The sequence below is a fragment of the Arvicanthis niloticus genome, chromosome 4, assembly GCF_011762505.2.
Source record: "Arvicanthis niloticus isolate mArvNil1 chromosome 4, mArvNil1.pat.X, whole genome shotgun sequence".
In the NCBI taxonomy this organism is placed as follows: domain Eukaryota; kingdom Metazoa; phylum Chordata; class Mammalia; order Rodentia; family Muridae; genus Arvicanthis; species Arvicanthis niloticus.
Window position 1 is genome coordinate 70,157,277 of NC_047661.1, and position 72,089 is coordinate 70,229,365.

The window sequence follows — 72,089 nt, forward strand, 5'->3', positions numbered from 1 at the left end:
CCCCGAGGTTTGTGTCCCTTACATCTTTGGCAGATGGATGTTATACATTTTTCTGAATTTGGTAATTTAAAATATGTCCATGTGTCTGTTGACACTGCCTCTGGGGTTATTGCCGCCTCCCTCATGACAGGAGAAAAGGCGAGGCATGCCATTGCCCATTGTTTTGAAGCATGGAACGCCTGGGGAAAGCCAAAATCTATGAAGACAGATAATGGACCTGCTTATACCTCCTCTCAATTTGTAAAATTTTGTAAGTTATGGGAGTACTTACTACTGGGCTTCCTTATAATCCACAAGGACAAGGCATTGTTGAACGTGCACATAGAACCTTAAAAGAGTGTTTATTAAAACAAAAAGGGGGAGAGAGCATGAATAAGACCCCAAGAGACCGTCTTGCCATTGCTCTTTTTACACCCTCAATTATTTCAATTTGGATAAAGATGGCAAATCTGCAGCGGATTGTCATGTTCAACAGATACCAGCCTATAAAGGCCAGGTGCTTTGGAAGGATATTCTAACAGGAAGATGGCAGGTCCAGATCCAGTGTTGGTGTGGGCAAGAGGATCTGTTTGTGTTTTCCCGCAGGATCGACAACAACCACTGTGGGTCCCAGAAAGATTGACCCATCCGGCACAGAATCAACAACAACGGCAGCAAGGTCTCCCGCTGAATACTGATGCCACCACCAACGACATGGGTTCCCTTGATGATGATGGTCTTGATGGTGAAGATCCTGACTCTAAAAGGGGAAGATAGGGAGCTCAGATGGGGAATTATGTCGGGTTTTCCTAAACCTATGCCAGTGCAACACTCTGCTCGGGTGTTTCCATGATTCTTTACTACCAATGATAGTTTACAATTACCTTATTTACCTTGGGATAAAGAAATAGCTAAGGTCCAAGATAAAGACCTTGTTACCTTTTTTTTTTTTTTTTTTTTTTTGATTTATAATGGTAGTTTTAGTAATAGTAGTTTGAATTGTAGTAAAGGAGATTGTTTTTATGCCTTGTGTTGAGATGCTACTAAGTTTTCATTGGCAGTGGTTATTAGAATGCCTAGATTTGTTCCCTGGCCAGCGGAGGCCCCTTCAGCTAGCATTAGCCTTTTGCCTTGTTCTTGTCAGTTGCCTAGCACTATGGTCCATTCTGAAGATGCGTATGCAACAACGCAACGCTAATGCCATGATTGTTCAAACATTTGTTGCTCTTGAAGGAGGCCAGTCCCCGCAAATCTGGCTAAGCTATTTGAAGAGCTCCAAGTTGTAACATGCAGCAGGATGTAGGGCGTAGCACCGCAGAGGGCACTGTACACCCTCGGACATATGTCTGACTGCATACAGGTTTTGCCCTAGTTCCTGTCCCCTGGAAAACAGCATCGGGTTGGGTCACCCATGGTAACCATACTGAAGACGGCAGGTGGTGAAAATGGGGTTGACAATCTCCCTTCAAATACAGGGGGTCAGACCTCTATGTCCTCCTGCTTGCATAAAACAAAAAGGGGGGAGCTGTGGGAAGTGGCTCCGCTTTCGCCATTACAAGATGGTGCTTGGCATGAGAGAAAAAACAACTCCATATATGGTGAGCCTGCGCTGAGAGGTGTGGTTACTTTACCTCACGTCATTGAGTGTGGCCAATTAGTAGTGACATCATGGCAGTTGCTGATTGGGACAAGGAAAAGGCTTTAAGGGGATGCGCGGGTTGAGGAGGAAGAAGCTGGTTGTATAAGGGTTGCTGAATAAACCGCTTGAAGAAGAACACGGTTGCTGTTGCCTTATCCCGCGGGTCGGATGTGGGTAGCGACAACCCATTGCAATGAACATCTGCAAGGAAAGATGTGTGGTCAAAAGGGTATATGGTATGACACACTGTGATACACTGCAGTTACTGCCACACAGTGTATTCTATGTTTTGTTTCATTTATTTGAAAAAAATTGTTTTTAATTATTTTCTTGAGGGGGAGATTGCAAGGGCAGATACAAAAAAACCAGGGATATGAGTGGGATTGGGGTGCATGATTTGAAACTCACAAAAAATCAGTAAAAAGTTAAAAAAAAGTGAGCTCTTTTTAAAAATTTAAGGTGGGAGAAGTTGTTTGAGGATAATTCTATTTACAACTTAATATTTTATTTAATACTCAAATGTGCATATGTGTTTCCATGAAATCCACCCCCTATTCCCTCCCTTCCAGTTACTCTCCTGCCCTTCCCCTGAGTTTATCTTCCAAACTTCGTTTCTTTTGGTTTCCTTTTTCTTTTTTAAAATTTAATTTACTTTTTAAATTGGTTATTTTATTTATTCACACTTCAAATGTTATCCTGCTTCCTGGTTTCCCCTCCACAAACCCCCTAATCCATCCCTCTCCCCCTGCTTCTATGAGGGAGCTCCCCAATGCACATACCCACCCACTCACCTCATGGCCATAGCATTCCCCTATGCTGGAGCATTGAGCCTCCATAGACCAAGAGACTCCCCTCCCATTGATGACAGATAAGGCCATCCTCTGCTACATGTGAAGCTGGAGCCACAGGTCCCCCCCCCACCCCCCGTGTACTCTTTGGTTAGTGGTTTAGTCTCTGGGAGCTCTGGGGAGTCTGGTTGGTTGATAGTGTTGTTCTTTGTGTGGGATTGCTTCTTCAGTCCTTCTCCTAACTCCTCTATTGGGGTCCCTGTGCTCAGTCTGATGGCTGGTTGCAAGCATCCACATCTATATTAGTCAGGCTCTGGCAGAGCTTCTCAGGGGACAGCTATACCAGGCTCCTGTCAGCAAGCACGTCTTGGTATCTGCAAAAGTGTCTGGGTTTGGTGTCTGTATATGGGATGGATCCCCAGTTGGGGCAGTCTCTGGATGGCCTTTCCTTCAGTCTCTGCTCCATTTTTTGTCCCTGCAGGACAGGAGCAATGTTTGATGGTTGGGTGGCTCCATCCCTCAACTGGGGTTGGGCATGCCTAACTGCTGGATATGGTTTCTACAGGTTCTCTCTCCCCATTGTTGAGTATTTCAGCTAATGTCATCCCCACTGGTTCCTGGGAACCTCTTGCTTCCCTGGCATCTGGGACTTTCTAGTGGCTACCCCTAGCTTTCCACCCCCCCACTGCTACACACCTCTGTTCAATTTCCTGACCCTTTGTACTCCCATCCCCCACACTCTGGCTCTTCCCACACCTGATCCTGTCTCCCCCTTTTCCCTCCTCCTCTTCCCCCTCTCTCCCTCTCAGGTCCCTTTCTCCCTCTACCTCTCATGATTATTTTGTTCCCCCTTCTAAGTAGGACTGAAGCATCCACACTTTGGTCTTCCTTCTTCTTGAACTTCATATGGTCTGAGTTGTATCATGGGTGTTCCGAGCTTTATCCCTAATATCCACTTATCAGCGAGTACATTCCATGTGTGTTCTTTTGTGACTGGGTTATCTCACTCGGATGATATTTTCTAGTTCCATTTATTTGCCTGTGAATTTCATGAAGTCATTGTTTTTAATAGCTGAGTAGTACTCCACTGTGTAAATGAACCACATTTTCTGTATCCATTCCTCTATTGAAGCACATCTGGGTTCTTTCTGGCTTCTGGCTATAATAAATAAGGCTGTTATGAATGTAGTGGAGCATGTGTCCTTGTTATATGTTGGAGCATCTTTTGGATATATGCCCAGGAGTGGTATATCTGGGTCCTCAGGTAATACTATGTCTAATGTTCAGAGGAACCACCAGACTGATTTCCAGAGTGGTTGTACCAGCTTGCAATCCCACCAGCAATGAAGGAGTGGTCCTCTTTCTCCACATCCTTACCAGCATCTGCTGTCACCTGAGTTTTTGAGCTTAGTCATTCTGACTGGTGTGAGATGGAATTTCAGGGTTGTTTTGATTTGCATTTCCCTGATGACTAAGGATGTTGAACATTTTTTTAGGTGCTTCTTGGCCATTGGAGACTTGTCAGTTGAGAATTTTCTGTTTCAATCTGTATCCCATTTTTAATAGAGTTATTTGGTTCTCTGAATTTAACTTCTTGAGTTCTTTGTATATATTGGATATTAGCCCTCTATTGAATGTAGGATTGGTAAAGATCTTTTCCCAATCTGTAGGCTGTTGTTTTGTCCTATTGACAGTGTCCTTTGCCTTCAGAAGCTTTTCAATTTATGAGATCCCATTTGTCAATAGTTGATCTTAGAGCATAAGCCATTGGTGTTCTGTTCAGGAACTTTTCCCCTGCACCCATGTATTTGAGGTTCTTTCCTCACTTTCTCTTCTATTAGTTTTAGTGTATCTGGTTTTATATGGAGGTCATTGATCCACTTGGACTTGAGCTTTGTACAAGGAGATATGAATGGATTGATGTGCATTCTTCTACATACTGACCTCTAGTTGAACCAGGACCATTTGTTGAAAATGCTGTCTGTTTTCCTCTGGATGATTTTAGCTCCCTTGTCAAAGATCAAGTGACCATAGGTGTGCAGGTTCATTTCTGGGTCTTTAATTCTATTCCATTGTTCTACCTGTTTGTTTCTGTACCAATGCCATGAAGTTTTTTAAATCACTACTGCTCTGTACAGTTTGAGGTCAGGGATGGTGATTTTCCCAGAAGTTCTTTTGTCGTTGAAAAGAGTTTATGCTATCCTGTTTTTTTGTTTTGTTTTGTTTTTGTTATTCCAGATGAATTTGAGAATTGTTCTTTCTATCTCTGTGAAGAATTGAGTTGGCATTTTGATGGGGATTACATTCAATCTGTAGATTGCTTTTGGTAAGATGGCCATTTTTACTATGTTAATCCTGCCAATCCATGAGCATGGGCGATCTTTCCATCTTCTGACGTCTTCCATTTCTTTCTTCAGAGACTTGACATTCTTATCTTACAGATCTTTCACTTGCTTGGTCAGAGTCACACCTAGATATTTTATATTGTCGGTGACTATTGTGAAGGTTGCCTTTTCCACAATTTCTTTCTCAGCCCATTTATCTTTGGAGTAGAGGAAGGCTACCGATTTGTTTGAGTTAATTTTATATACAGCCACTTTGCTGAAGTTGTTTATCAGATGTAGGTGTTCGCTGATGGAATTTTTGGGGTCACTAAGTATATTATCATATCATATGCAAATATCTTGACTTCTTCCTTTCTGATTTATATCCCTTTGACCTCTTTTCATTGTCTAATTGGTCTGGCTATAACTTTGAGTACTATATATTGAATAGATAGGGAGACAGTGAGCAGTCTTGTCTAGTCACTAATTTTAGTGGGATTGCTTCAAGTTTCTCTCCATTTAGTTTGATGTTGGCTACTGGTTTGCTATACACTGCTTTTATTATGTCTAGGTATGGGCCTTAAATTCCTGATCTCTCCAAGACTTTTAATATGAATAGGTGTTGAATTTTTCTAGGCTTTTTCAGCATCTAATGTGATGATCATGTGTTTTTTTTTCTTTGAGTTTGTTTATATAGTGGATTAGGCTGGTGGATTTCCATATATTGAACCATCCCTGCATCTCTGAGATGAAACATACTTGATCATGGTGAATGATCATTTTGATGTGTTCTTGGATTCAGTTTGTGAGTATTTTATTGAGTGTTTTTGCATCAATATTCATAAGGAAAATTGGTCTGAAGTTCTCTTTCTTTGTTGGGACTTTGTATGGTTTAGGTATCAGCGTAACTATGGCTTCATAGAATGAATTGGGTAGTGTTCCTTCTGTTTCTATTTTGTGGGATACTTTGAGAAGTGTTGATATTAGGTCTTCTTTGAAGGTCTGATAAAATTCAACACTATGTCCATTGATCTGATCCTAGGCTTATTTTGGTTGGGAGACTTTTAATGACTCCTTCTATTTCCTTAGAGATTATTGGACTGTTTATATAGTTTATCTGGTCTTTATTTAACATGGGTACCTGGTATCTGTCTAGAAAATCATCCATTTTATCTAGATTTTCCAGTTTTGTTGAGTATAGTCTTTTGTTGTAGGATCTGGTATATTTTTAAAATTTCCTCAGTTTCTGCTGTTATATCTCCCTTTTCATTTCTGATTTTGTTAATTTGGATACTGTCTCTGTGCTTGCTAGTTAGTCTGGCTAAGGGGTTTATCTATCTTGTTGGTTTTCTCAAAGAACCAGCTCCTGGTTTTGTTGATTCTTTGTATAGTTCTCTTTGTTTCTACTTGGTTGATTTCAGCCCCAAGTTTGATTATTTTTTGGGGTCCACTCCTTTTGGGTGTATTAGCTTTTTTTTTTTTTTTTTTTTTTTTTTTTTTTTTTTTTTTTTTTTTTTTTGTACTAGAGCTTTTAGATGTGCTGTTAAGTTGTTAGTGTGTGCTTTCTCCAGTTTCTTTATGGAGGCACTCAGAGCTATGAATTTTTCTCTTAGCACTGCTTTTATTGTATTCCATAAGTTTGGGTATCTTGTGCTTTCATTTTAATTAAATTCTAAAAGGTCTTTAATTTCTTCCCTGACCAATTTATCATTGAATAGAGTTGTTCAGTTTCTGTGAGTATGTGGGATTTCTGTTGTTTTTGTTGTTATTGAAAGCCAGCTTTATTGCATGGTGATCTGATAGGATGCATGAGATTATTTCAATCTTATATTGGTTGAGGCTTGTTTTGTGTTAGATTATATGGTCAATTTTGGAGAAGGTACCATGAGATGATGAGAAGAAGATATGTTCTTTTGTTTTAGGGTGAAATGTTTTATAGATATCTGTTAAATCCATTTGGTTCATAACTTCTTTTCATTTCACTGTGTCTCTGTTTAGTTTCTGTTTTCATGATTTGTCCATTCGTGAGGGTGAGGTGTTGAAGTCTCTCACTATTATTGTGTGAGGTGCAATGTGTGCTTTGAGCTTTTTTAAGGTTTCTTTTATGAAAGTGGGTGCCCTTTCATTTGGAGCATAGATGTTCAGAATTGAGAGTTCATCTTGGTAGATTTTTTTTCCTTTGATGAGTATGAAGTATCCTTCCTTATCTTTTTTGATAACTTCTGGTTGAAAGTTGATTTTATTCAATATTAGAATGGCTACTTTAGCTTGTTCCTTGGGACCATTTGCTTGAAAAATTGTTTTCCAACCTTTTACTCTGAGGTAGTGTTTGTCTTTGTCACTGAAGTGTGTTCTCTGTATGCAGCAAAATCTTGGGTTCTGTTTATGTGTTCACTCTGTTTAGTCTATACCTTTTTACTGGGGAATTGATTCCATTGATGTTAAGAGATATTAAGGAAAAATGATTGTTGCTTCCTGTTATTTTTGTTATTAGAGGTGGAATTATGTTTGTGTGGCTATCTTCTTTTGGGTTTGTTGTGAGAAGATTACTTTCTTGCTTTTTCTTGGGTGTAGTTTCTTTCTTTGTGTTGGAGTTTTCCATCTACTATCTTTTATAAAGCTGGATTTGTAGAAAGATATTGTTTATATTTGGTTTTGTCATGGAATATCTTGGTTTCTCCATCTATGGAAATTAAGAGTTTTGCTGGGTATAGTAGCCTTGGATGGCATTTTTGTTCTCTTAGGGTCTGTATGATATATGTCCAGGGTCTTCTCACTTTTATAGTATCTGGTGAGAAGTCTGGTGTAATTCTTATAGGTCTGCCTTTATATGTTACTTTACCTTTTTCTCTTGCTGCTTTTAATATTCTTTCTTTGTTCTGTGCATTTGGTGTTTTGATTATTATGTGACTGGAGGAATTTCTTTTCTGGTCCAGTCTATTTGGTGTTCTGTAGGCTTCTTGTATGTTTATGGGCATCTCATTCTTTAGGTTAGGGAAGTTTTCTTCTATAATTTTGTGGAAAATGTTTACTGGCCCTTTGAGTTGGGAATCTTTGCTCTTTTCTATACCTATTATTCCTAGATTTGGTCTTTTCATTGTGTCCTGGATTTCCTGGGTGTTTTGGGTTAGGAGTGTTTTGTTTTATTTTTGTTTGTTTGTTTGTTTTTTTTTTTTTTTTTCATTTTGGATTTTCTTTTACTGTTGTGTCTGTGTCTGTCAATGTTTTCTATGGTATCCTCTACTGTAGGTAAAACTGGCTGGGGAACCACAGGATTCCTCATGCCATGCTGTGTGTAGTTGGCTAGGAACACTCTGGGCTCCTCCAGCTGGAAGTTAGGCCCAGCTGCTCACTAAAGGCCTCTCCACGGCTCCTCACAGTGCGGGCCCCAACACACACGAGAAAGTCCAAGGGTTTTTACAGGCTTCAATGTCATGGCAGATGTAGATGGATCTGGATGCACCCCCCCCCCCACCCCAGGGCAGTCCTGAGTTAAGTAGGGAGGGGAAGGGGGGAGGGGCTGGGGAGGAATGCTTAATTGACTCCACCCTCTGGCCTTCAGGTACCTCATTAGTATGTAAATCTCTCTAGGGCCTGGGGCCTGTTCATGTCCTCTACCTGTGTCCTGTGTGACTGAAGGGTGCAGGTTGAATGGAGATCAGACCTCGGGTCAGGAGCCTGGGTCCTGGAGGTGTGGCTGAACCCACAACCCAAGCACCTTGGGATACCAGGACCAGGATACCCTTCCATGGCTCGATACTCTACACCTGAGATTTTCTCTTCTGTCTCTTGTATTCTGTTGGTGATGCACGAATCTATGACTCCTGATCTCTTTCTTAGGTTTTCTATTGCCAGGATTGTCTCCTTTTGTAATTTTTTTATTGATTCTATTTCCATTTTTAGATCCTCAGTGGTTTTGTTCAATTCCTTCCTCTGGTTGTGCTTTCCTATAATTCTTTAAGGGATTTTTGTTTTTCCTCTTTAAGAGCTTCTAACTGTTTACCAGTGTTCTTCTGTATTTCTTTAACAGAGTTATTTATGTCCTTCTTAAAGTCCTTTATCCTCATCATAATGAGATGGGATTTTAGATTAGAATCTTGCTTTTTAGATGTGTTGTGGTATCTGGGATTTGTTGTGGTGGAAGAACTGGGTTCTGATGATGCCCAGTTGCATTGGTTTCTGTTGTTTATGTTCTTGTACTTGCCTCTCACCATCTGGGTATCTCTGGTTTTAGCTAGCTTGCTCTCATAGCCCCCTCCCCTCTCTCTCCTGTGAGCTTGTGAGACTGTGAGCCTGGTTGTATCAGCAGTCTTGGAGGTCAAGCTTTCTCTGTGATCTGGGTGTGTCAACACTCCTGGGGTATAAGGTTCCTCTGGGAGGGATTGGGGTGCAGAGGACTGCAGCACAGAGTCAGTTCCCAGGCTCAAATGGAAACTGGAAGGATGGTGTTCCCGACTGTGCTGATGTTCCTGTTTCCACTGGGCCCAAGGTGGGACACACTTGGGCCAGGTTTTGGGATGGTAGTGTTGGTCTCACCTGTGAGCTTGGGTGTGTCAACAGACCTGGGGGACAAATTTTTCCAGGGTGGGATTGATTGAGGAGGGCTGAGCCACAGGGTCAACTCCCAGGTGCAGATGAAAACCAGAAGCTCTTTTTATTTTTTATTTTTTGAGATAGAATTTCTCTATGTATCCTGGCCATCCTGAAATTCACTGTGTAGTCCAGGCCGGTCTTGAACTCAGAGATCTACCTGCCTTTGCCGTCTAAGTGCTTGGGTTAAGGTGTCTGCCACCACTACGCAGCCCTCTTTTAGTTTTTAAAAATACCCAATTGTGGACTCAGAATAAGTTGTTGTTGTTGTTGTGTGTGGTGTGGGCATGCATGTTCCACAGCATGCATTAGGAGGTCAGAGAACAACTTTTGGGAATCCATTCTCACCTTCTGACTTGTTGAGGTAGTACTGTATCTTTTGTTTATTCCGTGGCTGCACTGTATCTCTGTCTCCTATCTCACTGTTGCAGTGTGTGTCTCCATATCCAGCTGATTATCCTGGGTTCTCAAGCTGTCAGGCTGGCTCAACCAGTTCTTTTAAATGCTGAGCCATCTCCCAGGTTCCTGGGCTCAGATTTTAAAACATTTTGCTCTTAGAATTATCTTGTGCTTGTGAGAATTATTGAGTATCACAAAGGGTTTTTTTATGAGTTATATTTCTATATACTTATTTTATTAGAATTTGAAAAAACCCCGAATTGTTTAAAGTATCACTAAACACCCATTAATATTACTACTACAGATAAAGTAATTACTTGTTTTACAAAGCTATTGTAAACATTGTCTTATAGACAATGTTTGCAAACCTCTTTACTGTATATCCTAGAGGAAGAATGCTACAGTTTTATTTCTATTTTTACATTTAATGTATCTCTATATTCTGTTTATATTGAAGATGGGAAGAAAAATACATCTTCTCAGATAAGTATTTTTGAAGGTAGCAAAACATGCTAGTAACTTTAAATATAGTTATAGATATTATTCTTTTATACTATACCAAAAGGGTAGAAGATGGCATGTCTGTACCTAGAGTGCTATTTCCTAGGGTCTCTGAAGGCTGACCTATCTGCTGGGAGCTGAGAGGCTGTATATTTCCTGTGAAGATTCTGGACTATCATGTGGAGCTTCCTCTATAAAGATCCACAGCTCCAAAAAATTAGGCTTCAGACCAGGACATCTGGTCAGGGATGATGTAATTAGGCCCTGAGCCAGACCTGGGTGAAGACTGTTTCCCCTCATGGGTCATAGTGTGGGTGTAGCAGGAAGGAAGGTGTTGTACACACAGGCTACAGGGTCAGAATTAGGCACAGTGAACTTCCTCCTGGGAACATGGCTTTCTACTTCTTTCCTTCCATCCTGCCTGTTGGTGACCTTGGTAGGAAGTCATTTGGAGTAGTAACTGGTAAATGACCTAAATCAATCTTCAGATTTGAGAATAGATTGCTATTGGCAAGAAGTTCACTGATGTCAGAAATAGGGATCAGGCATTCAGGACCCAGGCCAGCAGAGCTTACTGAAGGCTGAGCTGAAGAAAGAGGTGAGGGAGGATGTGGCAATTGTGCCCTTTCCCAGGGAGGAGGAACCCAAGCTTATTCACAGGGCGGGCCTTGTGCTCTCAATTTGACTGTTCTCATCTGAGTTCCTTTTGGTGCTCTGAAGTGCATTGAATCCCAGTCTCAGACATCTGTCCTTCATTTTTTTTTTTTTGGGGGGGGGGTGCTCCCTCACATCTTTTGAGGAAGTAGGAGCCTGAGTGCTCCATTCCTAGTGACAGGGTGCCCTCTAGAGGCAGGGAGAGCAGGAGGCGACATCTGCTGGAGTAGGTACCAGTCCTGGAAACCGAAGCAGAAGGCGGAACTACCAGAAAGTGAGTGGTGAGCTGGCTGTCCTCTGACCTGCTGGGCTGGAACAGAACAGGGTCCCAGGTAATTCTATTTTGTATGAGAGCATGGTGTTGTGTATATATAAGTCAGTGTCTCCTCCCCATCCATCTCCTTCCCCCTCCCCTTCCTTCCCCACCCTGTGTGTGTGTGTGTGTGTGTGTGTGTGTGTGTGTGTGTGTGTGTCTGTGTGTGTGCATGTGGAAGGAGGTCCAGGTCAGGTTGGGTGTTTTGTCAACTGCTTTTCATCGTAGTTTCTGAGACAGGACCTCTCAGTGACTGACTGAGCTCATGGATTTGGCCAGGCTGAGTGAACAGTGAGCTCCAGGGATCTCCTGTCTCCCCCTCCCAGTGTTGGAATTACTGACTTGCACACTCACAGTCACACTCACACTCAGGGTTTTTTTTTTTTTTTTTTTTTTTTTTTTTTTTTTTTTGCGATTTTGAAGTCCATCATTCTTGCTTGGCAAACACTTTAGCAAACTGAGCCATTCCCCAGTTTCAGCTGTTCCTGTTTGAATGTGATCTTTAAAAACTATCCCCAGAAGGAATTAGACTCTACTAAACCAGTTTTAAAACAGATCAGTTGCCATCTGCTCCAGAACCAGGTCTGGTCTCTCTCAACTCTGACATCCTGCTTATCTCACCTGGTCTTATTCCTAGCTGGAAAAAGAATGTCTACATTAGACCCTTCCATGTGAGTTTGGATTTCTTAGTTGAACCATTCTAAGATTTTATCCCTGCATATACAGAATTTGAGTGAGGATTATTTAAGACTTACTGTGCAAGTATCTACACAAACCACACACACACACACACACACACACACACACACACACTGGGGGGGGGAGAGAAACACACACATGGGGGAGAGAGAAACAGAGAGAGAGAGAAAGAGAGAAAAAGAGAGAGAAAGAGAGAAAAGAGAGAGAGAGAGAGAGAGAGAGAGAGAGAGAGAGAGAGAGAGAGAGAAGGCACCAGTAAAATAGAGTAGCTAGGAGTTTGTGCTAGGATGCCGGCCCTCAGAAGGCCTACAGCAAGGCAGTAGATAGGTTCCATACAGTCAGGTGACATGTCATTGGTAGCTGGCACAGTCATGTTAATTGTCAGTATCTCTCCTAGGATTTCTTATCATACTCTGTTTAGGTGTCCTGGGGCCACCTGAGGATGCTGTCCTGGCTTCTTGTCTTCTCTGTCTTGGTTCTTCCAGCATGGGGTAAGTTTTCCCTGGTTCTGGACCAAATACATACTCTTCCTTGGGATGTAAGAAGAGCTTTGTGGAGTTTATAGACCTGGGGTCAACTCTTTGCCCTACCCCAAGGAATAGTTTTCAATAAGTGCTTAAATTCTTTAAACTTTAAGTTCTCTATCAAGATTGAGAAAAAGATTGCTTTCCTCTTAAATTTGAGGATTAAATGAAGTAACACATGACTGACTTAGCACTTGGCAGTAAGAACCAATCAATGAGAGAAATGATTATATCTGTGTTAATATTAGCATTTACACAAATATAGATATATATATATACATATATATATATATATATATATATATATATGCCTGTAAACAGAACAAGGTTCCTTTGGGGCAATAATGTAAAGCAGTGCCTGGTGACATCTCTCACAGCCCTTCAAGTAGGAGCATGGGTTTGACCAATACCCTAGCAGTGAGCAGAAAATGGCCTGATTCATGAAAGGTCATTTTAACTATTTCTTCTTATTGCATCACATACACAAAATGTACACAGATGAGAACATTGTGGTTTTAAGGTGCCTGAATATATTTCCCAGTTATTTTTGCCAGTTGTATGTTTATATATGTCTTATAATTGTTTAATATGCCCAACTCCCTACCTATAGCAATGAAGTATCATCCTGAGGGATTTCCTGAAGACAATATTAGAAAAAAACATGCCACCCTCTGTTAGAGGGGGTTTCCTGGTCAACCCAGAGGGACTTCTTGGGGGAGGCTTAGGGACTTAGGGAGAGAGAAAGGTAGTAGAGAGAGCAGCTATTTCTGGCTAGAGCTCTGTTATTCCAATTATTATCAAAGGGTTTTGGAACTCTTTGAAGATAGATAAAAACAGGAACATTCTTTTTGCAGGTGTTTCCTCCTGGGAAAACCCACAGACTACTCAGGTGTCAGAAGGGCTGCAGCAACTGTTTGGTAACATCTCCCAGCTCTTTGAGAAAGGCATACTGGGCCGTGATGGTGAGGAGACCTAGGGATCTGCTAGGGTTTCTTATGTGGCCAGAAATGCATTGTAAGTTTTCATAGCCAACCGGGACAGGTTGAGTAGTATTGAATTGTAGAAGGGCTCTGGCCAACAGTTCAACTTCTTTTCTTTTCTTTCTTCTTTTCTCTTTCTCTCTCTCTCTCTCTTTCTTTCTTTCTTTCTTTCTTTCACACTTTTGAGATATAAGGGAATGATATCAAAATGGGAGAAACACTTATATAGGGTAGAGAGCCAATCTCTGAGTTTAGCAGGTCAGAGAGTGAAGGGCAGATGAAGACCCTGCCTAGTGGGATCCTCTAGGCAGAGGAGGAGGTGTGTAGAAGTCTTAGAGGAATTGTCAGTGAGTGCAAAATTAGGCTAGAGGACTGGGTGGGGATAAGTGGATAGCATGGACATACTTCCTAATGGGAGTACACTTATGATGGGGATTCCAGAGAGGGAAGAGCAAAATACCCAGACTCCCTGGCCAGTTCAGCTGCATTGGTGGTGAGAGCCTGTAAGGTATACACATGAGCTTCAAAAGGTATGGCCAGCTGCTGATATCTCTCCTGGGGCATTTTCACCAGCATGAGTCAGACAACATGTGCAGCTTAGGTAACAAATGTAGGATGCACTGATTGACATGCCATCCTCTCCCCACAGATGTCTTCATCATGGTTTCTCGTGAGGAATGGGGGGCAAAAGCAATTGGCTGCAGCTCCAAGCTGAGCAGGCCAGTGGATGTCCTTGTCGTACACCATATCCCTGGACTAGAGTGCCACAACAAAACTGCCTGTAGCCAGAAGCTTCGGGAACTTCAGGCCTATCACATCCACAACAGCTGGTGTGATGTGGCTTATAAGTACGTGGCTGGGCCAGTCATGTGCTCAGAGCTGCTCTGTTAAGGTTCTTGTAGTCGTTTCACCTGTTTTCCTCGCCTTCTTGGTTGTGGTTCTATAGATTTTGTAGTGAATACAGTTTCAAAATCTTCATGAAATACCGACAATTTTCTGTGAGGTTTCTGCCTCTGAGATGCAGAATGAAAATCAAGACATAACTGCTCCTTTGAATGCCTCTGGAAAATCTTGGTTTACCCGACACATCACAGTTTACAGAATTCTTCCTTATACCTAAGTGCCTCCATCATCCACCAGTCTGAGTAGGGCAGAACAAGAATCACCATTTCCCCAAGGTAGGGAGGTTGTTTGATTTCCTCAGTGTCACACAGAGGTACAGTCATCTATTCTAAACTAGCTCAACTTGTCTCTGTCCAAGGTAGTCTCACCACACTATAGGTATAGTCTCTGATCTCACTGGGCAATCATCCTACCTATGACCCCAACAGCCAGTCTAGGAGACTCCTATCTGACTCTGGCCAGTTATCAACAGTCTGGAGCTTGGTAATGGCTTCTGGTCTCAGGCATCCACAGCATCTCTGCTTTCCTACACCATGATTTCTCTAAGGCTTCTATGGTTTAGGGGAGTTAACGATCCATGGAGGACAGGAATTAGTGGTTAACTTCATCATCCCAGGCCTTCTGAAGGATGGTTTTAAAGTGTATATACATAGTTCTTCAGCAGGACATGGTGGGTGAACAGCAGTCACCATCAGTGCTGGGTGTTTACTCCCAAGCTACTTCAGGGGCATAGGCTGTTGAATTTCACTCTTTGATCTTTTATCTTCTTGCTCCATCTCTGTGGCTTCTGGGATCACTCCTCAAACACACTTCCTGCCACTGTGTCCATGTCTCACATGGTGTGTTTATATAGAACATTGTCTATCAGGGAGAAAACAAATGAGTAAGCTGTGTGGAGATTGTGTGGGCAGTATGTCTTCAGTGGGAGGTAGGAGAGCCATTTTTAAGGATGTTTAGAATCCATGGAGACAAGTATTGTGTGGCTAGATCAATTGTAGTTTTTGCAGATGAACAAGGTCCCCTCTTCCTTCTCAGCATTTAGGATGATTTATATAAAACTTGGGTATAGGAAGGGAGTATGAGATGTGTGTGTGGGTCTTTTTCAATGTTAAAGATGAGAATACATGGTATTTCTATGGTCTCAGAGAAATCTATACTTTTTGTGAAGCTCCCTTCTCAACCTAAGTAGGTGGTTTTCTTTCTCAGGAATGTGTCAGTGCCAGTCAGTAATTTGTGTTTCCCTGCCCACAGTTTCCTGGTTGGGGATGATGGCAGAGTGTATGAAGGTGTTGGTTGGAATGTCCAAGGCTCTCATGACCAGGGCTACAACAGCATCTCCTTAGGTGTTGCCTTCTTTGGCACCAAGGAAGGTAATGGTACCTCAGCTGACAGTTGTTCCAAGAGATCTCTGCTGCTCTGCCTTGATGACCTGCTGCCCTCTCAGTTTCTCCTGGCATGTTTTTCTCCCTTGGTTTCTAGAATACACAGTGTGATGCTCTTCTTTCTGCTCTGGCTTCCTTCTATGTCTCTGTCACATTTCCCATTTTTTCCATTAATTAATTTATTCACATCCAAATTTCAGTCCCTCCTCCTCCTAGGCCCTCCTCACATGGCTCTTCTCCCCCTTTCCTCTCATTCACCTCTGAGAAGGGGAACCTACTCACCCTGGCACCTCAAGTCACTGCAGGACTGGGTACATTATCTATCACTGAGGCCAGAGAGGACAGCTCAGTTAGGGGAACAGGATCCACAGGCAGGCAACAGGGTCAGTCACTCCAGTTGTTGGGGACCCACATGAAGACCAAGAGGCACCTCTGCTACATATGTTCTGCCACATTTCTTTCTCGAGCTCCCAGGCTTCTCTAGGTGAGACCCTCCTGCTCTTTGCACTGGGCTTCTATCTGCTAGGTTCTTGCTCTGTTCTTCAGGTAGATCTGTGCTTTGTGTGTTATATCTGTATTTGTGGCTATTGCACCTTTTCTCCAGGACTGACAGGTCTGTGGCCAGATGACCCTCTGTCTGTTTTTCACTGCTAGATTTTCTATCCATTAAAAAAGAGAAAAACACCTTGATGCCTCTGTATTAGGTATTTTCTTGTTGCTGCAACTAAATAACAGATGAAACCAACTTAAGGAAAGAAAGAAGAGTTTATTTTAGCTCACAGTTTAAGGGGATAACTCATCACAATAGGGGAGACATCATATCAGGGGCTTGAAGTGGCTGGTGGCATTGCATACATGCTTAGAAACAGGAGGATGACACTGGGGCTCACCCCATTTTCTCTTATGTTCAGTCCAGGATCCCTTCCATGGAATAGTGCTGTCTGAAGTTAGGGTGGGCCATCCACCTCAATGAACTCATTCAGGAAATATGTCCATAGGTTTGTCTCCTAGATCTTGACCATGCTTTCCCCTACCCCAAACTCCTCCCAGATTTTCCCACTTCATGTTCTCTCTCTCTCCCCCCTCTCCGTCTCTTTCTTTCTCTCTGTTTCTGTCTCTCTCTCCCTACCCCCTCTCTGTCTCTTTGTCTCTCAAAAAGAAAGAGCAAAAAATCCAAGCAAAACAAAATGAAACAAAAAGCTCAAAGTGAAGTGCAACATCCCAGCCTCTACTGACAGTCTTTCATTTTTTTCCAAGTCTGTTGATTCTAACCTACTACCCCCTCAATCCTAATATATAGTTCTATCAGCGTGTCTGTGAGTTTGTTAGCTGATTTCTGTAGTTTCTCATTGCTACTCAGTACCTTTTGGGATAATCCAGGTAGATTCCATTATTCCTATTACTACAGTGTGTGACCCAGGTTTCAGAGAAGCAGTTAACCCAAAGTAACACACTGCGGGGAAGGAGTCAGAACATGAGTCTGTACTTTCCATTTCCAATAGGTGGGTGGTTCCCACAAAGTGCTGGGTCCAGGGTGCCCGTTCAATTTATAGATTTATTTGTTGGTTTGGGATTTGAAGCATGTACTCTTTTTTGTTTTGTTTGTTTTTCGAGACAGGGTTTTTCTGTGTAGCCCTGGCTGTCCTGGAACTCACCCTGTAGATCAGGCTGGCCTTGAACTCAGAAATCCGCCTGCCTCTGCCTCCCAAGTGCTGGGATTAAAGGCGTGTGCCACCACCACCCAGCGAAGCATGTACTCTTTAGATCCCATGTTGTTCTTCATGAACAAGGGGGTTGCTAATAGTATCTGAGTCAGAGCTTTGTGCTGAGAAAAATGATGGGAAGTGCTGGTGTGAGCAGGGGGGCTTAGTGAGCATAGCCACCTTAAAGTTCTCTTGTGTATAGAGGGTATGGACAAGTGAAGTCGTAGCAAATCTTTGGGGAGGTCTTCAACCTAAGCCACCCAGAGCCCAGCTATAGCAGGTCTTTGATGCTTGTCTTTCTGACCTGTCCCGATGGTTTCTTCTAGCAGCCGTGTAGGTTTGTCAGAGTACCCTAGTTTCTTTCCGTTGTTCTCTGACACTAGGCCAGACTGGGATACCTGTAAACCACTCTCTTCCAGGCCATAGTCCCAGCCCTGTTTCTCTGTCAGCTATGAAGGCCCTGATTTCCCATGCTGTGATGAACGGCCACTTGTCATTCAAGTACATCCAGCCACTTCTTGTGAAAAGTGAAGACTGCCTGGTCCCTCCACAGAAAGGGATACAGAAGAAAGGTGAGACCCAGGAGTGATCCTTCAGGCTTTCTTACATCTTTCTCAGGAGCCATGTGGTCACCTAGCTTTCTGAAATACTTGTGTTGGCAAGCCTTGAGAGGACCCTCTCAGACCACCTCATTCTGAGTTAGCTGTGGTGACAGTACCTCATCAGGATGAGTGGTGTTACATGAACAATCTTTCTGCAGTCACTCCACACTTGTTTCCTTAGCAAAACTTGGATCTAAGGAACAAAGCACAAGAACCCTTAGGTCATAGAGCTTCAGTGCAGAGAGAAGAGAAAGATAAGGGACAAATTGAACAGGTAAAAGTCTCAGCGCGTTATATAGTCAGAATTGTTAGGGAAGAAAATAGGCATAGAAAAGGACCGGGCACATTACCTCACAGTTCTTTTTCACAATTACACATTATAAATACAGAAAATAACAGAAACTTGACATTGTTACCATGACATTAGAGGAGGAACTAAAAAGATTTCCGACAACAAGTTAGATGCTGCTTTGGGTTAACAAGCAGTGACAGCATTAAAACCAATGAGTTACTAGAGTCATTTGTTTGTGTATGAGAGTTTTGCCTACACACATATATGTGTGTACCATGTTTGAACCTGGTGCCCATGGAAGTCAGAGGATGGCATCAGATACCCTGGAACTGGAATTACAGAAGATTGTGAGCTGCCATGTGAACACTAGAAATCAAACTCAGGCCCTCTGCAAGAGCAACAACTACTCACTGAGCCATCTCTCCAGCACAAACCCAAACCAAACTTCTTTCTTTGATTTTTGTTTTCTTCCTTTTCACTTCCTTCCTTCCTTCCTTCCTTCCTTCCTTCCTTCCTTCTTTCCTTCCTTCCTTCTCTCCTTTCTTCTTTCCTTCCTCTATACCTCTCTTCTTCCCTCTCTCCATCCTTCTTCCTTTTCCTCTTTCTCTCTCCCTTTTCCTCTCTCCCTCCATTCCCCCCTCTCTCTCCATCCCCCTTCTCTCTGAACCAACAAGTTTTTGGGGGTTAATTACAGGAGCATGGGTGAGGGGTTACTTATGAGAAAGCCTGTCACCAAAGCCCACTGCAGTCTGGGTGGTCACTCTCAAATGTGGAGCTTATTGCACAATTTGCAGGTAGTTCAACAAGTTGGAATGTGTCTCAGCTAGTCTCAGCATTCCTCACTACACACACACACACACACACACACACACACACACACACACACACACAGGACAGGAGAGGCCCAGTGAACCTAATCAGTGTGTCAGGGACTTCCTAAAGCTTTTGAGGTTAAAACAGTATGAACTATTAGCCTTTTCTTGGGCTCCACATTTAGGATTGCTTTATACAAGCAGAATGGCTTTGAAATGTCTATCAAACAGGCTTCCATAGTAAAGCTTTTATCTTTTCTGCTTGGATCAGTATATTCCAGAGTACCGCAGACAGGATTGGGAAGAGGTTTGAGGATGGTTGGGAAATCTCAACAAGCAGAGGATTACAGCAGCCTTCAGTAGTCATGTGGTTGGCATGAGGTGGTAAATGAATCCTCTATGTTTTGTTGTTTTTGTTGTTTTATCCTACAACAGATTGTCCCCACATAATTCCACGGTCTGTTTGGGGGGCAAGAGAGTCCCACTGCCTCAAGATGACTCTCCCTGCAAAGTATGCCATCATCCTTCACACTGCTGGGAGAACATGCAGTCAGCCTGATGAGTGCCGCCTGCTGCTCCGAGATCTCCAGTCCTTCTTCATGGACAGGCTAAGTGCATGTGACATTGGGTATAAGTAAGTCATCCCCCCAAACAGGAGCTTTTTTTCCTTCAGTGGGAGAAATAGAATCTCTCAACTGGGGGGAAAGGCAGATATTTTTAATGGATTAATGACCATATGGGAGATCTATAGGTATTTATTATAATGACTTCTTACCTAATCCAGAATGCTCTTAGCTAGGAGACAGATAACGAGAAGTCATAGCCCCAAGCATATCCTCAAAATGTGTACCCATTAAAGACAATTTATGAACATTATAGATACCAAGGCTTCTGAAGAGATATTTAGAGGAAAGTACAGTGTGCAAAACTGTGGAGCCTGTAGAGGAGATTAACCCAAGTCCACTGCCTCTCTTTCTACTGTGACTCAGGTGATGCCCTCTGCTTGGATTGCTCCTTCTGGTGTTATTGTGTCAGTCCTTTGCATCTAAGACTCTCAACACTCAGAGGGAGAGTCTTTTCTACACAGAGAGACTGGATAAATCTTTGATAATTTCATAGTGCCAAGTTCTGTGATTCCATAATAAAAAATGTGTTACCTAATGGGAGGGTATTTTCCCTCTCCCCAGATTTCTTCCCTTATCCTCTGTGTCTGTCTGTCTGTCTGTTTGTTTGTCTGTCTGTCTCTTTTCCCACTTCCCTCTTCTCCTCCTACCCTCTTCCTTCCCTCCCTCCCTTCATTTTCACATAAAGTAATTTAAATGAATATCAAAATTCTGTGATTGGATTTTGTTGGTTAAGAACACTTACATTGGGGGCTGGAGAGATGGCTCTGCAGCTAAGAGCACTGACTGCTGTCACAGGGGTCCTGAGTTCAACTCCCTGGAACCACATAGTGACTCACAACCATTTGGAATGGGATATGATGGCCTCTTCTGGTGTGTCTGAAGACAGCTACAGTGTACTCATATACATTAAATAAATAAATCTTAAAAATATTTGCATTAAAAGACAGTAACTAAAAGACAGTAACTTAAGACTGGCCCACATAGAAAACAAAATGTTTCACTAAACGGTCAAAAACACTGGAGGATGTGTCCAGAGCTTGCATCTAAGACACAGGAGCACTTCAGCTCATTTCCCATTACAAATAAACTAAACTGGAAGCCTAAGGACAAGCCACTGCTAACTCATGTGGTGTCTTTGCAAGTGTTAATAGAAGGAGCCACTGTCTGAGCACATTCATGGATTAGCTTCTGGAGCTGTATTTTAGTCTTGGCTGTTCTCACCAGGCATTTGTGTGCAATGTGCCTGCCTCAGTTGCATTTGTTACTTGATATATTCTAAGATGACCAATACTCTTTAGTGAAGCTCTTTAAAGATGGGAGAAAATATTATCTCTGATTGTCTATCGGGACTTACCAAATGATGGTAGGTCTTGCCATTCAGGATAATCTGATGTTGTTCCCTCAAATTGCAATGGAGATGTGAATATGAAATATGAATTTAGAAATCTTTTTTCAACTGAGGATAAAGACTTTCCTTTCCTACTCAGGCTCTAGTTACCGTTTTCTTGGCTTCTTATTTATAATCTCCTATTGCCATTCTTGAAAGGGTCTGAACTCAGGAAACACTCTCATACATTACAGCATTAGGCTGTGCTCTGTGGCAGGAAGCACAGGTGGCTCTTACCCTCCTGGCATTCGGACTTCAGTGAGGAAAAAAAGAACTCACAATGCTAGTCTCAACAAGGTGAATTAAGTGCTATTGTGAAGGACACAGAAATGATGGAGCAGGAAGGCAGGAAGAGGAATGAAGGACTCGTTCCTCAGAGGGGAAAATTCTTATCTGGGACCCCAGGAAGGAGTGGGAACAAATCAGAGGAGGAAGCAGCAAGAGTGCTTCAAATACAGGTGAAGGCCTGGATTCCAGGGTAAGAATAGTGTCTTTGAGGATCTGAGAGATTGATTATGATCACATAAATGCCAGCATTGGGTGTGGTGATAGGTGAGGCTGGTAGGCAGAGAGCCATGTCCTGAAGAATGATTTATCTTTTAACTGAAAGTTTAGATTCTGCACAAAGAACTAAGAGCAAGATTATACATTATTTGTATTTGAGAAAGGTACCTTGGATGATGCTTTGGGAACAGAATGGTGAGGGCAATGAGAATTTAAGATTTGTGGTAATCCAGACAAGGCAAGATGTTTATAGAGCTAAGAGGGTACAGATGTCACAGGGAGAAGTAGAGACTTTTAAGAGTTCATGAAAGTGAGTGGCTAGTGACTATGAACTATGACTATAAGACTATGTCAGAGAGGTGGCTGGGAGACACTGGTGACAAGCCTTGGCTGGCAAGTGGATGAAGTGAGTGGGCTGAAGCCTGGGTTTGAAGCCAGTGGGTGGTGATTTTTTTCTCCAATGCTTCCCCAGAGAAGGTGAGAGGTGGCACCAAATGTTAGTTGTGCATTTTCATGGATGGTGAAGAAGCCAAGGAAATGGATAGGTTAGTTCTGAGCAAGTAGGTAGAGTGAGAAGGAAGAGATGCAGGAGAGCACCCCAAGGAGCACAAACTTGAGGAGGCTGAGACACAGAGATGGATTTGACAGACAAGAGAGTGAGTGGACATTACACAGTGGACTTCAAGGGAAGAGTATGACTGGAGAAGGAAGAGGGGTTGGCAGGTTCAACTTTATGGGAAATAATGGTTAGACATTTGGAAAGTCAGGGAGTCAGTTGGTACGTCATTTATATTTTAACAGCAGTTACTATGGCAATTTACTCCTGCAGAGATGAGCAAATGTTTTAAGTCTGGGACCCTCTAGAGCTCCATTTCCCTGGATACTTTCACTAACTCACTCACAACGACTTTCTTCTATTTGTTCTGAAACTTGGTGCTTAGTTGAGTAAAAAAAAAAAAAAAAAAGAGTGACTTGATGAAGGAAGGCAAGTGTCAGTCCCAGAGTCTCTCTTTCATGCTAATTTCCATCTCTCCTGTGCATCTCCAGCTTCCTCGTGGGCCAGGATGGTGGTGTTTATGAAGGGGTGGGCTGGAATAACCAAGGCTCCAAAACTGACGGCTACAACGACATCGCTTTGAGTATTACTTTCATGGGCACCTTCACAGGTAAGTGGAACCTTTGGGTAGTTGTGATCCTAGTGTGATACTTGAGGAGAGTGTCTGATTTGGACTGAAAAGACATCAGGCTTAGACACTGTTTAAAGCATCCTATGCTGAAGCTTTGTATTTACATTTGTCTAGGATGAGTGTGGTTGAAAGTGACCTTCAGATCCCAGAGAGTAGGTACTCTATTTTATCACACACAGACAAATCTTAGTTTCTCTCTCTCTCTCTCTCTCTCTCTCTCTCTCTCTCTCTCTCTCTCTCTCCCTCCCTCCCTCCCTCCCTCCCTCTCTCTCTCTCTCTCTCTCTCTCTCTCTCTTTCTCTCTCTCTCCCTCTCCCTCTCTCTCTCTGTCTTCCCTCTTTTTATTCTCTCTCTGTCCCTCTCTTCCTCCTCTCTCCCTTTCTCCCTCTCCCACACCCCCCATCTTCTTGCTACAATGAATGAGTGAAGCAAAGGAAAATGCCATTGTGAGTAATTTCAGTTCCCCTTTGTAGCGTATCCTATTTTGGTTCTCATAGTAACAATTCTAGATCACTTAGCCTTATACACCAAAGCAGGGATTTAGGCATTTGCCTTGACTGCACTGAAAGTATTCATTTACTCAGAGCTTCTGATTAGAGCTACAGTGATGCCGTTTTAAGTCTCTGGAAAGGTGAGGTATGGTTATTGTTACACATTTCTGGTTGGTTTGAAGATGAGCCCTAGATAGAGGCTAAGAGCAGGTGAGGAGAGGCTGAACATTGGCTCTGTGGGGAAGACCTGTAAATCTTGCTGTTCCTGACATTCTGGGTGAGATAACTCATTGTCACAGATCTGTACTTTGAAGTCTGGTTTGTATGGCTATTGCCTTCTCCCAACTCAACAATAAAAATGTTCTTTCTTTTCCCACTTTTGTCAATCAAGTATATCTCTAGGCATTGCCGAATGGTCCTTAAGGTACTAAAATATTCCCAATAGAGAACTACCAGGACACATTTTCACTGTAGGAAAACATTTAGAATTGTTCAGGACTTTATTTATATTTCCAAGAATTTAGAGTCAGGAAGACTTTGGGACTGAGACATGTAATATTGTTATCTGCTGTTCTCTGTGTCTATAGAGTGGCTGCCAAAAATCAAATATGCTATTTAGTGGTAGGCTGAGTGGGTCTTGGAACATGTTCTGCCCTGCTCTGGGCACCCTGGGATCTTATAATCAGTGATTTGGCTGTGTTTTGCAGGTTCCTCACCCAATGCAGCTGCACTGGAGGCAGCCCAGGACTTGATCCAGTGTGCTGTGGTCAACGGGTACCTGACCCCCAACTACCTGCTAATGGGCCACAGTGATGTGTCAAACACTCTATCTCCTGGGCAGGCATTGTACAACATTATCAAGACATGGCCCCACTTTAAGCACTGAGGGAGACCCTAGCCCTATCTGAGGATGTGCTTCCTCCTGCTAGGTGTCTGTCTTTACCTCTCACCTTGGATTAGTATCTCTGTCCTCTCATTTCAAAAACTTTATCTTGTTCATTTCCCTGGTTGGAATGACCTTGTCTTCTCTTGGTGACATCTATCAGTGTCCCCCAAGTCTTGCACTTACAGTCCCTTGAGTCTGAGTCAAGCCTCCTCTCTCCTGGGTACTTGTCTACTTAGCCAGGTGAGGTAATTTGGCTGGTTCTTGTCATACCTCCTTCCCTAGTTGTCTGCCCCTCTGCCTGGTACCTATGCTCTGGAGTTTCCAGTGCTCATCTGTGGCCCAGGGAGAGTGCCCTCACCTCCTCTGCTCCCATATTCACCTGTTCCTATGTGAATGCTCCCTTGCAAACATATAGGTCCTCTTCTGGATTGTGAGTTTTTTCCAGGCCTGCAGCAGAATTTTCTTTGCCACTGGGTAGCCTGTGTCAGCTCCCAATCTGTGTTTAAATGTTAATAGATATTATAGATGTTTGTTGGAGAAATGGAGGAACAAGTTAAAGGCCCCTGTCCTTTTCTAAAAGTTTGCCATCATCCCTCTGTGGAAGCCTTGCTATCCAGTGTCCTATCCTGCCATTATTCTCAGCACTGATACTTCTTGGTTGGAGCTCAGAGCTGGCTGTGGTGACTTGTCCATAACAGGTGCCATGTCTCTGAAGTCCTGTGCCATTGTTTCCATAGAACACTCTGAGTGCCAGGACCACATGCTCCTCCAGCAGCAAGGCAGACTGCCAACACTTGTTGCCCAGTACTGTGGCCTGCCTTTGCTTGGATGCATCCTGCTGGGCTCTGAAATCCTCCTACATTTATCATTTGTTGTCAGCACATGAAGCCTTATTTTTCTCTGTGTTGTTCTGAAAAAAAATGGGAGAGTAAGAGGGAAAGAGGAGAAACAAATAAAAGGTATATAATGTAGAGATTGTACTGTTAAAGTTTTGATAAAATAAAGCTTTATCTTATTTTATATGCTTTTGTTGCTCTTATTTTAGTAAAAACAAATATTAAACCCTCTCTCTCTCTCTCTTTGTCTCTCCCCATCATCTCATTAATTTTTATTTTTCCCTGTGGATTGAACCTAAAACCTCACACAGGCTACACACTGAACTATATAGTATGAAGCTCTCATACTTTAGAGCAAAAGTTTTTGGCCTTTCAAAGCAGTCAGTAGCCTTCATTTCCTTGTCTTTGTTGTCAAATCATTTGTGTAAAGAGTGAAGGGGTTCTCTCTATTCCCCAGTGGCAGAGAAGCAGGGTCAAGTTTGGGGTTTCTTGTCTCCTTCAATAGGAGGACCTGGCTCCAGGCCAGAGTCTCCCAGATACTCTTTTTCCAAGGGGTCCTGCTAACCACAGGTCCTCCATGTTGGATACTGAGGACAGGTTTATGTGTTTTGATCTTTCCTCTGCTCTGTTGAAGGAGGTAAGTAACCCAAAGGAAATGCTGAGCTTCTGTAAACATGAACTGGAGCTGTCTAGGCTCCCTTAGTGCAGATGAAGTGCTGCTGTTCTTGGTATTCCCATGGATTCCCACCTTTCGATGAGTAGAGCTACTTGTTTTTCCTTTCTTCTACACAGTCTCCATTTCTCTAAGCCCTTCCCTGATCTACACGAAAACTAATTACAGGACTAAATTGTTGAGATGTTTCATGATTTCATGCTATTTAAAAATTATTCCTTCATATACCATCTGAGTAAAATTTGGAGTTATTTTCCAGGCCCTATAGATAGATTCCCTTCTCTCTGTGTGTTTCTTAGCTTTCCCCTGAACATCTGTACTAGGGATAACAGTATTATGCATCTCATAGGTTGTAGGGTTGACTGCATCACCCTGATCACCCTGTGTGATGTGTTAAAACCAGTGTCTGACATGTGGTAAGCCCTCAGCTCTTGCTGTGTTGTTATTGTTGTCTTTGCCAGTAGTATGGCCACACCTATGTGGCTCTGGCAGACTCTGCTTCTTCTTAGCCAACAGTCTTCACTTCCCTGTATGAGTTTACTGTTGTCTGTGTTAGTGGTCAACTAGTGGCAGCTGTTATGAGGTGTTGAGGAAGAGTACAAGGCTTGCTCGTACAAGAGAACAGATGGAAGACACCCATGATGACAGGTGGAATGAAGGCTGAGTCTCTCTTTTCATGGGCATTAGTGTTAACAGATTGATAAGGATTTAAATATGCTATAGTTAGCAATTTTCAATATCAACATAGACTTAGGTTAAAGATGATAAGTTTGTTCCAATTCATGCTAAAGAGGGCAAACCAACTGTGGTAGTTTTAATATGCTTGGCCCAGGGAGTGGTAGTATTTGGAGGTGTGGCCTTGTTGGAGGAAGTGTGTCATTGTAGGTGTGTGCTTTAAGACATTTTTGGTAGTGTTTTGGGTCCTGCATCTGCTCTACTACATGGCACTGCTGCTTAGGGAGGCAGAATGCAAGGAGACAGACTGTGTTTGTCCCACGCCATTGATGGGCAGGTGTTGGACTGTAGAGAAGCTCTGGGACACTGTTTAGGGGGTAGGAAAGTGAAGTCTGAGGCATGGAACAGCCAGAGCTGGTTTAGGGAGACCCCAGGCCTGCAAAGAAGCCAAGGCCATCTGGTTCTCAGGCTCTTGGACACCCAGGCACCACTTGGAGCCTTGGAAGAGATGAGAACAGGGTGGTTCCCAAAGGCTGGTTGTTGCCTGGGGGATGGGTTGGGGAAGGGGGGACTCCAGCTGGTACCTCAAGGAGAGTTCTTGGCTTGATTGCAGGTAGACTTGGAGTTGGGCTTGGGCTTGGGCTTGGCGGTGGTCATGGCTGGAGTGAAGAGAGGCCTTCTATGGGAGATTAGACAGAGGCTCTGTAGGCAAAGGCCTTCTCCATAGCTCCCCACAGCTGATCCCAACAAACAGAGGCAGTCCATGGTTTTAAGGCATTTATTGTCATGGTGGAAAGTGGATTGTAAAATAATACCCCCCTTCTTGGGGTGGGCCTGAGATTAAATACCTTTTGCAAGGAGAAATGTATGGGAAGGGAAGCTTATTGGCTAAGTCCCCCAGGTCTCTACATACTTCATTAGCATGGAGATCTGTCTTGAGCCCATGTGACCATAGGTCACATCCTCTACATGTGGAGGGGGTTGGGGAATTATGCTTATATGACTACTGGCCACAAATGTATATGGGGCTGTGGCTAGTGACAGGGGCCTGGTGCCCAGGAGCAGGCAAAGCTTCTACCATCCCTTCAGGATCTCCGGGGCTTTTAGCCTTAGCTCAACCAGGGACCATGCTATCTTTCATGGTCCCACACCTCCTCCTAAGCATATGGGAATCAATATTCTCCTAGCTGCTTTTAGAACAAGAGGTAGAACTCTCAGCTTCTCCAGTGCCATGCCTGCCTGGACATGTGTTGGGAGCCGACCTTTAGCAGAAAGCGGCTAGAAAGCAGCTATCCACATGCTAGCCATGCCTCCAAGGCTTACGTCATATCCACACACCTACAAGGGGCATGGCAAAAGTGTATAAATACCCTAGATTTCCCTTCAAATAAAGAGACTTGATCAGAGACTTGATCAGAACCTCTGTCTTGTCTCCATTCCTTGCATCTTTTCTCCTCATCCTCACTCTCTCTCCCTCTAGACCCTGACCCGAGGACCGGAGTGGCAGTTTGAAGCCAGGCAGAGCGGAGCAGGCCGCAACATAGTAACTATTCAGGCTTGTTAAGTCTTTTGTCTCAAGCCAGGTAGAGCGGAGCCGGTTGCAACATTTTTGGCGCCCAATGTGGGACAGAAGGAACCAGAGACCCAGTGAAGGACGTTAGGAACATTAGGATGTTAGGAACTAGAGACCCAGTTAGGACGTTAGAAGGATCTGCTGATTGCTGCAGGAATCTGCCGAGTCGAGAAAGGTATAATGAAAATGGGGCAAGAAATAAGTCAGCCTGAACTTAACTCTCTGTTTTTGTTTTGTTGTTTGCTGCTCACATGTGTTAATTGCCTGCTTTTGTTAAGTTGTTTAAATGCTGTCTTTCAGGTTCAAAATAAAAAGAAATATCGACTTCCAGAGGCTCCCATTGTGTAGACAGTGGTTGTAGATCCCAGAAAGGAGTTACAGGATAAAATTTCTATTCTTAAACAACAAATAGAGCTAGAAAAAGAGTATTAGGACTTAATTAATCAACTACAAAAAATAAGGACAGGGAAGAGGTCTCGAGAGGCCAACTGTGAAAATTCCCTGGATTTTTATGTTCCTCAACACAGTGTCCAAAGGCAGTCCCTATCCTCTAGCTTTAGTTCAGCTACAGATCAGCCAGAGGAGGGAGATGCTAAGGCTTTCCCTATATCAGAGACCAGAGATGCTCAAGGGGTTGCTTGGAGACATTACACAGGGTTTAATTTTCAAATTATTAAAGAATTAAAAAATGCCGTATCTCAATATGGTGCCACTGCTCCCTTTACTCTTGCAGTTTTAGAGTCTCTGGCAGAGGAGTGGCTGACTCCTAGTGATTGGAATATGTTAGTGAGAGCAGTTCTTAGTGGTGATGACTATCTTATTTGGAAATCAGAGTATCATGAGAATTGTAAAGAGACAGCTAGTAGAAACATTCAGGCAGGCAATGGTTGGTCCTTTGATGCCTTAGTAGGAGAAGGGCAATTTGCTTCTAGTGATAACCAGATGCAATATGATCCAGGTTTATATGCTCAAATTCAAAATGCAGCTATGAAGGCTTGGCGTAAACTCCCAGTAAAGGGAGACCCTGGTACATCTTTAACAACAATCAGGCAAGGGCCTGATGAACGATTTTCTGACTTTGTTCATCAATTAATGACAACAGCAGGGAGGATTTTTGGTAATGCAGAGGCAGGTGTAGACTATGTGAAACAACTTGCATATGAAAATGTCAATTCTGCCTGCCAAGCGGCCATTAGACCCTACAGGAAAAAGACAGATCTTACAGGGTATATCAGACTCTGTTCTGACATAGGTCCCTCCTACCAACAGGGCTTAGCTTTGGCAGCTGCCATGCAAGGACAATCAGTAAGAGAATTTTTGGCAATAAGAGATAAAAAGGCCTGTTTTAAATGTGGCAAGCCTAGACACTTTGCAAGAGATTGCAAGGCAGAAAATGAGTTAACCCAGAGAGCAAACAGCCTGGGCTCTGCCCACGTTGCAAATGTGGAAGGCATTGGGCTAGTGAATGTGGGTCCAAAAGAGACGCACAAGGAAACACCCTTTCCCATAATCAGGGAAACAGAAACAGGGGCCAGCTCCAGGCCCCGACCCAACGCAAGCCAAAACAGGCTTATGGAGCAGTCAGTGTCATACCGACAAACACCAATCCCTTTCTGAACTTAGTCGAGCAACACCAGAAAGCACAGGACTGGACCTCAGTTCTGCCACCCACACAGTATTAACCCCAGAAATGGGACCTCAGGCCTTACCCACTGGAGTGTTTGGACCACTCTATCCAAATGTGTTTGGCCTGATAGTGGGAAGAAGCAGTGCTACTGTGCCAGGACTACAAATTTTTCCTGAAGTTATAGACAATGATTATCAAGGTGAGATTAAGGTAATGGCCCAGGCAATTCAGAATATAGTTACTATTCCTACAGGAAGGAGGATAGCTCAACTATTGTTACTTCCATTGTACCCTACTGATCACAAATATAAAAATCCTAAAAGAGGATTCTGGCATCCTGATACCAAAAAGAATTTTGCAACAGTCCTCTGGAAAGACCCATTAACTGGAACTTGGAATGGGCCAGATCCAGTGCTTATCTGGGGAAGAGGTTCTGTTTGCATATATTCCCAAACTGCAGATGCTGTACGTTGGCTGTCAGAGAGACTGATTAAACAAATAGACAACAATAACAAATCCAGGGAGGAGAAACCCCTTGAGAAGCATATTTTTTTCTTTGCAGGAAATATGAAGGAAACATGAAGATGCTTCACAACTGGAACAGATCAACGAGCAAACCTGACCTGAGAAGTTCTCAATGCTGAAGAGACATCACCACCTGAATCTCCAGGGTGGCTCTATTGGACTCTTGATTCTCTGACTTATGATTTAGTGGGGTACATTGTTTAAACCCAGTACCACAGTTGTTATAGTTGTTTTTGGGGTTTGAGATTGACTGAGCAGGGACAGGGAATTTCCTTACTTGTTTTGTTAAGATCAAAGCTATAATCAGTTCTGTATTTCTGTGTGTTGCCTTAAAAAAGAGTGTTGCTGTTATACCGACTATTTAGGCATTAAGTCTCTTGTCTCTCGGGTTTATGCTGTTCAACAGACTAATGGCTTTTGTACGGCAACAGATAGATGCTATTTAAATGAAACCCATACAGGTCCATTATTATAGGCTGGAAGTAGGGGACTCTGAAACCTCTGTCATCAAGACTGACGAGGATTAACCCCTAACTTACGCACTAAGCCGGATAGTCAATGACGGGTAAGAGAGCATACCGAGACCCTTGCCCCTAAAAGAAGGGAGGCCTCACCATCCTTTTTTTCAAAAGGGAAGGCTGGGAAAACTTACGGAAACCATGCCTGTCCTAGGTTGGAACAAAGGACCCCAGCCTCCCTTTCCCGTCCTTGGATACTCAACAGACATGACCATGCTTCCCACTATAATGATAATGGACTGAACCTCTGAACGTGTAAGCCAGCCCCAACTGAATGTTGTTCTTTATAAGAGTTACTGTGGTTGTCTGTTGACAGCAGTAAACTCTGATTAAGATACCAACTCAGCTAAGGTCACATGTGAGTCAGACACTGTAGATAACACTTAAATCCTTAAGTAAGCCTCTGCTTTACATCTTTGGTAAGACATTCTCTTTTATAGCACAATGCAGTAAATTATCCCAAAGCAGTATCTTCTGCTGGTTCCCACTTACTTCCATCATTTATTTACCAGATCAGTGAGCTTCTCTCTGTTCTTTAGTCACCCTGTGTGCTTCTGGGTGTTATTTTTATGCACTATCCCCTGAGTAATGTTCTTGTTTCTTCCTTTCCAAAGAGCAGAGCTTCAAGTAGTCTATTTATATCTTGTTTGATGGGGTAGTTAGGTATCTGACACAAGTAGTAGTTAATAGTAAGATGATCAAGGCCTGGAAAGAGCAAGTGTAGATAACTTGTGTTTATGTGACTATGAATGAAAATCAGTTTGTGGTGGGCAAAATCCTTATGATCATGTGAGTAAATTGATTTTACTTTCCTCAGATCCATGGGTTTAATTTAAAGAAATTCATATAAATACTGGTCATGTGGCAGAAATCAACACAGCCAAAGCATGCTTTTCCTTGTCAAATAATGTATCTATAACTGTTTCTGAGTGAACAGCCTGCCAGTAACAGAGGCTAGTGCCATATTCCCAGACAACATCATTACCAGAGACACTCTGCCACTACTTGTGAACAGCAATTACTATAGATTCCTGTAACCACAGGCAGTGCCATGATTTGTCCTCCTTCCAACAGATACCTGGCACATCTATGTACAATATTTATGCAATGCTTCTTTCAGAATCTCACTCACTGGACCCTTGATGGCCTTATTCTTGACAGTGATGTTCCAATCAGCATTGTTCCCTTTAGTGGTGCACATTTTATGGGAAAGAAGCATGGAGAAGGTGGAAAGCTGTATGAAAACTGAAAATTCATCTCTTCCCCAATGTAAAGACATAAATCATGTGGTGTATGAGGTAGAGAGAGACAGAGACACAGAGAAAGGCAGAGACAGAGACAGAGAAGTTCATTGGTGAAGTCTAATTGTATCACTTGATGTCTCAGTCAGAGCTAAACACATGAAGAATATAGTCCACAAAAAGAAAGAACACTCAATGCAGTGTATAAACACGAAGGACATAATAGAATTGAGAAGATAAAATAAATAAGGGAATCTGTGGTTCAGAAGTGACCACCAAAAATAAGATAATTGTCCATTATTATTGTTTATTTTAATTTATTATTTAGGGATTATAGTTTAATTGTAATATTTCTTCCGTTCATTTTCTCCCTCTAAACTCTATTATATAACTTTCCCTGCTCTTTTGTGGCTTCCTATTTTTTCAAAAAAATCTAATCTCTATTGGATAAATATATATCTATATGTATACATACATGTACACACATATATACCTAAATATAACGTATTTAGTCCATATACTGCTACCTGTATGTATGTTTTCAGGGCTGATATTTTAACACTGGACAACCAGTTTGTGTGCTTCTCTCCGAGAAAAGCCTCTTCTCCTGCTCCAAGCTTTACTCAGTTACCTGTGATTCCTTACTTTCTGATACCTGGGAAAGAATCTAAATGGACTACATTCTATGTCAATTTAATTTAATTTTTTGTAATGTTATTTATTTTTACTTATTTTTTCTCTCATGTAATATACCCTGACCACAGTCTTCCTTTTTTCCACTCTTATTAGCAACCCTCCCCCCACCCCAATTTTTCTCTCTTAGACATACTGCTTCTCTGTTTCCCTTCAGAAATGAGCAGGCTTCCCAGTGATATCAGCTTCATAACAAGATGCAATAAGAGTAGGCACAAACCCTCATATCAAGACCAGACAAAAGAAACCCAGTAGGAAGAAAAGGATTACAAGACTGGGCAGAAGAGTCAGAGATACCCCCACTTCCACTGTAGGAGTCCCACAAAAATACCAAGCTAGACAACCATAACATATACAGAGGACCTAGTGCAGACCCATGCAGGCTTGTGATTGTTGCTTCAGTCTCTGTGATCTCCTATGAACTCTACATAGTTGGTGTCATTGGGCTGTTTTCCTCCTGGTGTTCTCAATCACTCTGGCCCCTATGATCCTTCCTCCCTGACTTCCGAATGGCTTCCAAACTTCGTGTAATGTTTGGTTAAGACTCTCTGTTTCATTTATCAGCTGCATGAAGAGACTTCTCTGATGGTGATTGGGCTGGGCACCATAAGCATAGCAGAATATCATTAGGAGTCATTTCATTGACTTTATTTTTGTCAGTTGTGTTTTGTTCTAAGCTAGATCTCTGAGCCATCCAGCTTCTGGTTCTTGGACAACCAGACAGTGTCCAGCAAGGGCTTTTGTGGCTTGGGCCTCATGTTACACCAGTCATTGGTTGGCTACTTGGACAAGCTCTGAGCCAACATTGTCACAGCATACCTTGAACCAGGACAGATGTAGGTCCAGGGTTTTGTGACTCCATCAGTGTCCTGGTCCCACCACCGGGAGTCTTTCTAGGATAATGTTATTTTATGACAGGGTCTTACTAAGTTGTCTAGGCTGATCTTGAACTCATGATCCTCTTCCCTCAGTCTTTCATGCAGCTGATGTTACAGGATTCTGCCATATCTAGCACAAAATGAAGATAAAATGGGATAATATTTGATTAAAATGGAAATAAATGAAGGAAATCCAAAAAATAAAAACAAGAGTAAAGTGACATTAAAATTTCACATGTAAGAACATTGCCACATGTTTAAAAAAGGCAAAAAAGTAACATCTACCATTGTCAGCAACAATTCCTGGCTTCCTTGATACATATGTATCCAAAAAACCTTAATCTGGATTTCCCTACATCTGTTGAGGCTGGAGCTCACTAAATGTGCTTCTTGATGAACACATCAGGATGTGAGGATCGAGGTCATGGTGAGACTAGCCTTGGAGTGTGCTAGAGCGCATCACTAAGTAATCCAGAGTAGCTGTCAGTGACCCAACAAGTAGACAGAATCTTTAAGCATGCTAGATCTGAGCGTACACCTTAATGGTCTGAAATTCAGTGTTGGAAAGCTGTATGTGTGAACCTCTCTGACAAAGTGCAGAGGTGGGGAATAGGGCTGAAGAGTTTTAAGGAAGCAGTATTATATTTGGGGAGGCATGGATGGTGAACATATGTGATGGCTACAGGATCTGAAGTCCTAATGAGGACACATAGTGAACCATTTTCTGGGATTATAATCTTTTATTTCTTTCCCAGAATCCAGCCCTTGTAGAAAGGAAAAGGGGATGGTAGTTGAGAGTGAGCTGACACTACAGACTTCAGACAAGTGGAGTAGACCCATCCCCACAGGCTTGACTTTCCTTGGGGTTAGGGACACAATCCATAGACCTCTCTAGTCAAAGGATGGTAAGGATTATTGAAGGCTGCTTTTAAGAAGGAGCTGTAGGAGTCTGTAGCTATCTGGTTCTTTCCCAGGGATGAGAAACCTGGGTTTTTTCACAGGGTAGATTTCCAGGTATTCTCAGCCCTGTCCTAGTTTTATCTGAGTTCCATTTGTTGCTTTAGTCAGAGTCAGCTTTAAACCTTGTATATTGTATCTTTAAACCTTGTATCACATCTCTTTTGTTTCTGATCAATGCTTGTTACTTCCTTTTTGGGAAACTACAGCCACATTGCTGTATTCCCAGGGAAGGGCTAGCCCCTAAAATCAGAGAGAACAAAGTCTGGAGGAGGTGGTAGCTGTTGAGGGAGGACCAGCTTCTGAAGACTAGGGCTGAAGGATGGAAATGCCAGGCAAGGTGGATCAAGCCAACTAAGCCCTCATCTGTTGATTGGGACAGCTGAGGGTCCTCAGGGGTTTGTGGGCATGAATGTGCTTGTTGTTTAGTTATTCTATCTTCTCAGGGGGGAGATACTCCATGAGGTTCAAATGAAAATAGTGGAGAGAATTCTCCAACCTATTCTCTTTAAGAGAACCCAAATCCACAATTCTTCAGAGGTGATTAGTTGGGACAATTCTGAGCCATTGACTCAAGGGTCCTTTATTCTAGGAGCTCCCTAAGGGAAGCACAGAAGGCTTTGCAACAACTCCAGCCTCCTAAGAGAGCCACTTGGATTTACACTTCATAAAGATCTTCACAGATATTGCCAATTAGTCCTATTACCAGCTTTGCAGAGTTCTTGGGAAGAGAAACATATCTACCTCATTTCTCAGATAAAAATACCATATTCTAGAGTAACTATTGTGTCACATGGAAAGGCAGTATGGACTAAAACATGGATTAGTAGTCACTCACACTCCATTGTTCACACTGCTAGAGGTCAAGGATTCCTCACCATACAGCACTGCCTGAACCTAGTTCAGAAAAACCTTTAGAGGATTAGTGTAGTAGGAGAATTGTTGGAGGAGATCAGTGAAGAAAGGACTGGGACAAGGTTGAAAATGGCTGCCATATTGAGGGGAAGTCAGCTGCCTTTGTTTCTGCAGTGCCAAGGGCCACATTTACAGGCTAAATACAGGAACTTCCACTCAAACAGTAGGCACATATCCAAGATGGGACAGAGTCACAGTTGAATCTCCAGAGACAGACAGACATGTTGGCTGGTTGTCATTTCATTATGATTTAATAGGGAGCTTGAGCTGTGAGCAAGAGCAGGCCTGTCTAGTGCTCATCCTACTGAGAAGGAGAAGTCTAGAATACGGAAGCATCATGAAAGGCATTGGCCTGAAAAAGGCTATTGCTCCCCCCATCCCACAGCTCAACAAATATGCCTATGTGACACAACATTTTTTGTAGTTCTGGTTGGACAAGTGCAAAGTGGTTTGGTCTTCTGATTAGCTGCTTTGGCAGTGCCCATGGCTATCATTTCTGAGTCTTGCCCATGGCTGGGACCCCAGCCAGGCACATGAGGAAGCATTCGTGTGACTCTCCTTATGTGTATTAATCAGTACCCTAGCCATTATATGAGGGCCCAAATTTCTTCAAAGCTTAAGTGTTTATCTTTATTTGTGTTGAGGTCATCCACCATGTAACTCATGGCTTTCTCATCCTTTCTTCCTTTCTGTAGTTAGAAGAGAGACATCTGTTAGTGCTGGCCATGGGCACAGAAGAGAACTAGAGAACACTGAGTGATATGGAAAATCTAGGGAATCAATTTGAAATTTAAAATGATGGACTGAGTGCTCATGGTGGAGTAGATGCTTATAGGCATAAATTTTTTGCAACCTACTTGTAATAAGTATTCAATCTCTCTTCTAGCCCACCACCCAGCAGAGGTAGTAGAAGAGAAGTTATTAGGATATAGGGGAAGTGTACCTGTTCAGCAATAGTTCTTTGGGGGTGAGCTCGATCTGCTTTCTCAGCAGTTCATTCCCTTACCAAGCACCAAATATGACCCAGCAGCTGCAGACTAGTCCTTTAGGCAGGCAGACACCAGGCATAAATGGGCAGTTGTAGCTCAATCCTGAAGAAGCCACCAGGCTTGCCAACTGGCCTGAGGAGAGGCCACAAAAGTGGCAAGCTGCTGCAGGAATCTAGAGAGAAGTTTTTAGGCATCTTCCTCCCTCACTAGTTAAGCCTTACCTCAAGGAAGTTTAGCATGTCCTATTCACCAGCTGTTTGGAATCCTGTTGGATAGAGTATAAGGGTCTCCTTCCTTCCCAGAGTTCTGGTGGAAGGTTTTGATGATCTTCTCCATGTCTTGTTCCATCAGTGACTTTGAGGATTGTCTATTTTGCACGCTATTTGAATCCTGAAGAAGAAAAGATGCTTGTAAAAGAATGGGCTGCTGAGCTTCCTGGACCCGGTCTCTGTCCACTATCAGGAAAGAAGTGGAGTGGACATACAAAATAAAAGAAAGGAAAGGGTATGATTAAGTGGGGAACTACCCTTTCATCCACATGTAAAAGATGAATTTCAGAGTATGAGGAAAGTGACAGAAAACAAAGAATTTTGCACTAAGAAGCTTTTAGGCAGTGGTTGACAGTTACAAAGCTGTCAGGATAAGGAAGGCAGGATCTGGTAGACTGGTTTGGAAGAAAGATAGACTGAGGATGGAAAGAAAGATCTGGAAGCAGGCCCCTTACTAGGGAAGCTGAACTGACTTATCAAAATTGAGGGGCCACACAGAATATTTGGCAGAGTAGAGCAGGTCTAGCATTTATAGGCATCCTTGGCTGACACATGTTTCCTTCATCCCAGGATAGATTCATCACAGATGAGCAGTGTTGTATTTCTGTATAATCTGGGGGCAAATTGAGAGGTAGGGCAGGAAATGTAACTCTGTGGATGGAAGACTATTAATAAGAGACTAGAAAATGGAGGTGGATACCTTTCATGATTTTTCATCTACATAATCCAGATATTCAAAACTGCTAGGCAGAGTACTCTAACTGACAGCACAGAGCATCTGCCTGGTGTTGAGTCACTCAAACCTTTGAACTTGGCTGCATCTGATCAACTAGGACTACCTTCATTTACATGTCCCTGGTTTACATGGTTCTAACTTGCATGGTTGAGATTGTACACATAGAAATTACATTCATAACAACTCATTATAGTTACAAGAATTGTGTGTCAATTAGTCATGTTTGTCTCCATTTACATGGTATGAATTGCATGCCAAGAATCTGTACACGAGGCCTGCTGCCTTCAGCAGACACCCGCCTGGTCTGTGCCTGTGTGGATACTGGATCCCAAGACATCCTAGAGGGACCACTGAACCTAGAGCAGCAGGTAAGAACACTCACACACTGCCCTACACCCGTCCCAGACCCATAGCTGGGTGCAGGCAGCTCAGGTTCCAGCAGACACCCAAACTCTGCCTCTGTGGAATACCACTCCCCTTCTGTCCCATGCCTGGGCCTGGTGCCTTCAGCAGACACCCTCCAGGTCTGCTCCTGTATGGACACTGGATCCTGAGACATCCTAGAGGGACCACTGAACCCAGAGCAGCAGACACCCAAACCCCACCCCTGTGGAATACCACTCCCCTTTCGTTCCTTGCCTGGGCCTGCTGCCTGGAGCAGACACCTACCTGGTCTGCCCCTGTGTGGACACCAGATACCGAGACATCCTAGAGGAGACACAGCACCCAGAGAAGCGGACACCTAGCTGGTCTGCCACCATGGAGATACCATATCCTGGGATATCCTAGAGGAGCCACTGTACTCAGAGCAACTGGAGCTCAGGATTAAAAGATCACAGAGACATCTGGACCCTGAGGAGTTCAGACACAAGCAAGATAACTGGAAAGGCAGGCTCCATGTAGGAAGCTGACCTGACAGACCTGACGGCTGGAAGGCACCGCAGGTCTGTCACGTCAGCTTGAAAAGCGGGCCGATTCAAAGCTGCTAAAAGCGGTGGAACTGCCGCCACTTCAAAGCAGCTACCTGTTTTTTCTTACGGTGCAGCCGCCGACTCAAGGCGGCTGCCCGTTTTTTCTCTCGGCGCCACAGACTAAAAGCGGCTGTGGCTGCCAGCCGAGAGAAGCAGCGCCGCAACCTCAAAAGCGGCTGATGGGCTGACATTCGCCCGTCAGCCGCTGAGGTGACTCCAAGATGGCGGCTAACTCAAGGCTTTCAGGGAAAACCATCAGTGCACTGCGCATGCGCAGTACACTGCGCATGCGCAGTGCATTTAGGAACTTGACTCCAGCCCCTCCCAAACGGGGCATGCAAATAAGGTACGACTAGGGTACCACGAACCTGGCCAATCACCCCGCCCGGTGCGGGGTATGCTAATGAGTATGCTAATGAGTCATTGCAAATTGACCAATCGGACACCTCCATGTGCTTTGCCACGCCCAGGGCTGGGGGTATATAAGTAGCCCATTCTGAGCATTCCAGTCAGTCTCTCCCAGAAACCTAAAAGAGCGCTTCCAATAAAGGCTGTTGAGAAGAATCCGGTTTGTCGCGTCTTCCTTGCTGGACAAGCGGGGCGCGACAAAGTGGTGCCGAAACCCGGGTAGAAGAAAAGAAGAAAAGAAGAAAAAGAAGAAAAGAAGAAAGAAGAAAGAAGAAAGAAGAAAGAAGAAATCCGGGACAGAAGAAAGAAAAAAGAAGGCATCTGAGAACGGGGGACCCGAGGAGAAATTCTATCGAATTCAGAACTCTTCACCCTGAGAAGCGGCGGTACCGGTAAGTTCCCTGATCAAATGGGATAAAAGGTCCTCAGAAAGAGAGGATTCGAAAATCTGCAGATTCAGAAAGACCTCGGTAAAGAGGCACCTCAGAAGACCTCAGAAAAGAGGCAGTTCAGAAGTCCGCAGTCTAGCGGCAGTTTGCCCAAGGGAAAGTTCCTGAGGGAACGGGACAATATAAGCCCAATTTTTGATTAGGACAGACGGGGTTAGGCCACTCCACCTGTCCACCCGTGTGTAAACCTCACATAGCTAAGTGAGTAACATGGGGAATACTCAATCCAGCCAATTCTTGAGTGCGTTGCAAGAGCTCCTTGAGCAACGACACCTTGATATAAAAAGAAGAATCCTAGAGGGATTTCTACGTGAGATAGAGCGAGTAGCCCCATGGTTTGCGCTCACAGGGTCTCTAACCATTAGCTCATGGGAGAAATTGGGTCGAGAGCTTGATAAGGAGGCTGAGGAAGGGTCAGTGAAACCTGGGGTGAGGCCTCTTTGGCGCATAATACGTGCCTGCTTGGAGGATAAAAGATGTGTTGAGGGTGTGAAAGCAGGACAGAAATTGCTTCAAGAGCATCAGGAGAGCATGTCAGAAGAGGAAAGGGCCTTTAAGGAGAAAAAAGAGGATAAGGGGTACAAAGATAAAGAAAAGGGAAAAGCTAGCATAGCCAAAGACAGGTCTAAACGACCTGAAAAGGATAAAAAGGAGAAAAGGGTAGAGGGATCCAGAGGGATTTACCCCTCTTTGAAAGAATTAGAAACTTCAGATGAGTCCGGGTTAGCTTCTGAGGAAGAAGCAGAGCTGGAAAGAGGAGCTGCTAAGTATAGACAAAAAAGATGTGATTTTGGTCGGGGAAACATCAGTAAGGCCAAGGATAAACAGGAAGAGGATAAGTTAGACAAAAGGGACGAGGAGCTGAAGGAGTTCCTAGCCGAAATGAGATCAATGACTCTTTCAAGAAAGAAACAGGAAGAGGGGAGAAAAGATGGGAAAAAGGGATCTTCTTTTTTCCCTCAGACGTGGAAGGAGGCAGCGGGGGCCTTTCCTATTTTTGAGGATGATAATCGGCAGAGATTTTATGAGCCTTTAGAGTTTAAGCAACTAAAGGCCTTGGCTGAGTCCGTCCAGGCGTATGGGGTTAATGCATCTTTTACTCAGGCATTGTTGGAAAGACTAACCTTGCGTGCTATGACCCCATCCGATTGGATGAGCACAGTCAAAGCCTGCTTAACTATGGGTCAGTATTTGAACTGGAAGGCCCTGTATATTGAGTACGCTCAAAGCCAGGCTCGGGCCAACCAAATTGATGGCCAAGATGCCTGGTCCTTTGACATGTTAATGGGTCAGGGTCAATGGGCCGCAAATCAGACAGGTTATCCCATACCAGTTTACAACCAGATTAACGCCATGGCCATAAAGGCATGGAGGTCCCTGCCCAACAGAGGAGAGGTATCAGGAAACCTAACAAAGGTCATTCAGGGGCCCACGGAGCCATTTTCTGACTTCGTGGCAAGAATGATAGAGGCAGCAGAGAGGATTTTTGGTGACCCAGATACAGCCATGCCATTGATAGAACAGCTTGTCTATGAGCAGTGTACGAAGGAATGTAGGAATGCTATCACTCCATGGAAGGCTAAAGGATTGCAGGCATGGGTGAAGGCATGCAGGGAAATAGGAGGCCCTTTGTCCAATGCAGGATTAGCAGCTGCTGTCCTACAAGCTACAAAAGGAATAGAGAGAGCCAAAACCTGCTTTATTTGTGGGAAGTCTGGACACTTCAAAAGACAGTGCCCCCAGAGGAGTAACAGTGCGGGACAACACGGACAGGGCCCTGGGCCTTGTCCCAGATGTAAGAAGGGGAATCATTGGGCAAAAGAATGTCGCTCCTTCAGAGATATTAATGGACGTCCCCTACGTAACAACTATGGTGGTGTCTGTCCAAAAAACGGGCAGAAGGGCCCACGACCCCAGGGCCCGCAAATATATGGGGCCATTCAGAGTCCATCTCTGCAAGCCCCTCGGAACCAAGGAGGGCCACTCCGGGTTCTGCAGGACTGGACCTCAGTGCCACCATTAGAATCGTGCTGACACCGCAAATGGGAGTGCAGCCTATAGAGTCTGATTTTTCAGGACCATTGCCCAAAGACACTGTAGGCTTACTTTTAGGATGATCATCCTCAGCTCTGAGGGGATTACAGATCGTTCCAGGAGTCGTAGATGCAGACTATACGGGGAAGGTCAAAATATTGGCCTCCTCTCCAAAAGGAATTACGGCTATTTCCCCAGGAGATAGGATAGCTCAGTTGTTACTACTGCCCAGTTTGCATAGCTATTTTCCATCCCATAACAAGACTAGAGGTAATAGTGGGCTCGGGTCTACCGGGTCTCGCTTTGCCTATCTTTCTTTAGAATTACAAGATCGTCCTATGATGACACTATGGGTAGAAGGCCGATCTTTTTTGGGACTGTTGGACACTGGGGCAGATCGTAGCATCATATCTGCCCATGACTGGCCTGCCAAATGGCCGACCCAGAGGTCTGCCCAAAACATCCGGGGATTAGGCTATGAATCCTCCCCCATGATGAGCTCTAAGGAGCTAGTGTGGAAAAACCAGGAAGGGAAAACAGGAAGGTTTACTCCGTATGTTCTGGACCTCCCGGTCACCTTGTGGGGAAGAGACGTACTAGTACAATTAGGCATGAAACTCACAAATGATTACTCTGCTCAATCACAAAATATGATGCAGGGCATGGGCTATAGGCCAGGCAAGGGACTGGGAAAGAATCTGCAAGGCAGCCCAGATGTGATAACTACACTTCCCAAACATGATAGGACTGGGCTGGGTTTTTCTTAGGGGCCACTGAGGGAGGTACACCTATCACTTGGAAAACGGGGGACCCAGTGTGGGTCCCTCAGTGGCCATTGCCTATAGAAAAGTTACAGGTGGCAAGAGCCTTAGTGCAAGAACAATTAGAGGCAGGACATATAGAACCATCCCAATCCCCCTGGAACACTCCAATCTTTGTAATAAGAAAGAAATCGGGTAAATGGAGATTGTTACATGATTTGCGGGCCATCAACGCCCAGATGCAACCTATGGGCCCCATTCAACGAGGCCTTCCTTTACTTTCTAGTCTACCAAAGGAATGGCCTATCTTTATAATTGACATTAAGGATTGTTTCTTTTCTATACCATTGGCCCCCACCGATTGCGAGCGGTTTGCTTTTACTGTCCCCGCAATAAACAATGAAGAACCTGATGCCCGCTACCAATGGCGGGTACTACCACAAGGAATGGCCAATAGTCCTACTATGTGTCAGCTGTATGTAGGGCGAGCTTTGCTGCCAATTAGGCAGACCTTCCCAGAGATTAGAGTTTGTCATTACATGGATGACATTTTACTGGCCGCTCCCACCAGAGACCAGTTGGATTCTGCTTATGCAGCATTGATTAAACGACTGAAGAAAGCACAATTATATGTGGCTCCAGAGAAGGTACAGACAGAAACGGTAGGACGATTCCTGGGAGCAGTAATATCTCCCAGGGACATTAGACCTCAAAAAATAAATATCAGAAAAGATCATTTACGTACGCTAAATGATTTTCAACAATTGTTAGGAGATATCAATTGGATTAGACCCTATTTAAAGATCCCCAATCATGAGTTGGTTCCCTTGTTTGACATCTTGAAAGGGGATCCTCACCTGACCTCCCTCAGGAGCCTCACACCAGATGCTAGGTTAGCCCTGCAAAGGGTAGAAACTGCTCTAAGTAAGGCACAAGTTACTCGCATCCGCGATGTGCATACCATCCTTTTATGTATTTTACGGACACTAAGACAACCTACTGCGGTACTATGGCAGGAGGGCCCCCTATTATGGATACATCCTCATGTTTCTCCTAGTAAAACTGTGGAACACTATCCCACGGTCATCGCACAGTTAGCTTTAATGGGCCTTAAATCGTGCTTGGCACACTTCGGTGTGCCTCCAATGAGGATTATTACCCCTTACACTAGTCAGCAGATACAAACTTTGTGTGCTGTGATAGATGATTGGACTATTCTCAGATGTAGCTTTGATGGGGATTTTGATAATCATTTCCCCAAGAGCCCTATCCTGCAGTTTTTTACCAATCACCCCATTATATTTCCAAAGGTTACAGCCTCATTACCTATACCTGAGGCAGTGGATATATACACGGATGGCTCCAAAACAGGAGTTGGCAGTTACGTTGTTGGCTCTGAACCCCCAGTACAAATTCAGTTTACCCCTGGAACTCCACAACTCGTGGAGTGCCAAATTGTGTTGGTAGTCTTTCAAACCTTCCCTGGTCCATTTAATTTGGTATCAGACTCCAGGTACGTAGTTAATGCTGTAGCTTCTTTGGAACTTGCAGGACCTATTAAGTCAAATAGTCCTGTTTGCCACCTTCTCCAGCAAATCCAGAAGCTTATTTGGCTAAGGGAAAATAAGTTTTTCGTCCAACATATGAGAGCCCATACTATGCTGCCAGGTCCCATGACAGAGCGCAATGCTCTGGTGGATGCAGCCACCCGCATGGAATTTGTCTTCCACACGGATGCAATTACTAAAGCCTCTGCTTTTCATAAGCAGTTTCATGTACCATCCACCACACTCCGCCATATGTTTCGCTTGCCACGAGCAGCAGCCAGAGATATTGTAACCAATTGTCCAGATTGTGCACAGTTTCTTCATCCGCCTCATACCGGCATTAACCCTAGAGGCTTGTTGCCTCTCAAACTGTGGCAAATGGATGTTACCCACATATCCCAGTTTGGGACTCTTAAGTATGTCCACCTTTCCATAGATACATGTTCAGGCATCGTCTATGCCTCTCCCCTAAGTGGGGAAAAAGTCCGCAATGTGATAAGCCATTGCCTTGCGGCTTGGGCGGCATGGGGAAAGCCCGATGTCATTAAAACGGACAATGGACCGGCCTATGCATCTAGGCCTTTCGCCACATTTTGTCAACACATGAAGGTGAAACATATCACTGGTTTACCCTACAACCCTCAAGGTCAGGGTATTGTGGAACGTGCCCATCGCACACTAAAGGAACTGCTAATAAAACAAAAAGGGGGAGTAGCTCATGGGCACTCCCCAAAAGATCAACTTTCTTTAGCCCTCTTCACTCTAAATTTTTTGACATTGGATTCGGACGGACGCTCAGCGGCCGACAGGCATTCACTGTCCACCCCAACTGTTAAGCAAGAAGTAAAATGGAAGGATGTCTTAACAGGCTCATGGCATGGTCCGGATCCGGTCATTTCCAGATCCAGGGGAGCTGTCTGTGTTTTTCCACAGGACCAGGAAGATCCGATTTGGGTCCCTGAACGCCTCACTAGACGTATTGAACCACCCCAGGACCAGAACGATGCGGAAGACATACGTGATGATCCAGATGATGAGTCTACTGCTGATGGTAACCCAGGGATTAGCCATTCAACTATGGGCAATAGCCAAAACCTGGCCGGTTCCCATGCCCATTCATAGCAATTCCCCAGTTCTGCCCACCTTTTTCTCCACCTCTTGTGACCAAGATATGCCCTGCACTATTCCCACTCAGGAGGCCCCTGCAAGATATACAGCCACTAATTACACCTTGGCAGGCACCTTATGTTTCACCTTTAATAGGAATGTTGCTCCATGCATTTTTCTAGCATCCCGGTATTTGGTGAATTGGCTAGATCCCATAGATATAGGGGGAACAAGCACCGGAGTATTACACGCAGCTCTATCAAAGCTGAGCTCCGGCCTTAGCCAGGGTTCAGGAAAGACAGGCACTAATTCTAGTGCCTCCCTCAATATCACCACCTTTCTTATGTCGCAATATTTAGTTATACCCTCTAATGGTAATTCCACCCAAGCCAAGTCCACTAAGCGTAAAATCCTGCCTATTTGTCCACCATACCAAGAGTTTCCCCCCGATTTCTCTCCTTGCCAGAGTCCCGATCACCGGCACACCCAGATATCTTCTGGGTTTGAATTTAGCCCCCCGTTGTTTAAAGCAAAGTATACCAATAACTTAAGGATTCCATCCAGGCTAGGTAACATCTGGCCCTGGTATCAATGGCTACTCTCTAATAACAAGTCAGCCTTTACTTCTCTCACCCCATTCTCTAGGTTGAGAGGGGGCAATTTCTCATTGGTTAACATTACTGCCATCAGGCACCCCAATGTGAGTTTGTCAGATATCAAGATTAAGGGGCAATTACAGAATCTTTCTTATGCAGAGGCTCCCGTTTGTGTGAAGCCCCCCTTTTTCTTCATTCTGACTAACTCCTCAGGGGTAGTGCTAAGTTGCAATGCCTCTGGGGTTGCCTGCTTGATATCTGAGTGCTGGGATGGGACAAGTACCACAGCTCTGGTGGTGCAGTTACCAACCTTTGTACCCTGTCGAAGCTGATCCTGAACAATTTCCAATACTTACCCTGTTGCGCCAGAAGCGTGATTTTGGTATCACAGCAGCGATAGTAACTGCTGTTGTAATAGCTGCTGCCGCGGCCACAACTGCTGCGGTCGCTATGACCTCTCAAGTACAGACGGCAGAGACAGTCAATTCCATAGTAGAGCAGACAGCTACTGCACTGACTACCGAGAGAGAGATTAATGCCCATCTTACCTCTGGAATACTACTGGCTAACCAGCGCATTGATATAGTCCAAAACCAAGTAGAGGAACTATTCAAAGTCATTCAGGCCTCCTGTGTGTACTCCATGAGAGGCCTCTGTGTCACCCCCCTACAAACTAACTTTTCTCAGTCTATCAATCAATCTAGGATGCTGTCAGAATACCTGCGAGGCAACTGGTCCTTGCAAGCAGAAGAGATGGTGACCAGATTGTTTGTCCAGGTTGCCCAGCTGAACGGGACCAGACTGCAGCCTCTCTCCCTCAGTGACCTCACATCCTGGATGGCCAATGCCTTTTCCTTCTTTAAAGAGTGGGCGGGAGTCCTGGTTTGGGGAGCCATGATGTTGGCCGGTTGTGTCTTTTGCATATGGCTTCTATGCAGACTAAGGAGAGATCATGCCAGGCACAAAACCGTAGTCTACCAAGCCTTAGCCGCCCTCGAGAATGGTGAATCTCCCCATGTTTGGCTAGCAACCCTGAAGGAAATATGAGCGGGTTTCATAGATACGAGCCCTTAAGGAGTACTCTACTGGCAGTTTGAGGTGTTTGCGAGTGGGTACTCGACAGGGAATGTTCCACGAGTATGGATAGATTTCCCGAAAGTATGCCTGATTGCATAAAGGTTTGATGCCAAAAACCTCCTCTCCTGGTGGCGCCCCAGGGTGAAGGCTCCCTTTCCCCGTCAAAAGGCATCGAGATGGGTATGGGGAGTATTCAAGAGAAGAAACCCATTACAATATCTCATCTTGCACAGGGGATCAGGCCTCTGCTTTCCCTCACTGTACAACTATACTCATAGGGCAACTATCGTGTACCCGTTCTATGACTCAGGGTTTGCAAATAAAACAAAAAAGGGGGAGATGTAGGAAGCTGACCTGACAGACCTGACGGCTGGAAGGCACCGCAGGTCTGTCACGTCAGCTTGAAAAGCGGGCCGATTCAAAGCTGCTAAAAGCGGCGGAACTGCCGCCACTTCAAAGCAGCTACCTGTTTTTTCTTACAGTGCAGCCGCCGACTCAAGGCGGCTGCCCGTTTTTTCTCTCGGCGCCACAGACTAAAAGCGGCTGTGGCTGCCAGCCGAGAGAAGCAGCGCCGCAACCTCAAAAGCGGCTGACGGGCTGACATTCGCCCGTCAGCCGCTGAGGTGACTCCAAGATGGCGGCTAACTCAAGGCTTTCAGGGAAAACCATCAGTGCATGCGCAGTGCATTTAGGAACTTGACTCCAGCCCCTCCCAAACGGGGCATGCAAATAAGGTACGACTAGGGTACCACGAACCTGGCCAATCACCCCGCCCGGCGCGGGGTATGCTAATGAGTATGCTAATGAGTCATTGCAAATTGACCAATCGGACACCTCCATGTGCTTTGCCACGCCCAGGGCTGGGGGTATATAAGTAGCCCATTCTGAGCATTCCAGTCAGTCTCTCCCAGAAACCTAAAAGAGCGCTTCCAATAAAGGCTGTTGAGAAGAATCCGGTTTGTCGCGTCTTCCTTGCTGGACAAGCGGGGCGCGACAGCTCCAGTCAGAGACAGTGAGTGCAGGAGCACTAGAGTTAACCAGATGGCAAAAGGCAAGTGCAAGAATGTAAGCAAAAGAATCCAAAGTTACATGGCATCATCAGAGGCCAGTTCTCCCATCATAGCAAGCCCTGAACACCCCATCACACAGGAAAAGCAGGATTCAGAATTAAAATAACTTCTCATAATGGTGATAGAGGACTTTAAGAAGGAAATAAATAACACTCTCAAAGAATTTAAGGAGAACACAAATAACAGGTAGAAGCCCTTAAAGAGGAAACACAAAAATCCCTTAAAGAATTGCAAAAAACCACAACCAAACAGGTGAAGGAATTAAACAAAACCATCCAGGATCTAAAAATGGAAGTAGAAACAATAAAGAAATCACAAAGGGAGACTACCCTGGAGATAGAAAACCTAGGAAAAAGATCAGGAGTCATAGACACAAGTATCACCAACAGAATACAAGAGATAGAAGAGAGAATCTCATGTGCAGAAGATGCCATGGAAAACATTGACACAACTGTCAAAGAAAATGCAAAAAGCCCCTAACCCCAAACATCCAGGAAATCCAGGACACAATGAGAATGCCAAACCTAAAAATAATAGGTATAGATGAGGGTGAAGACTCCAAACTTAAAGGACCAGTAAATATCTTCAACAAAATTATAGAGGAAAACTTGCCTAACCTACAGAAAGAGATGTCCACAAATATACAAGAAGCCTACAGTACTCCAAATAGCCTAGACAAGAAAAGAAATACCTCCTGCCACATAATAATCAAAACATCAAATGTACAAAACAAAAAAATACTAAAAGCCATAAGGGAAAAAGGTAAAGTAACATATAAAGGCAGACATATAAGAATTATACCAGACTTCTCACCAGAGACTATAAAAGTCAGAAGATCCTGGACTGGTATCATACAGACCCTAAGAGAACTTAAATGTCAGCCCAGATTACTATACCCAGCAAAACTCTCAATCAATATTGATGGAGAAACCAAGATATTCCATGACAAAACCAAATTTAAACAATATCTTACCACTAATCCAGCACTTTAAAGGATAATTGGTGGAAAACTCCAACACAAGGAGGGATACTATAACCTAGAAAAACGAAGAAAGTAATCTTCCAACAACCACAATAGAAGATAACTACACAAACATAATTTCACCTCCAATAAAAAAAAAATAACAGGAAGCAACATTCATTTTTCCTTAATATCTCTTAATATCAATGGACTCAACTCTCCAATAAAAAGACATAGACTATCAGACTAGATACATAAACATGACTCAGCATTTTGCTGCATACAGGAAATGAACCTTTGTTAAAAAGACAGACACTACCTCAGAGTAAAAGGATGGAAAACAATCTTCCAAGCAAATGGTCCCAAGAAACAAGTGGGAGTAGCGATTCTAATATCAAATAAAATAGATTTTCAACCAAAAGTAACCAAAAATATAAGAAAGGACACTTCATATTCATCAAAGGAAAAATGTACCAAGATGAACTCTCAATTCTGAACATCTATGAACTAAATGCAAGAGCACCCACATACATAAAAGAAACTTTACTAAAGCTTGAAGCATACACTACACCTCACACAAGAATAGTGGGAGATTTCAACACCCTACTCTCAGCAATGGACAGATCATGGAAACAAAAACTAAACCAAGACACAATGAAACTAACAGAAGTTATGAACCAATTGGACTTAACTGATATATATAGAACATTTCATCCTAAAACAAAAGAATATACCTTTTTCTCAGCACCTCATGGTACCTTCTCCAAAATAGACCATATAATTGGTCACAAAACAGGCCTCAACAGATAAAAATGATTGAAATAATTCCTTGTACCATATCAGACAACCATGGACTAAGGCTGGTCTTTAGTAATGACAAAAACAACAGAAAGCCCACATACACGTGGAAACTGAACAATGCTCCACTCAATAATGACTTGGTCAAGGAAGAAATAAAGAAAGAAATTAAAGACTTTTTAGAATTTAATGAAAATGGAGACACATCATACCAAAACTTGTGGGACTCCATGAAAGCAGTGCTAAGAGGAAAAATCATAGCTCTAAGTGCCTACAAAAAGAATCTGGAAAGACCATACAGTAACAACTTGACAGCACACCTGAAAGCATTAGAACAAAAAGAAGCTAATATAACCAAGAGGAGTAGACAGCAGGAAATAATCAAACTCAGAGCTGAAATCAATCAAGTTGAAACAAAAAGAACTATACAAAATATCAACAAAACCAGAAGCTGGTTCTTTGAGAAAATCAACAAGATAGATAAACCCTTAGCCAGACTAACCAAAGGGCACAGAGACAGTATTCAAATTAATAAAATCAGAACTGAAAAGGGAGACATAACAGAAACTGAGGAAATTAAAAAAATCGTCAGATCCTACTACAAAGGCCTATACTCAACAAAATTGGAAAATCTGGATGAAATGGACAATTTCCTAGACAGATACCAAGTATCAAAATTAAATCATGAGCGATAAACCATCTAAACAGTCCCATACCCCTAAAGAAATAGAAGCAGTCATTAAAAGTCTCCCCACTAGAAAAAGTCCGGGACCAGATGGTTTTAGTGCAGAAATCTATCAGACCTTCCAGAAAGACTTAATACCAATTCTCTTCAAACTATTCCACAGAATAGAAACCGAAGGAACAATACCCAATTCGTTCTATGAAGCTACAATTACGCTCATACCTAAACCCCACAAAGACCCAACAAAGAAAGAGAACTACAGTCCAATCTCTCTTATGAATATTGATGTAAAAATACTTAATAAAATTCTCGCAAACTGAGTCCAAGAACACGTCAAAGCAATCATCCATCATGATCAAGTAGGCTTTATCCCAGGAATGCAGGGATGGTTCAATATTTGGAAATCCATCAATGTAATCTACTACATAAATAAACTCAAAGAAAAAAACCCACATGATCATCTCACTAGATGCTGAGAATGCATTTGACAAAATTCAACATCCCTTCATGTTAAAAGTCTTGGAAAGATCAGGAATTCAAGGCCCATACCTAAACATAGTAAAAGCAATATACAGCAAGCCAGTAGCCAACATCAAACTAAATGGAGAGAAACTTGAAGCAAGATTGGGGACTAGAAGAGGCTGCCCACTCTCACCCTACCTATTTAATATAGTACTGGAAGTCCTAGCCAGAGCAATTAGACAACAAAAGGAAGTCAAAGGGATACAGATAGGAAAGGAAGAAGTCAAAATTTCACTATTTGTGGATGATATGATAGTATACTTAAGTGACCCTAAAACTTCCACCAGAGAACTCCTAAACCTGATAAACAACTTCAGCAAAGTGGCTGGATATAAAATCAACTCAAACAAATCAGTAGCCTTTCTATACTCAAAAAATAAACAGGCTGAGAAAGAAATTAGGGAAATGACACCCTTTACAATAGTCACAAATAATATAAAATACCTTGGAGTGAATCTAACCAAGCAAGTAAAAGATCTGTATGATAAGAACTTCAAGTCTCTGAAGAAAGAAATAGAAGATCTCAGAAGATGGCAAGATCTCCCATGCTCCTGGATTGGCAGGATTAACTTAGTAAAAATGGCCATCTTGCCAAAAGCAATCTACAGATTCAACGCAATCCCCATCACAATTCCAAATCAATTCTTCATAGAGATAGAAAGAGCAATTTGCAAATTTATTTGGAATAACAAAAAACCCAGGATAGCGAGAACCATTCTCAACAATAAAAGAACCTCTGGGGCAATCACCATCCCTGACCTCAAACTGTACTACAGAGCAATAATGATAAAAACTGCATGGTATTGGTACAGAGACAAGCAGGAAGATCAATGGAATAGAACTGAAGATCCAGAAATGAACCCACACATCTATGGCCACTTGATCTTTGACAAAGGAGCTAGCCATCCAGTGGAAAAAGGACAGCATTTTCAACAAATGGTGCTGGCTCAACTGGAGGTCAGCATGTAGAAGAATGCAAATTAATCTATTCTTATCCCCTTGTACAGAAAGTCTTTTAATGTATACACTTATAAGCAGGAAAAGAATGAGTTCATGGATGGTGGAGAGTGGAGTGGAGCATGGAGTAAAATGACTAGTTTGTTGATAAGAAGAGTAGATGTTTTTGATATAGGCACTGATATAGGCCATATTGATAGGCTGAAGAGGGGAAGTTAAACTGATGTCAGGCATGTCATATGGATAAGGAGGTGAGCGAATGTTACTAAAAACAGACCCATGGGTTTGCTGTTGCTCACTTCAGTATGACTCAATGGAGAGCATAAACTGCTGTAGAAGAGTACAGAACAAATCAATTGCTGGGAAGGAGAACTCTAAAAACAGACAGCAGCACAATTAGAACACTGATTTGGAGATAAAATTATTTCCTTGAAAAGAACCAGGGACTACAGTAACTAGATGGCAAACCCATAGGAAAACTGGTCCAGAAATCCCACTGAAGTATAAATGTGAAGACCTGAGTGCTCGTGATGAACAACACTAAGCATTTGCTAAAGCTTTCAAATTTAGCAGCCTTCTAAATTGAGACTATGACTCTGTTATGAAGAAGGGAAGACAATTAGTAAGTCTACACACACATACATACATACATATGTATGTATGTATATACATATTTATATATAGGTTTATTTATCCACTAAGGTATAATTTACTTTCAACATTTCAAGAGATTTTTTAAAAATATAAATTGAAAGATAATACTTTTTCTTTTGCCAAAAATCATTTTGAAAGTGACAACCTGTCAGAAAAGAAACTCTCCAGAGTTAGGGTTGAAGCAGGGTTTTGTTTTTATTATTCCAGAAGATTAACATTATGCAAGTAAGGAATCAAGAGACAACTGGACACTTGAAACATATGGAAAAAAAGAGAAAATATCCTAGAAAAAGAATAATTTGGCTGAATGGAATTTCCCACCTCATTTTTATCTCTGGGGCCTTTTATTTTCAGAAATAAGTGGCAAATTGTTTTTCTGTGGTCCCAATTCAATTAAAAATTAAAGCTCGCTTTGTGGTTGGAGTGTGGCTCTCTCCTCTTTACATCCATGCATTCTTGAAGAGTAAAACCCAAAGTCCCTGCCTCCTCTCAAAAGAGAAACCTGTTATGGGACAAAGAAAAACCAAATGGAAGGGGCTATTCTGTTGCACCTAATCTCATAATATTTTGTTTTCATTTGACTCTAAAAATTTCATAAGATATAGATAGTATATGAAAATCTATAAGATTGTTATGTATATATGAACTTTGTACCATGATGCCTGTAGTTATATTGTGTACTAACTAATTCTAAGAATAAGCTTCTTTTAGCTTCCTATATATATTTTTAGGTTTGAGGCTGAAGCATGGAAATAGGAACAAAATTTCTCATCTTGGAATAATTAATAGATTGTGCATGCAAATCTTTCCAAGATCTGTTCTATATGGTATCTAAAATGTTTACATTTTCTATGATTCCTATCAGCAGCTTTTGAGGTCTCTCAGAACACGATGGCACTCTGAAATGGCAAACTCACCTAGACTGTGGTAATGCTTAACTTACCATTAGAAAACTGCACCAAGTCTCTTCTGCTACCAGGTTCTGCACAAACAATGGATACCTTTTGAATGACTGCTTTGTTCTGTCTACCCTGGACTTCCAGTAAGTTGACAAATACAATCCAAAGTTCAGCATTAGATAAAAAATCTGCAGAAGACATTGAGATTGCTGAGTTCTTATGAAACTGACATGAATAATTTATAGAATTTCAACTCAAAAACATTAATCCTAATGCTGCCAAATTCAAGGAAGCTGCACATTTTGGAAAGCTTGGAAGAACTAGCTTCATTATTGTAAATAGTTTCATGATGTTAAAGTTAAAATCTTTCCTTTTAATTTAGATAAAAATGGAGAACTGTTCTTGTATTTATTTGAAAACCTTGATTTGTGTTGTGCTGTGGCTCTACTGGAGCACACACCTTTAATCCAAGAAACTTCTGATACTGTAAACAGAAATAAATTAAGTAAATCAAAGGTCAAGAGATGAGAAAGCATCCAGTTCTCAGAAAATAAATCTAGAAAATACAAAATAGATAGTAATAGAAAGTTAGAGGCATGGATAAACAGACCCCTAAGAAAAATGAATGAACATTCAGTTTGAAGGGTTTTTGAAATGGTATAGAGAAGAAGAGATTCCTTTTTCTTCTGAGGCACTGATAGAACAGAAAGGTATGTTGCATGCTTTCTCTGCCACTCTGAACTAGGCTTTCAACTCAAGGTCTAGCTCTCATGATTTTATTGGTAAAATCAAGCATTTGAGATACTTTTACAAATAAACCTGAAGCCCAATTGGGTCAAAGAACTCAGTATAACACCAGGTAAAATGAATCTGATGGAAGAAATAATGAAGGAAAGCCTTGACCTCATTTGCACAGAAAGATTTTTTGATCAGAACACTGACAGCAAGGCACTAAGATAAATAATGAACAGAAGGGACCTAAACTGAAAAGTGTCTGTAAAGCAAAGGACACTGTTATTCCAACAAAGTTATACCCTGTAGAATGGAAAAACATTTTCAATAAAATTAAACCTAATAAATAGGACTAATTTGTAAATATAGAAATTATTCAAGATGTTGTATATCAAAAAAGCCATTAATCCAATTAAAAATGTCATACATATCTAAGCAGAATTTTTAATAACAGAAACTCAAATGTCTGGAAAATAAAGAAGCCTTCAACACCCTTACCAATTATAGAAATACAATCAAAACTACTGATTGGTGTCATCGTATAGCCCTCAGAAATGCTAAGGTCAACAGTTAAGTGAAATATATATCATGCTGGAAAGCATGTGGAGCTTAGGTAACAGTCTTCTATTGTTGGTGCCATGCAAACTCAGAGTTAGGAATCAATCTATCTGGAGACATATCTATGTCACTTATGGACATATACTGAAAAGATACGTCATACTAGAACAAGGATACTTGCTCAACCATCTTTATTGTGCCTTTATTTATAATAACTTGATAATAGAAACAAACTATCCTTTGAGAGAAGGATAGATAAAAAAGTGATATTTTTACACAATAGGGTACTAATCAGCTATTAAATAAAGATGACCACATGAAATTTGTATAAAAATGAATTGAACAACAAAATAATTGAAAATCATCTTCAGTCAAGTATCCAAGAGCCAGAATTAGAAATTTGATGCATGTTCACTTACAGAGGTTCTGTCACCTTAGAAGCTACAAAAGGATGCTCTCTGAAATAGGAGACTATTTCAGAGCCTGCATAGACCTGGCTTCCATCACTTAGGAATGCTAATTAATATTCTAGCTTCCTTCCTCAACCAAAAAAATATAAATGAAATAATTTTGTTGTGACAAAGTTAGCTTTATAAAAATGGAATAAAAATGAAATAATAAATGAAAAAAGTCATAATATGAAATAGGCACTTTTATTATGGCCCTGATCAAAAAAGAAAAACCCTATACTAGTCCATGTTTTTAATTTGAGAAACAAGTCATGCTTCTAACTGGTTTAGGAAAATGAATTATGATTCTTGGCCCTGGTCCTTGTCCAACAATGCTAAGAAATCAGTACAATTAAAATGGGGACAGTTTGGGGCTGTATCAGTCAATGTGCCCGGTGATTTAAAGGTTAATTAAGGGCATTTTTAAAACTTTCAATCTATAAACAGGAATATTTTGCTCATTCCAGCAAGATCCATGTAGGAAGAATCAAATAAATTCTTTTTTTGTTTCGTTTTGTTTTCTGTTTGTTTTTTTTTTTTGGATTAATTTTTTATTGTATATTTTATTTACATTCCAGATGTTATTCCCTTTCCCCATTTTCCCCCCATCCAGAAAGCTCCCATCCCATCCCCCCTCCTCCTGCTTCTATGAGGATGTGCCCCCACCCACACACCCACTCCCAACACACCACCCTTGAATTCCCCCCACACAGGGCATCCAGCCTTAATAGGACAAAGGATTTCCTCTACCACCTATGCCTGACAAGGCCATCCTCCCACAGATATACAGCTGGAGCCATGGGTCCCTCCTTATGTGCTCCCAGGCTGGTGTTTTAGGCCTTGGAAACTCTGGTTGGTTGTTATTGTTGTTCTCTTCATGGGGCTGCAAAACCCTTAAGCTCCTTCAGTCTTTTCTCTAACTTCTCCATTGGGAACCCCATGATCTGTTCAATGGTTAGCCATGTGCATCTGTCTCTGTATATGTCTCTATATGTATATGTCTGGCAGACCTCTAAGGAGACAGCTGTATCAGGCTCTTGTCAGCATGTACTTCCTGGCATCCACATCAGTGTCTGCTTTTGGTGACTGCACATGGGATGGATACCCAGGTGGAGGAGACCCCGGACAGCCCCTCCTTCAGTGTCTGTCCTACACTTTGTCTCTATATTTGCTCCAATGAGTATTTTGTTACTTTTTCTAAGAAGGTCTGAAGCACCCATACTTTGTTTTTCGTTTTTCATGAGCTTTATGTGGTCTGTGTGTTATATCTTGGGTATTGCGAGCTTTTGAGCTAATATCCACTTATCAGTGAGTGCATACCATGTGTGTTCTTTTGTGATTGATTACCTCACTCAGGATGATATTTTCTAGTTACATCCATTTTCCTGCAAATTTCAAGAATTCATTGTTTTTAATAAATGAGTAGTACTCCATTGTGTAAATGTACCACATTTTCTGTATCCATTCCTCTGTTGAAGGACATTTGGGTTCTTTCCAGCTTCTTGCTATTATAAATGCTATGAACATAGTGGAGCATGTGTTTTTGTTATATGTTGGAAGATCTTCTGGGTATATGCCCAGGAATGGTATAAACAGGCTGAGAAAAAAAATAGGGAAATGACACCCGTCACAATAGTAGCAAATAATATAAAATACCTTGGATCGAATCTAACCAAGCAAGTGAAAGATCTGTATGACAAGAACTTCAAGTCTCTAAATAAAGAAATCAAAGGAGATCTCAGAAGATGGAAAGATCTCTGATGCTCATGGATTGGCAGGATTAATATAGTAAAAATGGCCATCTTGCTGAAAGCAATCTACAGATGCAAAGCAATCCCCATCAAAATTCCAACTCAATTCTTCATAGAGATAGAAAGAGCAATTTGCAAATTCATTTGGATTAACAACAACAACAAAAAACCAGAATAGCGAAAACTATTCTCAGTAACAGAAGTACTTCTAGGCGAATCACCATCCCTGACCTCAAGCTGTATTACAAAGCAATAGTGATAAAAACTGCATGGTCTTGGTACAGAGACAGGCAGGAAGATCAATGGAATAGAATTGAAGACCCAGAAATGAACACACATACCTATGGTCACTTGATCTTTGACAAAGGAGCTAAAACCATTCCATGGAAAAAAAGATAGCATTTTCAACAAATGATGCTGGTTCAACTGGAGGTGTGAGAACAAAATTTGAAAGCAGCATTGTAACAATAACAAAAATTCATGGTCAGCAAAGACCACCAACAATTTGTTAAATATAGTCATAATAAAATATTAAGTCCCTCCAGGGGCAGGGTGACCAAAAATGAAAACGCATGTAAGGACGTGCCCAGACAAGTCCAAACAAGCCCAAGTGAGTAGTGTGCTATCTGGTGTTTACTTTTCTCTCCCCCTTTTCGAGAAGTCCAAGGTTTCATGGTCAAAAGTAACTAGTCATCCTGCCAGCTCACACGTAGCCGCTTCTGCAAGTTGTTGATGTTTGAAATATCCAATCATATGTAACCACGCCAAATTTTCCCGCTCTCCCCAACCCCTACCCATAAATATCCCAAGTTTCCTGGGTTCTGGGTCGGATCCTCTATCTCCTGCGTGAGATATGTTCCGAACAGAGAGCCCTCGCCATTAAACCTCCTCTGCAATTGCATCAAGAAGGTCTCTCGTGTGTCCTTGGGTGCGTGCAGGTTCGGACTTCAGTGAGGGTCCCCTTGCGGGGCTCTTTCAGAAGTCAGCATGTAGAAGACTGCAAATTGATCCATTCTTATCTCCTTGTACAAAGCTCAAGTCCAAGCAGATACTCTTAAAGGGTGAAATGGTCACAGAAGCTTGTGATTCAAATTTTAAAGGTCCACTTCATCATGTAATCAGTAGAAAGCATGTGCCATCTTTAGGCTGGAAAAAAATTCACAGCTGTTTCCACTGCATTGTGTAATTTCTATTATAATACTTTAATTGATAAGGAGAAGCCTGAGTTTATGATGTGGATGAGATTTATTGATTCCCGGCACTGGATTGTCTGTCACTGCCTTGAAACACTGGCCTACTAATTGGGCTTAGGTGAAGTATACCTATCAGGTTTCTAATATAGAGACTACTTTTCCAATATGGCAGAGGACATCTTATATGCCTTGAACTGGAAAAAGAATTAGATGTTTTAAGCCTTTCATATTTAATATGTCATGAACTTGTGGGGATGAGATCTGATACAACTATCAGTACTATGTTCATAGTATCTAATGGGAAGAGCCTTTTAGAGAGGGACATTGATCCTTAATGACCAACTCCCATATTCCTAAATGTTTCTCAGTGTTTCATGGAACACTGCAGAGGAATGCCAGAGGCTGATTTTCAGATTACCCAGGGGTTTCTCCTGCTCCCCACTAAGCAGTTATTGCACTAGTCTTTGTATCTATCCATTTAACTCTTGGTCATGGCCTGGACACTGAAACTCACTTTCCAAACCTTATAAACCTTCACAATGCATTGCCAACACATCTGATACAAGTCTCTCTAGGTAAATATTCTTCCTTGTGGGAAATGTTCTGAGCACAGATCTATGACATGATTACACAAACATTATATCATCAGTGCATGTCAGAAAACTAATATAAAAATATCCAGGTATTTAAAATATTTCCTGATGCAAATTCAAAAACTTAAATCCAATGCAATGTATACATATGGTTTCAAAACTGTATCTTCATTTTGTAGATTGAAATGTGCCAAAAGATATCTCCTGGTATTCAGGCTGATTCTGGCCATTTCTGCTGACTTGTGCCCAATTGGCAGAGCCCTGCTTTTTCTATTGGTTTTGTTACTGGACTTGACTGCAGGAATCCTGATAATGAGGTATGGAATTGCTCTAATCAATGACTTAAGGTAGGTCCACAATCCACTTTTTCTATTAATCTTCATTTTCTCCTACCTCTGGTCAATACGCTATAAGGGATGTTAAAAATTTAAGAACCCTAAATAAGTAGGATTTGATAAACTTAAGCTGACACTGGGGCCAGATCTCCTACTCTGATACTTTAGAGCCAGCTCTCCCAAATCCACTTATAGCAATTTGCAGCTTTCTTTTGAGGGGTCAGAACTCCTGTAGCACCCTGGTGAGGGGTGAGGCAATCTCTCTAGGGTACTGTAGCTGTTGAGAGGTGGAGGCAGTGCTCTCAATTTTATACCCAGAGGGTCATCTCTCCCAAGGTTCCCAGGTGAGACTAGAAGCAGCTCTTTGTAGTAGCTCAGTTATGAGAAGTTGAGGCAGCTCTTCATAGCCCTCTGACATCAGCTTGGTCCCAGTGGCATCCCAGACCAGGGCTATCCACAAAGACTTTTGTGGCAACATAGTTCATGGACATCTACACAGACCCTTGCTGACTCAGGACCATGCACCCAGACATGACCTTCAGTGACATCATGAGGCAGGACATAACTATGTCTTTAAGAAGCAGCACAGGATACACACATCAGGTTGCTCCTCACTACTCTTGGGTATCCTGTTTTGCCTGTCTAGAAAATATACAAAATATTCCAGGTTCTCTGTCTCTCCCATTTGTCTATCACATGTTCGATTAACATAGTGTCTTCTGACCATCTGCAATACATGGTAGTGGGCAGACAACCAGGTCTGACATGTTTTTCAATGCTTTCATGTTGCATGTAAAACTAGAATACTTTGCAAATCTAAAGAAAAATCCATTGTAGAATACAATCACTGTACCATAAAGCTCCATTTTCAATAATGGAGAATTGAGGACTTAGAGGAAAGAACATGGTCACTTAATGTTGGGGTCCACACTAGCCCCACGTTGGGGCGGCCAAAATAAATGTTGCAGCCCAGGCAAAATGTTGAGGCCTGGACCGACCCACGTTTGGGCGGCCACTGTATCCCGGCCCAAGCTGCTGCTCTGGTCTGCAGGTCGGGGTTCAGAAAGAGCGAGGGTGAGGGCAGATTGTACCTAATGTCTGATGTGTATGAATCTCTCTCTATAGTCTGTCTTCTGGTTCTGTCTTCTATAGTCTGACTTCTAAGCCACGCCTCTAAGTTACACCTTTAATCATGCCCTTAGGTCTTGTCTCTAACTCTGATCTCTATACTTCTAATTCATACTCTTAAGTCACACACCTTTAATCTCACACACCTTTAATCTCAAGGTATCTAAACCAAGATTATCGGAGTGTTCTCAGCTGTTGTAGGCTATTGTAATTCAAATCTCATGTCAGGGTATATGGCTCAAGATGGCTGCCAAGCTGATAGCCGCTTTCTGCTAAAAGTCGGCCCCCAACAGTCACTATTATTATCAAGAGGATTATTCAAATCTAATTTTGAGTCATTACAGTATAATGCTCTTTCTCTAAAAGAAAATTGTTAGTCTCATTTTCCAAGGACCTGCTGTCATTGCTAACCCCCATTTACAGGTATGCTCTGAGTTCTCAAAATTGGGTAAAGGGACATGCTAAAGTACAGGTTAAAAGTTTTCTTTGTGTCATTTCAGAAGCAAGACAACTCCCTGTTTCCTTGGCACAAAATGTAAGTCTGTTATAATTCAGACTTTATACTGTCCAGGGATCTCAATATTTGAAGTTGGGGAGAGAGACAGATGTTATCAGATCAGCTGTCTACAAAGCCAGGGCTATTTTCTTCTCTCAAAGCTCATTTATATGGTCTTTAAAGATTGAGGCATGGCTTATGTCACATCACAAACACACAAGGTAGGAAAAGTATTATCATTAGGTCATTATGATCTACACACCCTGATTCCCAAGACTTACATGGATTCTAGTAGTTTTCAGGAGATAGCTTGATTTATTAAGTTTGATTTATTTGTTGATCTTGATTAAAGGAGGTCACTTGAAATACTTCTCTCTTGGGTAAGTTGGTCCTCGCCTCTATTTCTTGTATGAAGTAATTTAATATGTCCTCACATACTTGTTTTATGAGTTGCCTGCCCCATTGTGAAGTCTTCAACTTGTTTGGTGAAGGTAGAACAGTTTTACTGAATTCATGATATCTAGAATGTTATTTGATAAGTTTCTTATGATGATCCAGGAAGTTTCCTTAGAATCAAATTTTAAGCAGTGGTGCTAAAATATTCCATTTGAAAATTCCCATGTTTCACGATGAAGGTGTAGTATTTATCCCACAATACTTCAGTAACCCTTGCAGATTTTCTTCATTGGAAAAATGATGATTTGGTTGACAGCACAGGGAATTCATATTTCATATTTAGCATGAGTGAGTTGTTCATTTTTGTCTATTCAAACAGAGAAGATTCTGGATATGGGAGCTAGAGTGATTCTGCAATGTATCCCTTGACACCATGTGAAGTTTTTCATCTCCCATTAGAAACTAAGCCAGAAATAGTGTTCAGTGTGGAGGATCTTTTGTTTGCTAGATCTGGTAGGTATAAGGGATAGTTCCTGTTCATGCTCTTTAGGGAATTACATGTATATCACTTAAACTTTTGGACATATGTTTTCACAATTCTCCATGCCTTAATAAAAGGTCTGAAGAGTCTTTACAAAACACTTGGAAATAGGATGTGATCAATTGGTGTAAACTGATGGTTGTTTTTTACATTTTGTTTGAAAACAGGTGGCCTCAGAATTCTACAAAGATTTCTGAAGAATAAGGAACTGAATTCGATATGTCACATATTTCTGACTGTATTAGAATGAAAAGGATGACGACCAATCTCCATTAACTTGTCACACAGTCTATCTAAGACCCTTTATACTCAGCTATAAAAAGGAGACAGTTTTTTCTTACAACATTGTATGAATGCTAACCACAAACTTCAATACTAGAATGAGAATGTTTATAGAGATTTTTCATAACTGTTTCATATGGATTTCAGAAATTGTATTTATCCACTGTAAAAGTCATACCACCAACCCAGAGCTTCTACAAGGAACCAGGAATTCCTCTGAAAGTTATAAAGTAGCTGTGTAATGGACTGGCTAGACATGGGCATCCACTTTTTCACAAATATATAATACTTGCAACCTATAGTTGTTCCTGAGATTTCTGAGCCATAAAGTCTTGGATGTCTCTTTTACCACATAAGTAAAATCATGATTTTAATGCACACCAGGCCTGCTGACCTCTATCCCTGTTTATGTCCTGGGAACTCATGAAGATGCTGCCCAGGATTCTATGCTGCCCAGGATTCTTGTCTTAACTTCTTTGGGCCTTTGACCACAGGGGTAAGTTTTCTTAAATTTTGTCAGAAATGCTTTTGTTGAGTGACAACTCTTGAATTGAATGATAGACATGCTATCAGTGACTACTTTTCTAGAGACTTTACATAGGATGTCACTTTGGGTACCCCTGATAGGAGTTGAATTGCATTTTATAGGAAATACAGTGCATGTGTACAGTGAACCTGGGTCTGTGTGCTTGAGCTTGCTCAACAGACCTGTCTTCCTCTATTGTATGTCTTTTGGCTGTGTTCAGGCACTGTCTGGTAAGGATAGGGGATAGAGGGAGAAGGAGCAACATCTGTCTTTGTAGGCTTACCTATTTGTTTATTTACCACCTGGAAAGTAGACCCCAAAAAGAGAAGAAGGCTTAGAGTACTGGTGGTATTCCTGTGGAGCTGACTATGTGTTCCTGGGAAATAGAGGGTAGGATGACTCTATCTCATATGCATAGACAGCACAGGTGCACATGGTTGTAATTGCTTGCTGGCCGAGATGTTTGTTAAGCTCCCATGGTGAAACTGTCTATTTAAAATTCCTATCAGACTTTGAGGGGATCCAGCCCTGGTGTGGTGAATATTAATTCAAAATGGTAGCGATTCTGCACTTTGGCGGAATCATGCGTAGATGGAGCCACAGAGTTAGCCAGAAGACGAATTGCCCTGGTGGGCACTAACATCATGATTCTTATTTGGCTATCATTATGAAGCCTACAGTTTACATGGCATTGGAATCCTGAGTGCAGGATTGTTTCATGGAGGGAAGGAAAATTTGGTGGGGCTGAGGGCTCACATGGTTTATTGTTTACTGTTTTACTCAAGTTTATCTGAAATGTCTGAGAAGCTGCAAATAGTTGTAGAGTTAAACTCAAGTTAAAGGATCAGGGAGGCTGGTCAGAAGCATAGTAAATTGCTTAGAATGTGGATTATGTTAGGGGCATCAGTAATACTCTCTGAGCAACAGTGAGTTCATATTGCTCTTTTAAGGTCTTTCTGTTGCACCAGTATGTGCTAAACGCATGTGTTGAAAGTTTGCTCCAGATAATGCATACCACCTCAGTATGTGGTACTGTGCCCAAGATGTAGAAAGCTGAAACCAGTGCTGTCTGTGATTCTCTTCTGTTGTTTGCTAAAGAACACGTGCAGACATGAGAATCCAAGGGTCTGTTGGTTCTGTAGTTTGTTAGAATGATTTGTGTCACTGAATATACTTGTAGATATTCTCTCAGGACCAGCACTAAAGTTCATTTTCAAGGCTGTTCCGAAGCTCTCCTAAAGTGAAACCCAAGGCAGAGATATCGTAACAATGCCTCTGTATGTGTTTGGTGCACCTGACATGTGCCACATTGATGAGTGTTTTGGGGATTTGATGAGGTTTCTTTGGTATTAATTATATCTGAGTGGTGGTATATAAGAGGTTGGAACAAAGACACATATCTGCAGTGACTTTGATGGGTTGTTCTGTGTCCTTAGTCTTTGGAAGGCTATTTTTTTCTAAGGAGTGAAAAATAAGAACAGGCATCTCCAGGAACAATAATAGGACAGAAAATCTAGGGAGAATAAACACTTGCCCATTCATCATACAAACTCCAAGTATAAAAATGGAGACACCCTTGTTTCAGAGAGCTCCTGTTTTTCTAAAAACAAAGAGAAACCTCTACATTCTAATCCTGTGGCCCTTAGTAATGAAACCTAATAGAGCTTCTTTCTCAAAGTCAACATTCCAAAAAAATATATGTCAGAGTCAGATACAGAAGAACAAGTTCAAATAAAGAGCCAGAGCCTTGGAAAAATCTGTTACATATAATTCTGTGATCTTTCACACAATATTCCTATCATACTTTTATAAATGTGTGAAGGGGGAGTCTCATGACATGCAGAGTTCTTCTGAGGCCATCTGCTGCCTAGGTCATTTTGAGAGCTTGTGAAAATATAGTAGCAGCAAATATCACTTGATGTCAGAACAACCATCTTGTTCCATTTTGTTTACAACATAACCTCTTACAATTTGTTTTTTTCAGAAGGAGGTTAACCTTATCTATATATGCAAGGTGAACCATTTAGAGTGCTTCCCGCACATATTTCTTCCTCTGTTTAGTTGTTTGGATTTTTACTGACATTGTTTATATCAGGAAAGGAACATTTTAAGAATTCAACCCAAGTCCAAGGTCATCCAGAGGTAATGAGCATGGAAATTATGAGCCACTTCCTCAAGTTCTCCTTACTAAGAGTGTTTCAGCAGAAAGAACAGAAGGTTATGATCCAATTGCTGTCTTATCTCTGAGTATCCCAGCACAAGGCTCTCAGAGGTCTTCATGAATTTTTCTAAATAGACACACCTCCACTTCCACTATGCAGAGCATTGGGGCAGAATTACAACTTTTACCTCACAGATAAGGATGCCACAGTCTAGTAACCAAAGAATGCTACAAGTGACCCAAGGCAAGGAAATAAGGACTCAAAAATGGGTTTCTTGGTGCTAAACCCCTTTTTTCTTCTCAACCCTAGAGCTCTAGCATCTCTCTTTAGACATGGATTCTTTGCAGAAATACAGGTAGAGAAATACAGTTACATGTAGGAGAGGGATGGTGAAGGGTGGAATATATTATGGAGTATTGTAATATGGCTGTTATGTTGATAGGAAAACTCCAGATGTTTAGATATCTATAATTACAAGGGACATATTGATAGGCTAAACCAGGGGAGTTAAGACTGATGTCAGAGATGTGACATGCTTATGGAGTTATTAAAAGTAGCTCAAAACAGATACATGAGTTTGCTGTTGATCATTTCTTTAGGACTGAATGGAGAGCTTAAACAACTCTAGAAGAGTGCAGAATAACTCAGTTGTCTGGGAAGGACACGTGCTAAAACAGACAGCAACAGCATTGGGAGCACTGGTTAGAGACACATTTTACTTCACTGAACCCCCAGGCCAACAACCATATTATCAGTGACTGTGATACAAAATTTCTGTAGCACTGGTCAGGCAGTTGCCAGGTACTTGAACTTGAGCTTTGTGGTGTTGACCGTTGCTATAGCCAACACCTTAAAGCCCAAGGTCATGGCTGTGAGGAAGCTGGTGTTGGAGGGCATTGTCTCTTATCTTCTTATAGTAGTCGATTCCCATTCTTCCTATCTGGTCCCAAGCCTCCTCAAAGGAAGCCCCATTCTCAAATTGGTTAAGTAATTCAATCCAAGCGTCGTCCTTAAATATGAAAAGAGAGATGGCTGTCAGCATTGACTGTGTTTAGAGAAGAGGAACAGGGGTAACACTGAGGGACCAGATGGCAAGTGCATAGGAAAATTGTTCAGGAATCCTATTGAAGTATAAAAGGTAACACCTAAGTGCTCATGTTGAATTACACTAAGCATGAGCTAAAGCTTTCAAATTTGATCCTGGCAGCACTCCAAATTCATTGCTAGGACTTTTTGCCAAGAAGTTAACAAAATTAGTAAGTCTAGAAGTATCCCACATTCATCCTTATAAAAATTTTTCCGGCATAAATGTCATCATCCTTGAGGGAGGCAGGAGACAATTGTCATGGAAAGAGGAAAATAGTTTTTATAGTTGCAGGGACTGAGGACATTTGAGAGGAAAGAAAAAGGAATATACACCAAAACCTCAACTGGAGGAATCAGTGCTTCTTCAACTCTTCTCAGTTCTTCTCCCTCATAAGCTCCCCTGGATGCAAATAGTTTAGTGGATCTCATTTAGGTATCTTACTGGAAATCACTGGGGAAAATATCTCTGTTTAGACTCTTGAAGACATAAATATTTCTATGTTCTAAAATGTGCTGTGAAATTCATGTTAGGAGGCTCAAGGGTAGTACTAGGTCTTAGTGTGTCTGAGTGCTTCACCAGCTGCAGAATTTTGACACTCTGATTAGGACCCCTTTGGTAAGCCTCTCCCAGAACAAAAATTCCCAATGATCCAAGTGTGAGGTCATGAAGTAAACTTCATGGAGGTTATCTAGCAAAGGAAAACCTCACTCTGAAATAAAGTATATATCCTCTGCATCTGCCCATATGTACCATTCTAATATTTTGAGTTACTCCTTTATGGCAAGCATTCCTTGGGGCTATAAATACAGTTTATCTGTTAAGAACACTTGTTGCTTTTTCTGAGAACATGGGTTTAATACTTATCTTGGAGCACAGACATCTGTTTTTCAATGAATAAGGCTACTTCACTAATATTGTCTCAACAGATAGCAGACTCTCTCTCTCTCACACACACACAAACACACACACATGCATACACATGTACACATATTCAAACACACATAAACATACAAAGAGAGAAAGTGAAAGAGCAAGAGAGAAAGAGGAGAGAGATTTGCTGTACATACATATATCACATGAAAATAATCATACATATAAAATAAAATAAATTGTAATAAAATAAGTACACATGACGAAGGAAAAAAGAGGAGCTTTCTGCATCAATAACTGTACAAAGGAGAAAATTTCCATTTGAAAGGTGCTCAAGAACCTTATCCAGAGATGTCAGAACATAGAGTTGAAATGGAGAGTGGGATATATATGTCACTTGTCTTCACTCAAACTTCTATTTCACTCAGGTTTTTTTTTGCGGTAAAGAATTCATCAATTATGTTGGGATGCACTTTGCACATGCTCATTATTCCTACATTTTCTTCCCTAGATCTCCAGGGTGAGAGCAGTCCCTAATCTGTCCAAAGCCCAGAGCTGAGGTTTAGTGTTCCTCCACTGCCTAGTCAAGCACCATCTTAGAATGTGTCTCTTAATAAGGACCTGTTCTCAGCTCAAGTGTTCCCACTTTGTGGGATGGTAATACCATATGAGGAGCTTGGTGGATAGAGTGCGTTGAGACCTGAAGACTCAGTAGACACAAACCTGAGACTTAAGTGACTTCCTGCTCCCTGCCAGATTACTGGCCTGGAATACATGACATACTTCCCACATAAGAAAGTAACCTGTAGTCACATATGTCCAGAACAGAGTTCCCCATACTAATGAGGTGCCTAGAATCTCTGAAGGTTTAGCCAATAAACATCCCTTCACAGATATTCCTCATTACAAAAGATACTTAATCTCCACAGTGAGAAGTTGGTATGATATATATAGTATGCATCCATTTTTTTTTGTCATGAACAGACAATAAATAGCTTGGAACCATGGACTGTCTTCTTATTTACCACTGTCTTGGGGAATGTAGAAAAGGTCTCCACCTACAGAGCCACAGCTAAATCTCCCATAGAAGGCTCATATGTATGCCCAGACAACTGCCCAACAAGCTAAGGGCAATTGCTGAGCTAAGCTGGAGCTCTCCTTTTCCCCCAGCCAAGGGCTAGACACCAATATACAGCCTGTGGGTCTCTACTCCATTCTTGGCACTTCTGTGCCTCCCAATAGCACCCGGATGCCCAAGAGTCAGAGAACCCCATGGCCCCAGTGTCCTTGCAGGCCTGCCCCCATTCCAAAGTTCTATCCCTCCCTCATCTCAGATTGCATTTCCCTCCCTTGAAGAGGTCTCTTGTCACTCTCCTGAAGCCTAGCACATGCCCAGCAGCCGTACTTACAGATCAAGCCAAATACTTCCTGCATTTTGTCTCACTGAGGCACAGCCCTACTGCTGGGGCAAATGACATCCATACCACTTTTTAGTGGAAGGATAATTTCTTTCACCACACAGAGTCTCCTTTGCTTTGTCCAAGGAAAATCATCCAGTCTACTCTTCAGGCACTTAGAGCTTTGGTTTACTGTATTTTTAAATTTGTACATCTCTGTCATTGGCATACACCTATATAAGTCTGTCTTGAACATGGTGTCTCGCAGTGCAGTGAGATCAATATCTAATCCTGAGCACAGCAGTGACTGAGGGCTGGTCAACCCTGAATGGAAAGAGGTTGAATTTACTTTTTGATTATTGCAGAGTGTACCATCTATGCACTGGAAGAAGACCTACCTTGATGAAATTTCTTAATTCATTTTCCATCAGCTTTTGGAAGTCCAGCTTCAACCCCGAGCCAACATTATTTTGAGATTCCCGAGTATAGTTTTCGAATGCATACATGAGAAACATTACCCCTTTTTCGACTGGGGACAAACCTTGGTCCATCTTAAACTGTATGATAAATGGAAATATAAAGATTGTAATGAGAAGAATGAACATTCAATTTTCTGAATCTGTCTTCTGGTAACCAGCAGTATAGAAGTTGAGAAGAACATCAAAATTAAAGAAAGCCAATGCTACCTATGTTGGGAAGAAAGGTTGTTAGTCACATGTAAAACAATGAGTTTTTACCTTCTGTAAAATATTGAAAAGTATGAGTTTGTAGTGCAAAATTCTGAGACATTGTAAAGAAAGCAACAAACCAGTCAAGGTCAATAGCAAAAGCTTCCAGGAGGAGGGTTTGGAAAAATGTTTGGTAAAGAAAAGAATACCTCCTGCTGGGGGTATCTGGAGCTCACTTACCAAAGCTAAGGTGCCACACAGAGTGCTTAGAAGAGGAGGCGTAGGCCAGCATTTATAGGCATACCTGGGTGGATACCTGACTCTCCCAGTGAAAGACTGAATCACAAGTGAATAATTTATTAACCCTGCCAGGGATGGGTTTATAGCAGAATCAAATTATATATATATTTCCCAGCCCCTCCAATTTCCCTCCATCCTTAACTTGGTTTTTTATTCTCTCTCTCTCTCTCTCTCTCTCTCTCTCTCTCTCTCTCTCTGTATGTGTGTCTTCCTTCTTGAAGTTACCAACCTGATCCTCAAGCTGGCCTAAAATGAGGATGTGAGGTGATTTAATTTTCAACCTGTTTCTTAATTGCCTTAAGCTAGACATCCTTTTTGATACTATTTGCTTTCCCTTCTCTAACCATCAAAGTCTGGCTGAGCATCCAACAAAGCAGACCCTATCTGCCCAACCAAAATCCATTGTGTTCCTCCTGCTTCTAGCATGATTCTTATCCTATGGTTTCAAGACACAATTAAGTGCTCTTATAAAGATAAATTGATGGAACGGAGGTCATAAATTAAAAAATTGTGAAAGGTGATAAATGTTCATATGAGAGTTGAAGTATTAGATATCCAGAAAGAGTTATGCACAAGTCTCCATAAATGGTTGTCTACCCAATGGAAAAGGTTTCAGATATCCAGGTACTTGGTAAAGTGAAATTCCAATTATCCCTTCTCTTTTGCAGAGTGAGTGAGAACACTCAGAACAAAGGTGGGTCTAGAAGTCTTAGGAAGACTTATAAATCACAGTTTCAATTTGGATGCATATCTCCAGGAACTTACAACTCAGAAGATTGCTGTTTTGATTTTAATTTCTCATTGTTATAGTGGACTACCTGCATAAAGTAATAGGTTTCATCATTGACACTTCATATACATAAAATATACTGGTATTCTATTTACCCACTATACCAACCTCTCTTGTGCTTTCAGTCATTCCTTTCATCCATAACTCTACAGTGTGATTTTACTCTCTAGAACTTTTGTTCATGAAGGTAACTTTCAGAGCTCCCCTTTTTAGATTGGTTAATTTTGTTTAACATAACAATTTTTAATTCCCTCAAAGGACCTGTTTTCTCAGTTTCATAGTAAAATAAAACTCACCTTCTATATTGGGCACTGAAAAATGAATTTTTATCCATGGATGAACACCTACGATCTTCATATAACTTAGAAATTGTACATATCTGTGGGGCCGTGAAAGGATGTCTTGGTTTTTGGTGTGGCATAGACCTTGAACCCCGACCCCAATAGGGCAACAGCAGGTGTTTGGCCACGCCCCCAGAACCCAGGGTGCTGACACAAGGTCTAAGACCTCCATTTAACCTGCACCTTGAAGTCACATAGGGCAATGCATCACCCTCCATAGGTAGAGGGTGTGACTACAGGCCTCAGGCCTCGAGAGATTTCCATATTAATGAGTTACCTAAAGGCCAGAGGGTATAACTAATTAAGTGTTTTTTTTCCCAGTCCCTCCTCCCTCTCCCTCCCTATTTTAGTCAGGCCCACCCCTGGCATAAGGGAGTTGAGGATTACATCCAGACCATCTTTCATCTGCCACGGCAATAAAGCTCTTAGAATCCCAGACTCCTCCTGTCTTCTGGGACCCACCGTGGGAAAGCACGGAGAAGGTCTCAACTACTGAGCTGTCCTGTCTAATCTCCCATGGAGAGCTTCTCATCATGTTCTCCCACAGGGGCCCTCTTCAAGCAAGCTAGCCGAGCCATTCCCAGCCAAGCAAGTATAACTAGCGAGCACTCCTGCTGGACTCAGTCAGGGCCTCTCTTTCACCCTTATCTCTCAGTGTGGGTGTGTGCCAGCTGCACACCTGCTCGCCCACAGTCTCCATTCTGCTGTGCCTCCCCCCAGTGGCGTCTGGGGGCCCGAATGGAGACACTGACCACCGGGTCCACTCGAGAGCCATGGCCACTCACAGAATCAGGCTGAGTTCACACACCCCCTGTCTGGGGGCACCCTGGTGGCCTCTCACAGCCCAGCACCCACCTGGTGTGCAGAAAGAACTCAGTCAAGGTTCCCTCACTTCAGTCTCATTGGAGCAGTGGAAATCATCAACCGCCCAACAAGATTCAGAGATCCACACTCACACACCGTGCAGTTCGCAGGCCCTTCAGCCACACCCCCACATCTATTTTTAAGTTCTGTTACAGAGTCATGTAACAAAAGCTGCATTCAGCTCACACAAAATAGCTACATATATCAATGAAACAGAATAGAATCTCTAGACATAATCCCATACAGCTACTTCATCTAATTTATTTTTTGATATTTATTGAAGTTTATTTTATGTGTATGGGTGTTTTGCCTACATATATGTCTGTATTATGTGCACTGAGTTCTCACAGAAAACAAAGGAAAGCATTGGACCATCTAGAACAGGAATTACAAATGGTTTTTAGCTGCTATATGCCTTCACAACTTAATCCCAGGTCCTATGGAAAGGAAGACAATGGTTTTATTTATTTAAATATGGCTTAGGCTTACAGGCCTCATTTTTGAAAAGCTGCTAAAAATGTTAATGGGGGAAAAGGTGTGTTTGCCAAATGGCACCATAAAAACTGGATATCCATATATAGACAAATTAAATTAGATGCTTATCTGTCCTCATAATAAGTAACCAAAGCAATGGATTAGAAACCTTAACATCATAGCCTAAACATGAAACTGCTACAAGAAATGATTGGAATAATTCTATGAGATACAAAGATATGTAAGGATAATGTGAGAACATCTTTGATCTTTGGTTGCTCAATAAATAAGGTCAACCATTGACAAGTACAACTTCATGAATATATAAACATATATATATATATATATATATACTAGTATCTTATTTACACACTATATTGATACTATATAACACAAGGTATGACATTAACTGGGTGAAGACATAGCACAGAATGGAAAAAATTTTGCTGAAAAAGTTAGCAGTACCTATAATAAAAAAGTCATAAAAATAAAACCAACAACCAAAACACCTAATGAGGAAATAGATTAAGAAATAGAATAGAATGTTCTCAGAGAAGAAATATAAAATATCTTTAGCTATTAAAAAATGAAAGTTGAAAATACTTTGACACCTCTTTTCCAATCTAGTCGTAATGGCTATCATTAAGTAGACAAAAGACTATAAAAGCTTGGAAGGTGGGGTGAGAAGACTCCTTGACTATTGGTATGAGTGTGAACTGGAATAGCAGCTCTGAAGATCCATACAGGAACAAGCATAGAAATACCTATGACCCAAATATGCCATCCTGGGCATATTCTCCAAAGATTCATATCCTACTTAGAGGCATATCTACACATTTGTGTTAATTATTACCCTGTTCATAGTGGCAAGATAATGAAGTCTGTTTAGATTGTCATCACTGATGAGTAGATAATAAAATAAATGTGTAGCACATATAAAGTGGAATTTTATTTTACTATAAAGAAAACAAAAATTGTGAAACTTCCATGAAAAAAATTAAATTCTACAATTTTGTATTGTGAGGTAAACCAGACGATTGTGAATTTTGAAGGCAGTGCTTATTTTCAGCTTACTTGGATCTGGAATCATCTTGAAAGCACAATTCCAGGTACTATTGTGGGGGATTGTTTTTATTTGATCAGGCTTCTGCTATTCATGTGACATATTACCTTGCCTCAGTTAATTCAATTGAGAAGTTCCATGCTAAAATGGGGAAACAGTTCTTTTAGGTTGGATCCTGGACTGCATAGAAAGAAAAGGTTAGTAAAGCAGCCATACATTGTAGAAGCTAGGTCTGGCTCTTTCTGCCATCACCATGCTCCAAGAAATAAGACTCTGACTCAAAATATACTTACAAATACCTTGTCCATATATCTGGGCTCTTCTTTGA

At 42.1% G+C, this 72,089-nt stretch overlaps 2 protein-coding genes across 3 annotated transcripts; one reads left to right on the forward strand and one right to left on the reverse strand.

Annotated features, from left to right (window-relative positions):
- Window positions 1-10,293: 10,293 nt before the first annotated feature.
- Window positions 10,294-25,161, forward strand: Pglyrp4 (peptidoglycan recognition protein 4). 2 transcript variants are annotated; one of them, XM_034501014.2, is made up of 9 exons: window positions 10,294-11,206; window positions 12,284-12,377; window positions 13,265-13,372; window positions 14,040-14,238; window positions 15,545-15,663; window positions 17,798-17,950; window positions 19,520-19,718; window positions 22,649-22,767; window positions 23,986-25,161. In XM_034501014.2, exons 2-9 carry the CDS (start codon window positions 12,329-12,331, stop codon window positions 24,162-24,164), a joined length of 1,125 nt encoding a protein of 374 aa, XP_034356905.1. In that variant the 5' UTR covers window positions 10,294-11,206; window positions 12,284-12,328; the 3' UTR covers window positions 24,165-25,161. The 2 variants fall into 2 exon arrangements, with proteins under 2 accessions (XP_034356905.1, XP_076788943.1); XM_076932828.1 differs by having other exon boundaries at window positions 12,308-12,377.
- A 10,701-nt stretch (window positions 25,162-35,862) lies between these two features.
- On the reverse strand, window positions 35,863-36,612 carry LOC143442172 (protein S100-A9-like). Its single transcript, XM_076933457.1, has 3 exons — window positions 36,515-36,612; window positions 36,282-36,318; window positions 35,863-35,964 (listed from the first exon to the last, which is right to left on the reverse strand). Exons 1-3 carry the CDS (start codon window positions 36,610-36,612, stop codon window positions 35,863-35,865), a joined length of 237 nt encoding a protein of 78 aa, XP_076789572.1.
- Between the last annotated feature and the right edge of the window lie 35,477 nt (window positions 36,613-72,089).

Excerpts from the sequence above, each read along its gene's own strand:
- Pglyrp4 (XM_034501014.2), top strand. The coding sequence starts at position 12,329 with ATGCTGTCCTGGCTTCTTGTCTTCTCTGTCTTGGTTCTTCCAGCATGG. Across the intron at positions 19,719-22,648 it reads GCATGTGACATTGGGTATAA|CTTCCTCGTGGGCCAGGATG; the intron begins GTAAGTCATCCC and ends GTGCATCTCCAG. Across the intron at positions 22,768-23,985 it reads TTTCATGGGCACCTTCACAG|GTTCCTCACCCAATGCAGCT; the intron begins GTAAGTGGAACC and ends TGTGTTTTGCAG.
- LOC143442172 (XM_076933457.1), bottom strand. The coding sequence starts at position 36,612 with ATGGAACAAGACATGGAGAAGATCATCAAAACCTTCCACCAGAACTCT. Across the intron at positions 36,319-36,514 it reads AACAGGATTCCAAACAGCTG|GACTAGTCTGCAGCTGCTGG; the intron begins GTGAATAGGACA and ends GCCTGCCTAAAG. Across the intron at positions 35,965-36,281 it reads TGGGTCATATTTGGTGCTTG|AAAGGAAGAAAGGATGAGAA; the intron begins GTAAGGGAATGA and ends TTCTAACTACAG.